We start from the raw sequence: 60,158 nt of genomic DNA, 5'->3' as shown, positions 1-60,158 counted from the left end.
ATTGACTATCTTATTTTTTTAAAAAAATAAAATAATTATTTTATCTAATCACGTCAATAAAATATATAAAAAATATACAAAAATGATTATATATAACAAAACAATAGAAACTTTAGACAATCATGCGTAAGAATTCATTTTGTGTATATTTACTATTCTCTCGTAAAGTTCTTATTTACCAATAAAAATAAAATAAAATCGGTTTCAAAAAAATAAAAAGAATATGTAATTCAATATCTGACATGGCAAAATGTGATTGGCCAAGTAACGTAAATTGAAGTGGCAACCAAACATATTTATACGTGTGAATTCCCCCTATTACCAGTCCAAACTTCATCTTCACACATCGTCACCGTCCGGCGTCAGTATCCTAATCCATTTCTTCCTCCCCCTCCCCGTCGACTAAACGATGCGTATCGCAACTCTGAAGCTCTTACTCTCTCTCCTCATTCTCTCTCTCTACCCTTTATCTATCACCGCCCGACCCTACATCCTCATTCTCTCTGAAGATGATCTCAAAGACGCTTCAATCTCCTCCGACGACTCGCCCGACCCCACTCGCCTTGACAATCCCGAGTGGGATGAATTTGGCGAGTCCGACTCACCCCATAAGTCCGAGGACGAGCTCGACCCCGGCTCTTGGCGCCCGATCTTCGAACCGGGCTCCTCTTCGGCTGCCGGCTCGTCCGATCCCGTCCCGGAAAACGATGCTCTGTACATCTCAGGTGTTTCGAAGATGTTATCGGCGGCGAGCTCTGGTGACGCGCGGCTGACGGAGGAGGCGGTGGGGGAGATCGAGGCCGCCGCGGACGAGGGCAACGCTCACGCGAGGTCCGTGCTAGGATTTCTTTACGGATTGGGGATGATGAGGGAAAAGAACAAGGCCAAGGCTTTTATGTACCATCACTTCGCTTCCGAGGGAGGTAACATGCAGTCCAAGATGGCCCTTGCGTATACCTACTTGCGCCAAGATGTGAGTGCTTCATAGTTCTAGAAATTTCGTATTTTCCTTTCAATTTGTGAACTTTTGTGGTTATGAAATGGTGTTCGCATAGGGACTGATTGAAAAAGGAAATTAATAATTTCATGATGGAAGCCCCATGCTCAATTTGGTTGCTGGGAAAAGAAAGATAATACGAGTATTTTTTTTCTTGCTGTGTTCCCGCTCTTTATTTTCCCTCACATGTATCATCTACCAAATCGAGTTATATGGTACTTTATATTTGGATGTGCGGACAACTGGCTCTTGAAATTATTTAACACAAAAACTAATTTGTTTTTTTGATAAGTTGAAAAAAAAAGAACTCTATAAACGTTTCAAATCTAGCATATTCCTTTAAAATTAAATTTTTGCACGACGTGCATGCTTAGTCTTAGACAATAAAATGCTAAAAGAAAATTTATAGCTAGCTCTATAATTAGTTCCTAGAATGATGATAATCATTCTTTTAGCTAGCTCTATAATTAGTTCCAAAAATTTATAGCTAGCTCTATAACTATCATTTTTTTTTTTATAAAAAAAAAAATGATGATAATGATGTAGTTTCTCTAATTCTAATCATTCTAGAGGAAAATTATATCCGGTAATGTATGGAAATTTAGCTCTAGTAATAATGGTCTTGGAGTTCATGTCGTAAGACTATTCTTCTAGTTAATAATTTTCTACCAACTGTTTTATCTTGATTATTTGCAGATGCATGAAAAAGCAGTTAAACTTTACGCTGAGTTAGCAGAAGTAGCTGTAAACAGTTTCTTGATTTCAAAATATTCTCCTGTGATTGAACCGATCAGGATCAATAATGGGGCTGAGGAGAATAAGGAGGCCCTAAGAAAGTCCAGAGGGGAGGATGATGAGGAGGTCCAGATTTTGGAATATCAGGCATTGAAAGGGAACGCTGGAGCCATGTACAGGATTGGGCTGTTTTATTACTTTGGGATGAGAGGATTGAGGCGTGATCACGCCAAAGCAATGTCATGGTTTCTAAAGGCTGTGGAGAAGGGGGAGCCGAGGTCAATGGAACTTCTTGGGGAGATATATGCTCGGGGAGCTGGGGTTGAGAGGAACTACACCAAAGCGCTTGAATGGCTTACCCTTGCATCCAAACAGCAACTTTATTCGGCTTATAATGGGATGGGGTATTTGTATATCAAAGGCTATGGAGTTGACAAGAAGAATTACACCAAAGTAAGATTTTTTTATTTTATTTTTTATTTTATATATATATATATATATAAGTAGAATTACACCAAAGTAAAATTATCTTGGTTTATTAATTTAGGGAACGTTTGGATACAGAGATGAGATAGAATTCTCAAAACTTCTCATAATTTCATTTTCAAACACAACACACTTTTCAATTTCAAATCTATAAATTTTTAATCTAATAATTACCTAATCATTATCCTAATACAAAAACCAATAGAACTTTTACAAATTTAAAAACAAAAATAATATTAAAGAATATATTCAAACAATTTTTTAACTTTATAATATTTTTATTTAACTTTTTCTCTCTCCTTTTCCAAAACTCTATAAAATATTTCAAACTCAAACCATCTCACGAATATTCACAGAATTTTGAGATACCCCAAGTGTCTAAACGAGCCCTTATATGCTGAAGCTTTACATGTTTTTCTATACTCTGATTATGGACTGAGTTGCTTAACTTGCCCCACCTACTCACTTTTTTCTCTACTTTTGTTATGTCTTTATCTTTTCTAACAAATTACTCTTTTCTCTTTCTCTATTTTATTAACATCTGAATCAAATTTATTCCCTTGAAGCTTTTTTTTTTTTTTGCAATTATTATTCACAGGGTGTATACAGAAGATACATCTGATTAGATCATTTCTTGAAAGCTAAAGTTGGAATAACATTTGTATACAAACATCAGTGATAACATTCTAAAAAGGGAGACTCAAGCTCCTGCACCATCTTCTTGTTTCTTGTTTACTCTAAGCTTCTGTTAATCCTCTCTCCCCCCAAATATTTATTTCACTTTGTTGGTTATCAAACCAACCTTTCCAGAACAATAGAAGGTCCATTGCCCGTTGTGGAATTGCCTATTTGAATCTGATAAGGCTAAAGACAGCCTGCCTTAATACACTAGCAATGTCACCCTCAAGTAACAAATGGTCCACAATTTTTTCATCCTTATGCACATACCGTATCAATTTATCACTAACACATCTCCTCCTCAAATTACCCGTTGTTGGAATTTTCTCTAACACTGCCGCCTCAACAAAGGAAGCCGCTCCCAAAGGAGCTTTACTTCAGATATTCTTCCATGAAAACCATGAGCTTTCGTGGGGAATGACTGTGCAGTGAAGTGATTTCACTTCAAATACCCCTTGCTTGGAGGGAGCCCAACATAACCAATCTTCTCACCCTGGTCACAATTGAACCAAGCACAAGCAGGCATAGAATGAAACAAAGACTCTCATCTCCCAATCATGTGTCGATCTAATAAATTCCACTTTCCATTGGGTGGAGCCATCCAAACTTACCATATTGTTAACTAGTATGACACCATTTTTTCACCCTTGACAGAGAATAAATTGCTTTTTAATCCATATCAGAGTGATTAGCGCCACTATATTTGAGCAGAAAGAGCACTTGCTGCACTTTGTTTACTAATAATTCATGCTATATATATATATTTTTTGTAGAAGTACTAATAGTTTGTGATAGTTTTTTAATAAATACTAATAGTTCATAATATATCATCTAAAAGAAAAAATTAAAACAAATAAAGAAGCAACAGGTTTTGTAAGGGAAGAAAATTTTGGAAAATCACATCGTTTTGTTAGTTGGTTAATAAAGAAGATAAAAGTGAAGAAGGTGAGCCTGGTAAAATCTCTATGGACATACCATGTATATTAGTACATGTTGATATGTTTGGTGAGGGGGTGTAAATTGCATTTGATGAAAATAAACTTGAACCGGGTGATGGACAAACTCTTATCTGTTTACATATTCATGAGCAAGTCAAAAAATCTCTGTTGCTTTTTCTAATAATTTAGTCAATCTTATGACAGTGCAAAGATGCACAACTCAAATACACAGGAAATGTGCCGGAGATAGCACCCAATTAATGAGAGGATAAAGAACAGAAATTCAAAAGCTTTACTAATATGTAACCCTTTTTGTTTTCTTTCTTTCCTTCCTCAAACATATATTATATCATATGTTTCTTTCACCTATAATTTTGAAAGGCTCAACTATGTTGCTTGTTCACCTGCATGAAAAAAATATGCATTTGGATTTTGAAGATGGTCTTTGAGTTTTCTTTCTTTTAAACTTCATTTGGGAGCAGCACACCTGTTATATTACTTCTACTTTAAGCATTTCCTTACCTTTCCTTGACCAATGTTTCATTTCTTTGTCCACACTGATGTATACTCCCCATCAAAAACTGATGTATATTCAAGTGATTTTAGGTCTATTGGTAGGGTAATTTCAAATTATATGCCACAAACTAATCCTTTCCATTACAGGCAAAAGAGTACTTTGAGAAGGCTGCTAATAATGACGATGCTGGCAGTCGCTATAACCTAGGAGTAATGTATCTAAAAGGGATTGGGGTAAAGAAGGATTTGAGGATGGCTTCTGAACTATTTATGCTGGCTGCTAATATGGGTCAACCAAAGGCATTCTACCAGCTGGCAAAGATGTTTCATACCGGCGTGGGGCTTAAGAAAAACAATATAATGGTAAATTCAGCTTTTTTTTTTTTTTTTGGGTTTGTGTTTTTGTATAAAAAATTTAATAATTTATTTACATTACAACTAAGCTTTTTTTTTTTTTTTCCCCCCCCTTTTTTGTAGAATATTTTAACAAATATCTCTTTCTATTTGGTGGTATTCCTGCTCAGAATTGTTAGAAAATCTACTCATAAAAAAAGTATTATTAGAAAACCATATGATGAGTTGACATCATCTAGTGTCAAGGTTGGTTGTTTGGGGTACCGTGATCATACAAAGTAAGTATAGATTTCAATTACTGGCATTAAAACTAGTATCATTTTCCACACAATTGTGATTTGTGAACTACCACCTAACCCTCTCGAAGCAGCGAAAAGGTTCACTATTCTTTTAGGCATGGCCTAAGCCAAACCAACCTGGCTGAAAAAATCACTCCATAAAATACTTGCCAACTTGCAATGGAGTAAAAGGTAATCCACAGATTCCCACTCTACTTACACGTGTAGCGCCATTCAATCACAAAAACTTTTTTTTGCATAAATTATTCTTTCCTAGAGAAGCTGTCCATGCAAAAAATACAACTCTCAAGGTATCTTATTATTCCAAGGAAATGGATTATAACCATGGGGATAAGGACATTTTAGAAAGAGCAAACCTTGAATATTCCCTTCTTGGAGGGATCCCAAAGGAGCTTGTCTCCACGTCTTCTCAAACTACTAGAGTTTAATATATTAAAGAACGCAGTAAAGGCTCCTATCTCCCAGTCATTAGTTGCTCTAAGGAAGCTAACATTCTATTGAGGGAGATTACCAGAAATCTCTGAATAGTCTGCCACAGAAGCACCCTTAGCAGGAACAACAATATACACATAGGAAAGCTTCGTTGAGGCTGTCCTAGATGTGGATATAATTGCAGCTTGGGAAGTTATAGTTGGTTGAGTCATGGGCATACATGTCAGAAGGATGGTCTTTTGTGCTTGATTTGGAGTACTCAATGGAAGGCCCAAACTACATGGTCTATACTCCAAAAGGACTAGTTAATGATACAATTGGTGCCTCATTAGAGCCTTATAAAGAACAAGAACATCTCCTTTCCAAACAATGTAGGATTTCATCCACCACCTACCCTTATTTTTATTATATGGGGTATCGCAATCTACCCTCCTTAAATTCCCCGACATCCTCGTCGGGCCAATCTGTTATAGGTGGCACGGTTCAAGTCCCACATTTTTGGTTGGGATAGGCTCTGATGCCATTTGTAACGCTCCAATGGAATGCCCATAACTACATGGCTTATGCTCCAAAATGACTAGTCAATGATACAATTGGAGCCCCATTGGAACTTTATAAGGAGCAAGAACTTCTCATTCCCAAGCAATGTGGGATCTCATACACCACCTACCCTTATCCTTATCATATGGGGTATCACAATCTAGCATAGTTTCCAAAACTTGGAGATTGCAAAAGAACTTTGCCAGAGTATAGAACTTTCATGTTTAAATCTTTGTATGAGTGGACTGATTCAGAAAAATTCTTGCTTTGAGTCCTTTATGGATTCTAATAGTTCTTGCTTCCCCTAAATTATGCCCCTAGGGGAAGCAACACAAAAGGTTAATGAAATACAAGTTTGTTGGGATTACATGTGGAGGATTTGACGACCAATTCACAGCACTACTCACTGTTATTGAGGGGGTCACTTGAAACGATATCAAGATTTAAGAAGAACAGGGAGTTAAAGCATCTTACTTAGGCAATGAACTAGTTCAAGTCGAGGGAGGACTAGAGGGAGGGTAGGAGTGTAGGTAGGGGTGTAGTATTAGTTTTGAGTGTAGTATGTAGAATGTAGCTTCTAATGGAGTTTCAAGTGGTGTCTTAGTTTTGTGGAAACAAGGGTTGGGGCAGTTATAGTGATTTGTTTTGCTGTGGGGAGGAGCGTTTTGCCCCAATTGGGCTTGGTGTATATTTGATGGATTTACTGGTCATTAGGGGTCCTCTATTATGGGCTAGGTGTTCTCTCTTGTATACACCCAGTGTATTTGGTTAAGCTTATTGATATTGATAAATTTTTACTTATATAAAAAAAAAAGTTACACCTGTAGCATTTATCAATAATACGCAATATCTGTAGTTATCAAAAAGAGGGCCCTACCACCACATCACACATCATTCCTAAATCCAATTCTAGCTCCATTTTCCACTTCAGATCTAATATGATTAGAAACCTATCCCTTACATTTTCGTTTGTTCTTCCATAATCCCATCCCATAAGATCCTTGGACCTCATTAAAACACAACTCACCCCACACACACCCATATTTAGAGTCGACAATTGACCTCCACAATGCTTCTCTTTCATTCTGATCATGCCTAAGCTACTTCCTCAAGAGTGCACGATTAAACGATAGCAGATTCTGAACTTCTAAACCAACTTTAGAGATTGGAAAACATACTTTAGCTTAGTGGACCAGGTGAAATTTGACATCTTTGCCTAATCCACCCCAAAGGACATCTTCTTGTAGCTTCTCTAGGTGGTTGGCCATGCTAGATGGAAGTGGAAATAGAAAAACAAAATATGTTGGCAAATTAGGGAGAGTACTCTTAATCAAAGTAACAACTCTAACTATGGTATTCATTCCCTTAAGTTTTGGTTATTTTCTTGTTAGAGCGAGTCTCGTTCTCTTTCCTATTTTAGGAAAAGTAAGAAGTTAAAAGAAAGGAGGGAGGTTTATGTTATTCGTCTGCTAGAATAAGTAATGCTATAAGCAAGATTTTTGGAAAACAAAAATTGGCTCAAAAAAGTTGAGACTAATTCCTGAAGGAAATCATCCTTCAAAAAATTACTGTATGTTACTGATAAATAAATAAATAAATTGCTCCATGTAACTTCTCGTTTTTTAAGAAAATCTTCAATTACTTATTAAAAAAACAAAAAAATCTCTTTGTAACATCTGAGGAATATAACTTAAGCCACATGGAAGAACATGCTTGTCTGAGCAAGCTGTAGATTTGTCTTGGAATGCAGTTGGTTTCTGATCTAAAATCTAAATGCAAACATTAATCGGGTCAATGACAAACCTGCTGATGGATAAGTACTAAAAAGCACTACATATTTGAGCTTAGTGGGAAAAAAAATAGTTGCATATATATGTAAATACATTTTTAGTATAGAGGTCGGACTTGGGATTCTAATACTAACCGAACCATTTGGATAGTGCTAAATGCATGTGGTATGTAGAACAGGAGGGGGGATTGGCGGAAGGAGGGCTCTTAGTTGAAATGGTTGTCTCACTGTTCAGTATGGAACGTCTAACCATATCTAATTTTAATGCTATTTCAAATAGAATGATATAATCATTTTATATGTGATAATAAGATATTTGGAGTGACTGACTTCTATTCATTTTCTTGAAGTATACCAAGACTCTCTTCAAGGACAAAATTGGCGACTCACAAATGGAGTTGTTCTTTTTTTTATCACTAAGAATTCTTTATCAAAAACTTCTTATAAAAAAAAAAATAAAGCACAAAAGTATTCCTTTTTCTCAAAACCGTTTAGAAGCTTGCATGGTTAGAGACACAAAGTTGATATTTCAGTTGCATTTAAACTCCATATGGTTATTATGGAAGTTATTAAGATGCCCAACACTTATAGATCTACCCATCTACAATTGAGCTTGGAGACAAAATGTTGATATTTGAGTTGCTTGTACATCCCAATTAGTTATAATGAAAGTTGTTAAGATGCCTTGTAAATCTACCTATCAATAATTTGGCTTATTTGATTTCAGGCAACCGCATTATACAAATTAGTTGCAGAACAGGGACCGTGGAGTTCCTTGTCTAGATGGGCCCTTGAATCGTACTTAAAAGGTGATGTGGGTAAGGCATTCCTCTTGTATGCAAGGATGGCTGATCTAGGGTATGAGGTGGCACAGAGTAATGCTGCATGGATACTTGACAAATATGGTGAGCGTAGCATGTGCATGGGAGAGTCTGAGTTCTGCACGGATGGAGAAAGGCATCAACGTGCACATTCTTTGTGGTGGCAAGCTTCCGAGCAGGGCAATGAACATGCGGCATTGCTGATTGGAGATGCATATTACTTTGGTCGGGTATGTGTCACAGGATGAAATAGGCCTCTGTGTGCTCAAGGTTCAGGATTATGATTTTAATCAATGGTCTAGGATCACTACATGATTTCCCTAATATTCTATCTTTCCCCTCTTCTTTTCTTAGGGTACTGAGAGGGATTATCATCGTGCAGCGACTGCTTACATGCATGCCAAATCCCAATCGAATGCACAAGCCATGTTCAACCTCGGGTACATGCATGAGCATGGCCAAGGACTTCCATTGGATCTCCATCTTGCCAAGCGTTACTATGATCAAGCCCTAGAGGTTGATCACACGGCAAAATTGCCAGTTACACTTGCCCTCACAAGCTTGTGGATACGAAAGAACTATGCAAATAGTTTCCTGGTGAGTTTCCTTGTCTGGTTTACCAGCTTGCATTCTTGAGCTGTAATTGCAGTAGATTTTGATTTCCAAGATTAGTATAGTGCTCCATTTAAGGGTGGCAAAACATCTCCTAAAAGATCTTTACTACTGTGCCCAATGCCCCCTGGGCCCCATTATGAGATATACTTGGTCCAAATATTGATATTAGTAGAAAAACTCTGCAGTTTCTAACTAGAGTATTTCTATGATTATTTCATAACATTTCAAATTCCTTTACCTTGCAATATCATGATAAATTAGGTTGTCTATTGTAGGTGAAGGAATTAGGCCCTCTCTGATAAGAGGAAGGAACATGATAATATGGTTAAAAATACTTTCATAGGTGATTAGAAACCCCACAAGCCGTGGAGATGGTAGCAATTCTAAGCACATGACTTTTTGCTAGTGCCCAGTTTAGGAAGTTTTGCATCTTCCCAGCGGTTAAGGATATTCAAATCCATTAGTGGTGGCAGAAGGGGGGAGATACTGTCGCAGCAGGAGAGCTCCTGAGGCATGGTGGGGGTGATCATGGCTGCCTCAGTCACTTAGAGCTATTTGTCTCCAGAGATCCACCTCTCTCTGTGTATTTTTGGGGAAGGGGGTGATCGGAGGGTAATATCGGGTGACAATGGGGAGGGTTCTGTCAGTCTGTTAGGGTTGGTATATGGACCACCAATACCAAACGGTTAGTAGGTGTTGGGGTCAGACAGTACGGTCGCCCAAAGAGGAAAAAAAGTGAGAATTTGTCTTCTTCTTCTTCTTCTTTTTTTTTGTTTTTTTTAACTGGTTGTCCAATCTTAAGAGTTTACTAATGTTGAACATTGTTTTCTTCTTTGTGCTTGGTACTGCCAATTATAAAAATCAAGAGAATTTATTAGTGACAAATATTTTTGCTGACACTGAATTTTGGGGTTTGTTTCATGAAAATCTAGGTTCATTTGATTGATTCGCTGCCAGAAGTCTATCCTAAAGTAGAAGCATGGGTGGAAGATGTGCTCATGGAGGAAGGAAATGCAACCATACTGACACTTTTCCTTTGCCTCCTTACTGTCCTTTATCTCCGTGAGCGGCATCGTAGGCATGCTGTTCCTGCCGCTGCTGAGGTGGCTGTGCCACAGAACCCTAATGAGCATGGTGCACATGCACCCATTTAATTCATTTCACTGCTGGTGGTATTCATAAACTACGGGGTTATCTTGCTGTCTCTGTTAAACGAAGTACTACCCCCCACCCCCCAAAAAACCAAAACCCGGATATTTAGGTATATGTTGTAGGGCACATTGTAGCATAGCGTTAAAGTGATGTGAGCTCTGGAGCTTGAATCTATATTGTTCCATAGAAACGAGTGCAAAAGGTTTAACTTGTTAGCACAAGATTCATACTGTTCTTTCATATTATGAAGTGGTGATTCTTCTGGAGAGCATCACAAGGCGCAATGTTGCAAGATCCATGCATGGGACTCATTGTCCATCAGAAACTCACTTACACGCGCTCTCTCTCTCTCTCTCTCTCTCTAATGATGGGACTACACCTTTTTTTTTCCATAATTTTCATACTCTTTCTTCCCTTTGTCAATCGGGCCCGTTCTAATTGCGATTATATTATTATTAGCTTTTATTCTCCTATATTCTCTTATTTTTAGAGTAAAAGAATTCACAATAAAATTGGTAGTGATCAGGGGGGGTCCAAATCTGAAAGTAGTGTAGATGACGAGAGAAGTAGTTTTCTGACAGGGAATTGCATTGAACAATATCATGCAAGATGACCTACCGTGCTATGAAAACTTGACATGTATTCTAAGAGACTCATGGTATTATTGACGCTGGGGCTGGTGTTCATTTCGAGGAATGCTACACAACTTTTCAATATTTCACATTCTAATTTTTTTCAATTTATTCTTTTTAAATTAATTTAATTCTTTTATTTATTATTTATATATTAAATATTTAATAAAAGATAAAATAATAAAAATTAAAAAAAAATGTGGAGTGTGGAGTGTTAGGAGGTTGTGAAGATTTTTTCGTTCCAATATGTTGTGACGTGGCTATTCTGCATAATAGTAATGATGTCCAAGAAGTCTCCTTCAAACATTACGTTTTCGTTTTTTTTTTTTTTTTTTTTTTTGAGAGAGAGAGAGAGAGAGAGAGAGAGAGAGAGGCATCATCTTATTAATGGATTCCAAAAGCTTTGGTCTATGTGATCACAAGAAGAGCTGGTTTTGGTTATTTGGGATCATATTTGACTAATGAGTATTTCTACTTATAAACTGATGCGAAGAACATATCATATACATCATCCACACCGTTGATATATCTGAATTTAATTTACAAGATATTTAAATTTTAGATTTTCTTATAAATCAAGTTCTATTTGAGTTATAGAACATAGGGGTTATCATGAAAAAATCGATGACATAGAAGTTGACTCGAAATTGTTTGTTCTCCCAACCCAAATTCAACCATATAATATTTATCAAATATTTAATGTTACTTTAGAGACCCACATGAACATAGATGAATTTTGTAAGACTATATACTGTTGATCTCTTTGAGATCTATGCCCTAGAATTTGAATAAAAGCTTTTAAATAAATCCTTTTTCTTTTCTTTTAGCCCTCTTTACAATCTCTTTTTATCTTCACCATGCTAGTTTAGGTGTTCGCCCTTCGGACGTGCTTCAACTTAGATCATTATTTACCCCGCCGGCTGCTATTAATTTCCCCCAACATAAAAAAAAGCTATAGATCATCTGAGCATTCCTAATAATGTAAAATGCATAGTACTTCCATAAGATCGCATATCTAAAATATATTGGATAGGGAATCAAGTGACTATTTCGAAGACAATGGTGCATATTTTGTCTTAGATATTTGATACCAACGTTAGGGAATCAATCAACTCTGTTAGGGAATCAAGTTTGTCAATTGAGATATCATTGCCTGGCTTGGCATCTTGTATTAACCAAGAATGGAAGATTGATGTATTTATTCATTTGTCTCTGACTAACCTTTTCCATGCTGATAGAGTACTCTGTGATGAAGTTAGCAGCTCTATTAAGTGACAAGATGAGGGGCTCGTCACATACATGATCTCCTCCAATATAGATAAGATTTTACAGCTTTGGAAGAGAGGGGGCTATATCTATTCTATTATATAAGTGCCTATCTAACCGTACAGTAATGAACGTTAACTTTTGTTATTTTCCGTTAACTCTGTTTGTCTTGGAATTAAGTGAGTGCTGTGTAGTCTTGTATCCATTTATATGAGGTTTTATTTGTTTGTTAGAATTCTGTGTCAGTTTTGGAATATGTCAGTGCAAAAGTCTCTGTACTCTCTCTCTTTCTTCTCATTAATTGTGTAGTGGAAAAGTCTCTCCTTTCTCTCATCTTTCCATCTCTCTCATTTCTCTCATCTCTCTCTCTCTCTCTCTCTCTCTCTCTCTCTCTCTCTCTCTCTCTCTCTCTCTCTCTCTCTCTCTCTCTCTCTCTCTCTCTTAATTAGCCTATTCTCTAGATATGAAGTCTGCTTCAGATCTATACTGAAGAACGTCAGATAGCAGTTCTTCAAAGAGCAAGAACTGGTCTTCTCTGTTGCGATTTGGGTATAAATTTTAGGTTTTTGGTTTTTTATTTACATGTTGTGATAGATCACAAATCCCCTCTCTCTATCTGGATTTTTATTTTTTCAAGAACAATTACGAATTTTCCAAAGGTGAGATTTTTTTCAACTTTTTCCATATATTTTGAGGTTTTATAGAATGTTTGGATCTATTAATTAGATCTAACTCCACAAAGAGGAGATTCAACTTGGTTCATTAATTAGTTTTTTGTAAAAAATCATATTATTTTTATTAAAAACTTATCTCACCCAACTAGGCAAATGTGTTTGCACGTTGCTCCGACCTAGTGTGTATATGTGTTTGTATGTATAAGGTTTCAAATGGTTCTCCCAGAGGTACTAACATGGGTATGTTGATCTCTATATATTCATATATGTCCACTTCATGTTCATGGAGTTGAGAACTAGTATAGAGTCAAGGTCATTGCAATTCATTTTAGGCAAAGGAAAGGTAAAACCGTGATAAGTCCTCATTTGAGAAAAACATCTTTCTAGTTTCTGCTAAATCCTATCTTAATGATAATTCCCAAATTAACTTTGGTAATATATATCTCCATTGATACTTGTTAGAATTTGAGAGTAACAAATAGCAAAGTTAACTCATACACATTCCTAAGTGTTAACTAATCAGAGAACCACTTCTGGCATTCTGTTCAACTTAGTTATGGATATTTGGACTAGAATCACTCCAACAACAGAAGCTGACAACTTTCTAACACATGAAGGTGAAGCCTAACAGTAACCAACTAGAATAAACCAAAGAGATTATAACAGCCCAACAATGGTGCTTCAAAATGTTCAATTTTCATCCACTTTACAAAATCTTGTGAACGATACACGATAAGCTCAAAAAGTCAATATGCTAGGCCTCTATTAGGACAATACAAGCAACTATGTACAACAAAGTTTTATACAAACACTATACTCTATCAAAATTTGTCAATATAGTCTATCACAATCCACAATAAAAAAAATTAAAAATAAAAAATCTATCACATACTTACCTTTAGCCCTCATGTGAGGACATGGGTGAAGGATGGAGGAACTCTAGTGCAGACGGCTTTGAATGGAGCTGCGTTAGTAGAAAATTTGAGTGGCTTTCGTGCAAAGGAAACGAGCGAAATGATGCTTGTTTGGGCTAGAAACAATGGGCGAGAAACACTCATGTGGGAGCAAGAAACCGAGAGAAAAAGCAATGAGTTCAATAGAAACGGTGTAGAAAACGCGGGGAAAGAGTGTGGATTAAGCATATTTCATAACACATTCCAAATACATTCAGCCATTGTCAAATAGTTGCTTCCATACACATTCAAACACAGCACCTACTTGCACATTCCAAAAACATTCAACACCTCCATACACAGCCCAAAATTGTCACATTAATAGTGTATTTCCCAGCCACATAATCAAAACACAATCAGACCTATCACATAGTTGTTGCCTAGCCACATGTATTTCTAGCACGTGATGGACAACCACTAAAGGAAAAAAAAAGTGGAGCATTGATCTACATTAATGTCAATAACAATTGTTTAGAAAGGCAAGATCAAACGGCCACACCTCCAAAACGTGTGGATGGGGATAAAGATGTAGATGAAGCCGTACTCTTTGAAGCCTTGTAAATTTCCTTTTGAAGATTTGAAAATATTCTTGTTGCATTGCATTCATGCCAACAAGATCTAATTTCATAACCCTCCATATCGATCTTCTTCTTCTTAAGTGCAAATAACTCAATTCTATCACTCTCCGCCTTAGTGACCGTTTCTTTTCTTTCCACCATGTAAGTGTTTTTGTCATTGGTTATACAAGTTAAGGCGTGATTCAATTCAAACTCTGAAACCTTCTCTGAACTTCTTCTTTCTCACCCTTCTTGTCTGGAGGTCTCTCACTAATGACATTGACATTGTCTTCCAGAGTATCATCTCCTAGTAGACTTGAGTTCAAAATGGCTAAACATTTCCCATGTGGTTTTCTCTTCGTTGACATATGTTGCTACCACTTTAGTTGTGATGTCTGAATAGACACTAGTAGTGTTCTATGGTGTAATTGGCCTTCTCAATCTAAAAAGACTAAGAAAACAATGTATGTAAATCAGCCCAAAAAAATACAAACAAAATTCAACCTTGTTTAGTTCCGTGGCACCACTTGGACGCAATGATTTTATTTGGGTTAAAGTAGCACAAAACTTAATTGTACATTTTAGGATGGACTATCATCGATTGGTCAATGACAAAATAGAATGTTTAGGAGTACGTGCTTTTTTATACTTATTATAATATTCACAAATTCTCTCCCATATTTATGTGTTTTGGCTAGTCCCCACGTATAGTATCAATACTAATATTTAGCCAAGCCGAAACAATGAGATTGTGTTCGTCTACGGTGAAAGACAACTTGTTGAGATTTCTTGGTGGGTGGTCTTTTTTCACCCAACTGTTTGATTTCGTAAAATTATAATATCTTCAAAGATGGACACCATTTTAGAAGGATTCATTCTTCATCACTTTCTTACAAAGTAGCGAGTGGCGGACAAGGAGAAAGCAACACCCAGTTTGATAGCATACATGATATTGTTATAATCCAAGCATTACAAGTCGAAAGTGAAAGAAGGCCATCCACCAAGAAATCTCAACAAGGTGTGTCTTTCACAGTAGAGAACGATAATCTCCTTGTTTCGGCTTAGCTAAACATTAGCATTGGTGCTATATGAGAGAGACTAATCAAAAGTCCACATAAATGTGGGAGATAATTTCTTAATATTATAATGAGTATAAAAAATCGCACACTGCTAAATGATCTATTGTGTCATTGATTAATCAATGACAATCCATCCAAAAATGCACAAAAAAATTTTGTAATGCTTTAACCCCAAGTAGATCATTGCATGCAAGTAGTGCGACAAAACAAGACAATGTATGATTCTTTGGAACACTACTGGTGTCTATTGAGACACTAACAAAAATTGCAGCAACATTTGTTGACATTGGCAACAAGGAGAAAACTATTAGGAAAACGTCCAGCTATTTCGGACTCAAGCCCACTCTGGATGACAACTTCAAGTTCATTGATGAGATACCTCCAAACAAGAAGGGTGAGAAAGAAAGAGAAAGTTTAGAGAAGATTTTAACGGCTAAATTTAATCACATCTTAACTCGCATGATTGGTAACATAAACACTTACATGGTTGAGAGGAGAGAAGTGGTCACCAAGGCAGAGTGAAAGAAATGAGTTATTTGCACTTAAGAAGGAAAAGATCGATATGGAGATTATGAAATTAAATCTTGTTGGCATGAATGCAATAAAGCAAGACTATTTCCAAAATCTTCAAAAGGAAATTTACAAGGTTTCAAAGAGTAAGTCTTCATCTGCATCTTCATCCCCATCCACACCTTTTGGAAGTGTGTAGCTGTTTGATCGACCTTTTTGGATAGTTGTTGTTGACATTAATGTAGATCAATGCTACACTTTTATTTTATTTTATTTTAGTTGCTGCCTAGCCCCAACACGTGGCTAGGCAGCAACCATGTGACAAGTCTGATTGTGTATTAATTCTATGGCTGGAAAATACACTTTTGAATTGGAGGACCTGAATTTGTAAGTAGGTGTTGTGTATGGAGGCAACTATGTTTTTATTTTTAATTTTTAATTTTTTTAAGGAAAAATCTAATTGCAAGCACAATTGTCCCCAAACGATAGTCCTGTGCACCGCACCCACTAAATTTTTCATACCCAGAATTGGTTAAATTGCAGGCTTTTTACCTAGGGGTATAGCCCCAAATGATTGTTTGCACCTATAAGATGTTAAACCTTGGACTTTGAAGGGAGTGATATCCAAGACCAAGGCCTTCACCACTTGGGCTAACATATTGGGATTGTCATTGTATGGAGGCAACTTTGTGACTATGCTAAATGTGTTTGGAATGTGTATGGAGTCAATTATGTGACTGTGTGCTGAATGCGTATGGAGAACCATGTGACTGTATGGACTACGGAGTTAATTATGTGATTATGTGCTAAATATGTATGGACTGTGTGACTGTATTTGGAATGTGTATGGAGACAGCCATGTGACCGTTTTGGGTTGTGCTGAATGTGTATGGAGGCAACTATGTAAATTTGTTTGGAATGTGTTGAATCGGATGATTTGGATCAAATGTAAATTTGATTAAAAATATTAAATTAATCATATTTTATTATTATATAGAGATAAGATGCCTAATCCAATGTGGAAATATGTTTTGGATGGAATAGGCAAAACATGCGACATTAGTCAAAATTGGAGTTTGCCAAATCCAACATTTTGCAGCCTACCATCTATATGATGAGCCAGTCTCTGGTGGGAAAAAGAAATTAAAACGAAATGCCCCAATTTATTTACAGTTATGTAAACAGGATAATATAGCATATACAAAACAATGCCCAGTTCAGCCGCAGTTACTAGCATGAAGTAAGGAAAAAAAGTAGAGAGAAACGATCTGACAATGCTTGTAGAACTCCTTACTCCAGCTTGGTGCCAAAGATTCGATAGTGTCTACTCCCCCAAACATCATTTTTAGACAGGTAGTAAGATTTCAGGCAAAACTGTGCCCAAGGGGGATTTCTCAAAGCATTTTCTACCTCCTTGCCAGTATAACTTACTGTTATTCCAAGCAACTTGTTTAGCTTCAGTTTCAATACGTTAACGGAGGGATACCCACCAAAAAATTTCTCCTATCATAAATGAAGACAACAAAATTAAAAAGAATCTAACCACGTAAAAGAGTAGAGATCAAAGAAAGTAAAGTAGCATATGAAACTCATTGACTTAAATTAATTAAATCTTGAATTAAATCTAATCCATCCAGTAAGCATATGAAAAAGTATTCATAGTAGAATATTTTGAATATTTTGTCATGCAAACTCGTTGGCAAGTAGACTAGAGGCTGGCTAGAGAAGTATGTGCAGAAACGTTAAGCATTTTTGGGTTTGGGTTGGTCATCCCCCGCAAGTGGAGTTGGTATGCTGATGGAACCCTTGTGAAACACAGAGAAATTCAAAGGTTTAGAGGACGGTGTCTTCGCGTGTCATGGGGTGCATTTGAAAAGAACACGATGCTTGAATATTGAAAGATTGTGAGAGGACAGCATCAAAGTTAAGCCATTGTATTCAGTACCCTCTATGTTTGGATGACTGCTCACACAAGCTCCCAACTCACTAGCTTTCTAGAATTCCAAACCTGTTGCTATATTTCTTTTGCGTGCTAGTAGGGTGTATCCCTTTGTATTCTTCCTGTGTGCTTGTCTTCTTTTGTGCTTTTGATAAAATTGTATTTCTTATATCAATATAAATATATATTTAAAAAAAAAAAAACTTGTGCAAAATGTAGTCTATATATGTTCTAGGGGTGTACAGGACCGAAACATGATCAATTGGACATACCAGAACTGGTAGGAAACAGCTGATTATTCACCAGACCGGTTGGTCGTCAGTCCCAAAGCTTAAGAACCGACATGTATCGGTTTGATCTAGAGTTTGATATCCAACAAATCAGGACCAAATCAAACTACATTATTTTTAATTATTGCTATATTAAAAAAATCGCATTGAGAGAGGATACAAGCCCTTTCATTTATGAAGAAGAAGAAGAAGAATATATTGGTATAATTTTGTTTTGTTTAAAAACTGAAGTGGCCAGTACCTATGTCTAGATTTGAGCTGAGACTCAGACTGCTAAGCAGGAAATACATGAGCAAGAGGAAGGAATTATTTATTTCAAAGGGGCGCCAAACTCACGTAAAAGTATATCGGATGAGGTCAAATTGTTGAATTATGTTCTTACCCCATCTTCACCAAACAAAAAAGCATGGATTCTAGCAGTCGGATCCTCCAGGGTCAGCCTGATCCTGTAAGTCCCAAGTGGAGAGCAGAAGTCCTCAGCCTGCCATGGAAGTACTGCTACTACTCGAGCTACACACTTGAATTTAGCTGTTACCTGTAAGACATGCAGTTCACTCAGCAAAAACGAAGATTGAGCCATAAGACCACGTCATACTTTAAAATGCTCAAATGAATGCCAAACTCCAAGACATGAAGTAGCATCCTCACAGAGTCATTGGGGAAAGGGAAAAAAAAAAGCACCTGCATTTCCATAAAAGTGAGGGTAATTGAAGAGATTGGCAGGAGGGGTGTGAAAAAAGGGGAGGGGTGAGATAAGACATCTCAAAGATGAATACTTTCTTTTTTCTATGATGAGGAATCCTGGAGACCATGCGACCATGCAATGCAAGATCTTTTACCCAGTTAAATCCCAAACCCATGTATCTTGTTCCTCACACGGATTAAGTACATCATTGGTTTTTTAACCGATGGGACGTGACCCCTAAAACTTGTTTGCACCGAAAGGTTAAAACCTTTGACCTAGAGGGAGCACAACACCAAGCCCAAGACCCTTACCAATCGAGCCAGCCCCTAGGGGTTCTCAAAGATAAATACTTCCTTCCCCAGTTAATTACTGGATCCCAGCCAGTATAAGCCCTCTCTCAGTCACAAAACTTGTATTTATTTTCCTTTGAACTTGTAGGATTTAACCACTACAAAGATGCTGTCTGTTTGAGACTCTGGACACAGAAAAAGAAATCCATCCTTAAGATTTACCATTAAGTTTCCCCAACCAATTATATCTCTTTAATATTTCATTGGTTCTCCATCCACTTATGGGAAATCTAATATTTCTTTAACGAATCACAAGCACAGAAACCATGCCTTTGATTTAATTGTAATGAAACAATGCTAAGAAGACAAATACTTGCACATTGAATGGACATGCCAATGGCTGGAGAAAACTGTAATATTACCAGGAGATTCTACTTCTAATCACATTTGTGATTGGACACAAAAGAAACAGTCATCCATTAAAACCTAAAACTCTTCCTTTGAAAAACATTATGAGAAATCAAAATTTTCATAGACACACATGCAATAGCACGATAAACTCATTTATGATACTATGCAGAACATAAAGGACTGGTTACCAGTCAAGGATCACTGGGAGTGTCTTTTATTCAATGGGAAGAATTCCCAAACTTCAAAATAGACAAAATAGTAGTGGTAGTAGCAGTGGTAATAACGATAATGCTAACAATAATGGTTATAGTTACAACAACACAACACATAAATAAAGGGCTTGGTCTTGGTGGTATGCTCCCTCCAAGGTCTAAGGTCCAAATACTCTTCAGTGCAACCAAGCTCTAGGGACCATCGGACTGAAGGATTTTCCTCTTGAATTACCCAAGGTGCACTTGCGGGAAACTCCTTACCGAAGTACTATGCACCCCCGGGATTAGTCAGGATATTATTCTCAGACACGCAGTGCCAATAAAAAATAAATAAATAAACAACTAAACTAGCACGCATAGGCAATGCTCTTGTATATGTCCCGTATACTTAGGCTCTTGCCTATTCTTATGATTAATAAAATTTTGTTTACCAATAAGAAAAATAAATAGATAAACAAAGAGTTTAGGGGTTATATTTGCAAGCATCAAAAAACAAAACGGTTTGGGAGGGAACAGATATGGATACCTCTCTATAAGTAAGAACATCCATGAGTGTAACAAATGGCACACGATCATAATCAACTTCTGCAGGGGGAAAGGATATGCACCATCAAAAAAAGCTTCCAGAACACAACTGTGATATCATTTATTACCGAAATCCAAATGCAATGTGAAACCTGTAAGGCGTGCCCACGGAAAGCACCAGTATGGAATCCGTCCCCACTCCAATGATAACCGCTCATCATATAACCTGAAAAATAATCATGCCATGGCATTTCCTTAGCAAAAGTTTGTGCAGTGCCCATTTTTCCTCTTTAAACTGAACAAGCACGTCGAAATAAAAAGAGAGAAGATATTATAGTATTAATAATGTGTCCATTCAAAGCAGCAACCACCTTTGGCGTGTTGATATTAGATGGTCCTCATTCTGACTACATCGAAGCTTCGTGAAATGTGTCAACACACCAAGCCATAATCCTGAATGCACTTCACAGAGAACATTCACAAATTTTACCCATTTCCCAACATGCAGCAAGTCAAGGTAATGCTTCTGAATGCCTTGGTGGAAGATCACCCTTAAGATGGTTCCGACAGTAGGAAAAGTACATAACAGATCTCTTGGCAAGGATAGGGGTTCCAATTGTAAAGGAAGCGGGTTATTCTGTTCATCTTCTAGCCTGTGATTCATGGTTAAAAACCTTAATATTCTCTAACATAAAAGCAGAAATAATTCTTATAAGTAACTAAAATTTCATTAAAATGCGCAAAATGCAAAATCCAAGAATACGAGATATTCAAGAGAGCCACCTGTCTAGAGATAGGAAAAGTAATGATAAAATCATTAGAAATTAAGCTCATTAAATTCTATAGGAATTGTGTAAGGGGACAAGGATCCTACCCATTTCACTTGTCAATTTACTCACTTTTTTCTGGATAAAAAGAAGTTCTATTAATACTAACGGAGGAATAGGCCAATCCCAACTACACAAGATGTATACAAGAGAAAACACCTAGTTAAGAGCTAGAAATAGATACAGGGAAATTATGGAAATTGAGCTCATTAAGTCTACAGCAAAAGCTCATAGAAACAAATTATTGAAGAAGAGACTTCTAAGTTCTTTCAGGGAGCATTCCTTATCTTCAAAGTTCTCTTCATTCCTTTCCCTCTAAATGCTTAATTTGAAGCATATGGGAACCAATCTTCCAAATTGCCGTAATTTGCAATATGCCATAGGGACCCCCACAGCTGGCAAGAAGATCAATCACCCTCGCATGCATAACCCTTGTAAGTCCAACTCTGCTATAAAAATCAATCCACATAGCCCTGGCAACCTCACAATAGAGTATCAAATGATCAACTATTTCTCCACTTTCCACACACACAACACCAGTCAATAACTATTACCCGATGCTTCCTTTGTTTGTCCATGGTAAAGATCTTCAATAAAAAAACCAATGAATGCAAAGAAGGCAACCTTGAGAGGCACTTTACTCCTTCAAATATCCCTCCACAGAAAAGAATTATTAACTTGACTAGTGAATATCACAAAATGAACATACAAAGAATTTCACTATCCTAGAGGGAGTCCAAAGGACCTAATGGAATTATGCTAAATTGAGTGTCAATTGCAATATGTCAGCTTTAGAATAAAAAAAAATTGAACATAAGTAGTGAAAATCAACTAATCAACTCACTTTGTAGGTCTAATTGGTGGAGCATCAGTTCCATCCCAAAGATACGTCATCCATTCATCTTTAGCAACCTCACTGATATGAACTATCTTAGGCACAATAAATTGAACCAATATAACTTCATCAAGTTAGACCATTGGATAGATAAATAAATAATAAAATATAGTAATCCTTTTCATTAAATCAAATACACAAATAGTACCCATAATAAAAGTTGAATTACCTTGCATGCCAAATTAACCCGTTGCCCTTCCTTGATTTCTCTCAAAAACAAGAAGTCAGTCGACCCTACAAAGAAAATCCATGGTTTGAAGTTTGCATCAGAATGAAATGCATAGTCAAACTCCAGCATCAAAACAGAAAGGAGGGGACAAAGAAGTTGATAGACATATTAAGTGTAAGTATCAGGAAAACAAAGTTCTGGTGCTTGCTTTTCTGTTTCTGCGTAAATCTCTTACCCTCTTTGAAATTCATGGCAACGTTCGAAAGTTCATATCTTGACACATAATCCAAGAAAGTGATCTCCGAGATTAAGAAGAAGCCTTGTGTAAGAAAATACGATTATATAATATTTTCTTTAGTAGAGTATGCTTTAATATATGGATTATAAATTCAATTTCTTCAAAAACTCACTCACGGTTAGGTATGTCAGAGAGCTGTTATAAACTGCCAATGAAGTCATGTATGCAGCTGCACTCAACAATAATAGCAAGCAAAGGAAATGATACATAGCAGGACATAGGCGTCAGAGTCATTTTTTTTCCTTTTGCTTGACATGTACAATGCACTAAGTCTATTTTTACTTATTTATTTACCACTAAATATATTAACTTGGACATTCATAAGAAAAGAGAGCATTTAAAGTGAGATGACATGAGAACCTTACCCTTTTTTCTCTCTCTTCTTGATAAGGAAATTTTGGAATTAGAAAATGATCATAATTTTTTTTATAAGATAAAAAATTATCATAATGATCATGGGACTTATAAAAAATGATCATAATAACTTTTCCTTCCAACTCATTAACCCTCTGATTTTGGTGGAATAAAGATGGCCAAAAGTGGGATTTTGTCTAACCAAAACCCTTTCCTTCCTCACCAAACTTTTAACTTTCCCATGAACTCCCTCCAATGCCCTCATACCATTCATCCAACTGCATGAGGAGTGAGGAGAGAAAATGGGGAGGGATGAAGTGGTTCCCTTATGCCTAGTTGGATGAGAGAGAGAGAGAGGGTTGCAATGTGTTTCCCTTTTCATAAATTATAAATGCTAAAAATGAAGCAAATAATTTCATAAAAGTCAGTTAAAACACCCCCCCCCCCCTTTTAGTCTTATCCTCAAAACATCTAAAACAAAAAAAAAAAAACTCACAAGCATTCATATCTCGTATTTAATAATTTCAAAGGAACATTCAAAAGTTTCCATTACTAATAAAAAAAAAAAAAAGGCTTCAGTTTCCATGCAAGTAACCTGCATCACAGTAGCCAAAGCAAGAACTCTAGATGGGTATTTATGTACGGATTCAAACAATATATAGCTTCAGCGTAGCAATACCTTTGATAATGACTTCAAAGAGAGAGCAAATATAAATGAGGGATGAAGTCATTGCTTAACGATATCAATTTAATTTTAAGAATACCTTCATCAAGCTGAAAATTTACAAACCATTTTCTTAGGCCCTCTATGAACTTCTTGTCCAGCTCTCTTGGGCGAAATTTTGAAGAAACTTGATAAGGACGTAAGTTTTCACTTTCTTTCCCTCCATATAGAGCAAAAGAAGAAAACTTCTTATTGAAAACAGCATTCACTTCCCAACCATGGGTTTTCATCTGCAAAATAGCACATCCCAACTTTTACCACTTCAGAATATTAATCCCCATCAAAAATAAAGAAAATTCTAACTTAATAATACTATAGGCAATATAGAGGACAAAGTCAAGTTAGAAAAAAAAAAAAAAAAAATTAGTGGATACATTAGCATCTCAACTCCATTTCTTTCAAGAGGAAGTTCCCCCGCTGACCATAAATACCATAAAAAAGCGTGTGAAGAGTAATGTTATCTAAAGCTAAACCAAGATACACGTAAAAAGTCTGTCTCACTTCATCATAAGAAACTCGCCAACAAATTTAGTGGGTTTAACCTGTTGAACATTTTCATCCACAAATAGAAACAACTAATCAAACCAGAAAATATATAATATGAAAACCTGGGGAATGTCCAAAACTTTTATATAAACCAGATAACTCCAAGAAAAAAAAAAATCATTGAATAAGAAAAGCATCACGGAAATCATATTTTTTAAGGAATATGCAATCAGGATGTACCACAACATGAGAAAGCTGAATTATGTCGCCAGCTGATGCGATGTGAGGGAGCTTGTCCATGCTTTCCTCAAAAACATTAACTGAAATCCCATCTTTTGGATGTGATTCATCAATTATTCTTAATGTACAACAGCAATCTGCAAACAAATAATAATTACAAAGACCACTGGAGTACAATCAAAGCACATTTCAAGTAAATATTTCCCAAGTGACATGATTACAAAACTTAACAGATGTTGGATCTGCTAACTTGACTTTAGTATTTAGTAGAAAATGCAAGCAATACAGTATAGAACCAACTGGATATCAAAGGTTACACCATACCTAATTAATATGTACTGCAAGGAGCAAGAATACATTGTTTTCCCCAGACAGAATAATTTTCCTCTAAGACCGCTGAAGAGCATTTATTTTGTTTGAAGATTTGCATAAGGAGGTTGAGTGAAAATTTGCTACCCACGTCAATGATATGATTACAAGATATTCATAAATCTTCCACAACTCTCGTTTGGAAATTTTGCTTTAATCAAATATAGTGTTCCGTGACTTATAAAAAAAGAAAAGAAAAAAGAGTTCCGTGTCTTATGAGATCTGATAACAAAAAAAGCCACATTCTAAGATGCGTATCCCAAAAGGAACAACCAGGAATATGAAACGATGTTTTCATTTCCAACATTGTATGAAATGGCTCAGAACAGAAACCTTACAGCACTTTTCATCACTCTACTACCAACCAACCAAAGCGATAGCAGCCGTAAGTCCGGCCTTTGTGTCATCATCACCAGAAAAGTCATCAATGGTCCAACGTTACCTTTTTCATTTCAGTAAACTCAAAAATTCAAAGAAATGTACTTTCTAAAAGGAATGCGCTACCCACGTCAATGATATGATTACAAGATATTCATAAATCTTCCACAACTCTCATTTGGTAATTTTGCTTTAATCAAATATAGTGTTCCGTGACTTATAATAAAAATTAAAAGTGTTCAGTGTCTTATGAGATCTGATAACAAAAAAAGCCACATTCTAAGACGCATATCCAAAAAAGAACAACCAAGAATATGAAACGATGTTTTCATTTCCAACGTTGTATGAAATGGCTCAGAACAGAAACCTTACAGCACTTTTCATCACTCTACTACCAACCAACCAAAGTGATAGCAGCCGTGAGTCCGGCCTTTGTGTCATCATCGCCAGAAAAGTCATCAATGGTACAACGTTACCTTTTTCATTTCCGTAAACTCAAAAATTCAAAGAAATGTACTTTCTAAAAGGAATGAGAAACTAAAATTGGAACCACAAATTTTGAGAGAGACTATATTAGCAGCACAGTTTTGAGACAGAACAGCAACCATGATATTCCAGGAAATGTAGAACTGCTAGAAGCGAATAAGAGGAAGAGAGTACCAGTTCCCTTGGTTTGCCTTGGAGCACTGAACTCAATGATCACGCCGATGAGGTTCACCCGCTGATTGATTGAAGCAACGGCGTCTCTTATCTTCAAGAACTTGTAGTCATCGCCATCCCCCATTTTGCTAAACCCTCTGGTAGGGTTTCTGCTTCACTCTGATTGGCATATATACCCGGGTTTTATCTGGCGAGGTGAGTTACAAAAAACCGAAAAACTCATCTCAACTTATCAATATAACTTTTTCAAATTTCCATATAAAATATAATAAATAATTTTATTTTTCAAATCTCAATCTAAAATTAATATTACAAAATTATCTTATATCAATATTTTATTTATTACTATTTAAAGCATCTCATCTCATCTCATCTCATCTGTATAACCAAACGGGATCTTAGAGACTGTTTGGATTTAGAAATTCTCTTAACCTATCTCATCTCATCTCATTACTATAATTTTTTTAAATTCTCACGTAAAATAAAATAAACAATTTAACTTTTTTAACTTTTAATTTAATTTTTTCAAATTCTAAAATAATAATAATATTAAAAAATAATATTCTAATAATATTTTATATAAAATTATCTCATCTTATCTAATTATTCAAACAACTTCTTAATTAACTTCTTATGGAAGGGGACTCACAGTTGGTAGTAGACTCTCTGGATAGTACAAGAACTAATATTCTCTGACAAATGAAACCCATCATTGAAGACATAAAGCTATTATCAACTTCTTTTAAGCGTTGGATCTTTGCAAAAATTCATCGATTTGCAAATCGATGTACACACGCGATGGCTCAATAGGCTGCAATCAACTCTGTCTTTGGCTGTATACCTTTTGATTTATTGTCTAGATGCTTATTATTTATTGATAGTGGAAATGATCCTCCTTAGACTTTGTAACTTAATTATTATATATGTAAGCTTGATTTTTTTTTTAAAAAAAATTACTTCTTAAAGTAATTTTTTAATTTAAATATTTTATTTTATTTTTACTTTAATCACATCTTTTGATACGATGTATCTATTGCCTCATTAGTTTTAGACATGCACTTGAGATGAATAATATGTCTGATTTGGGTTGGAGATTTGCTACATACAAATACAGTTACGCACTAATCTGTATACTAATACTGATTTATTCATACTTAAAATTTAAATTAACATTATTTTTAATTAAATCTACTTTTTGACCAATCACATCATATTGGTGCAAAGATTAATGTACAATTGTGCTTGCAAGTATATTTTTCCTTTGGATTGGGAAGGTGATAAATTCACACGGAGCAATAAACATGTAGATGACTCCTTCACAACCAAAAGATTGGACAGAGACATGACCAATGCTAAATGGATAGAATTATTCAGTAATGGGGTGGTGAAAATTTTACCAGCTGCTAGATCTGATCATAGAGCTATAATGTGGTTTTGAATGAGGAAAACTATGTAAGGAGAAAGAGGATTAGGATATTTAGGTTTAAAGCAAAATAGGCATTGGAGGAGTAGGGACGCACGCACTGTTATTCAAAAGGCATGGATTAGATGGAGCTTTACAAAAGCTGAGGATGAAGGAAAGAGTACAAGGCAGAAAACTGAATTACTGAAACTGGAGCAGTCAAATCAAGGCCCCCATAATGGAGTAGCTATAAAAAGATTGCAAGAATATATGGAAGCTGTTGGAAAAAGAAAATATAAAGTAGAGACAGAGGGCTAAAACAGACTAATATCAATTGGGAGCTAGTCAGAGAAGAAGAAAAAATTGGGTCAAACAAATTATAGATCCCCAAGGTAGATAATTGAATGATATGGAGGAAATAGAAGGGGCTTTTCATCAATATTTTTAGGGTATCTTTTCTTCATCTAATCCTTCCAAGGAGGAAATAGAGGATTCTATTAGTACCATTTGATCCAAGAATATTGGCTAGTATGAATGAAGTTATGCAAAGGGAGTTTACAAAGGAAGAAGTTGAAGAAGCTTTGAAGTGGATTGGGCCTCTTAAATCTCCAGATCCCGATGGCTTTAGGGTTTATTTTTATCAAACTTATTGGAACATTGTTGGAGAAGCGGTATGTAAAGTCATCTCAAGTCCTATATTAATGGCATAACTTACTATGTACAAATCATGTAACAGATACCAAAAAAAGAAAGAAAAAATGAAAGGAAACAAAGAAGTCAACTGCTAATTCCAGTGTGCTCTTCAATTTCCTTTTCTGTCTAATTCTTGTGATTCCAACTTCCTTCTAGAGACTTTGATCCTTGTTGATGCTACTGAGTAGGCATATCTTTCTTCCTTAGCCGGTAGTCTTGCTGGCGGTTATCATTTTGATCTTCATATTTTAACAAAATGATCTTGTAACTTGAAACATATACTGTCATATGGCTTTCACGCAATGTATGAGAATGAAAACTCTTCTCCAGTGAAATTATAAAGAAAAACTCATTTCAGTTTAAAAGATTCCTTTTTTGAGCACATATGAAAATTTGTGAATTATTCCTATCTTAAGAAAATCACATGAACATGTCAGCTCTTCCATGTCTAGGATATATGAATGCTAGTTTGCTCAGACACATTGTTTAGAAAGACATGATCTTTTCTTTTTCTTTCTTTTTCTTCTTTAGAAAGCCAATGTGATTTTTATAAAATGATAATTTTGGATTCTAGAAGTTTTTGGGGTCAAACTATTATGTTTAAGAATAATCCGTTTAAGATGTTTTTGTACTAATTTCTTGTTTTCTTTTTGCAGCACAATATCCGCTTTATTTGCTTTAACAAATATTACTCTTTATGTGAAGAACTACCTAAGAAATAAATGGTTGGAAAGCTAATGACAAACACAATGTGAAGAAGAAGAATTACACAGGAAGAACTTTCATGTGATTTGATTTATAATTTTTTTGATCTATCATATTATATTTATTATTAATTTATTTATTTATTATATTGTTATATTGTGGTATATCATATTATTGGTGCATTCTAAACGTCGGCATAAAATAAATTGCTAACGGGAGCAAATATAGTTAGTGGTGTTTATATAATGCGTCAACAACATACTAGTAGTGGCATTTAGATTAATGCCATTAATTAATATAATGCTTTGTCAAAATACTAGTGGTAGCGCTTATTTAAATGCTGTTAATTAATGCAATGCGTTGGTAACGTATTTGTAGCGGCGTTTTTATTAATACCGTTAATTTAAAAAATGCGTTGGCAACATACTCGTGGCAGCGTTTATATAAACGCTGTTAATTTATTTAATGTGCCACCAATATACTATTAGTGGCATTTAAATAAATGCCACTAATTTATATGATGCACCGACAATGAACTAGCAACTATGTTTGTGGTAACGCCGCTATTTTAATTAGTAGCAGCATTTAGATAAACCTCGTTACTATATTTAAGGTGTCGTCAATGTACTATTAGTGATATTTAAATAAAAGTCGACAATGTATATGATGCACCAATAATGAAATAGCAATGGCATTTATGGTAACGCTGCTATTTTAATTAGTGGCATTGTTTAGTTAAATGTCGTTAATATTATTTAATGTGTTACCAACATATTATTAGTGGCATTTAAATAAATATTGTCAATTTATACGATGCGCAGACAATGAAATAGCAACGACATTTATAGTAATGTTGCAATTTTAATTAGTGGCGACGTTTAGATAAATGTCGTTAATGGATTGATTGTGTCACCAACGTACTATTGGTGGTGTTTAAATAAATGCTGCCAATTTATATGAAGTGTTGGCAATGTACTAGCAATGGCATTTATTGTAACACTGCTATTTTATGTAATGGGATGGCAACACACTAATTGCAGCATTTTTTTAAATGCCATTAATTTGAAAAAGCTAGCGGCATTTAAAGAAATGCCGCTAAATGGTATACAAACGCTGTTACTAAGATTTTCAAGCACCGACATTTGGACAAATGCTGGAATGTGGAAATAGCGACTCCAAGGTATCGGCAGGCGGTTACGCCGGTAGAAAAACACTACAAATTAATTTGCGGTATTTTATTGAACAGTTGTTGGCACATAACCAACGCCGACAATTCTATCCTTTTTGTAGTGTAAATATATATATACCATACGTGTATAGAAGCTCATGCCTACATATGCGTTTTCAAAAATCAGTAAGTGTTTTCAAAAATCAGTAAGTACCTTTGATTTTTGAAAACATTCTAAAATAATGCTCTCCTCTTGCTGCCTTGTGTTATTATTTCTTAGCTTCAACAAGAGTTGATTAGTATACTTTTGCTTTATCATTTCAAATCTTGATCAGGATTTAGTAGGCATTACAATTACAATGATAGCTTTTGAAAATTACAATCTTCTAATTTTATGCCTTGATGGTGTAGGTGGGCTGACAGTCACTTGGTGCATATATTATCGCCAAACATATATCGAAATACTTCTGAGGCTCTTGAATCCTTTGACAACATCACAAGCAATGGTAAGAAATGCATGAATCCAATAAGAATTTATTGGTATTTTCATTTCTTAATCTAGACAACAAAAATGGTATTTTGTACATTTCTGTCGAATAAATGAGATGCTTAAGTTCTCTTTTTTGAGAATCTTGTATGATTAGACGTTGGTCATAGGTATCAGGGGGCATTTCATCCTATTCTTCTTTTCCTGACTTCTTGATTGTCCATTTTCTATTGAATAAATGCAATTGTGAAATTCTCTTTATTGAGAATGTTGTATGATTGGATGTTGGCGAATGCAGTAGGGTTCATTTCATCATTTTCTTTTAATTATCAACTTCTGTCTTTTGCTAAAAATGTGCCAAAGCTTTGGCCTTTCTGTTGGAAATTTAGATCTTTTAAATTCACCCTTTTAAGATCTACCATTTGCAAAAATAATAAGAAAAATAGAGAAATAATAACAACATAAAAAATTTACGTGGAGACTCCAAAATAGGAGAAAAACCACCAGACTTAGAGAAGAAAATTCACTATGTGAAAAATTATTATAATCACACAATTTTTCTCCTCACCCCAAACACACCCACAAAGCTACCCCTAGTAAAACTTTAACTTTATATCTCTTTTCCTTTTTACAAAAAGGCTAATAAAAGAATTTAACTAAAGTCAAAAGTTATTAGATAAGTTTTCAACTGGTGCACTTAAACTAAGAGGTTATGCCTCTTATTTATAATATATGACCTATGCCATTTTCTTTAATCTCACCAATGTGGGACTAAAACAAGGAGCATAAGTCAACAATCTCTACTTTGCAATTTTGACTGGTCCCACAACCAAGCTTCACATCAATGAAGATCTTCATAGCTTTCGCTATCATGCTTCACCATAAAAACATACCCACTCAGAATAAAACCAATTCCAAGCATTTTATTTCGGCTCATGTCGAAAAATAACATTTATGAAAATTATGATGTAACTTCCATATTTGGCTCTCCTGAAAGTTTATCAGTCATCGATATGAATTTCCACCACACACCCTACATCAATGCCAAACCAATGCTTGTGTGCAAACTTGTGGACTCGCTAACATTAACATATCCTCTATCATGACAACTTTGGCAATTAGTGGCATTCCATGAGGATGTACATGTCTCTTTTTAAATATCAAAATCTTCCATGGAGAGAGACATTAGCATCAATACCAGTATCTCCATTTACTGACTTAGAGCCACTTGCCGAACATGCTCCTTGTACTAGTCGTTTCACCAGTCGCTAGTATCATTGCTAACTTCAGGGGTTGATCTGCCCTTCAACGCCTTGTATAAACCAATTTCTTCACCTCAAATTTGATAGGATTTGAAGTCCTACTTCCTAATATTGCTTTGATGAATTTACCGTATTAATGAATAGTACCTCACTCAGTTCCCAGAAAAGATTGGAGGGTCACAATGGACACACTTAAAATTTTCAATCTCCTAGACAAAACTTCTTTATACTATACATATCCATACTACCACACAAAAGCTCCACCCTACAAAAAGAACCTAGTGGCTCTGATACCAAGTGTTAGAAATTTAGACCTCCCAAATTCACCTCCCCTAGGATCTACCTTTTGCAGGAATAACAAGAAAAATAGAGAAATAATAACAACATAAGAAATTTACATAGAGATTCCAAAACAGGAGAAAAACCATCAGACCCAGAGAAGAAAAATTCACTATGTGAAAAATTGTTACAATCACACAAATTTTCTCCTTACCCCAAACACACCCACAAAGCTGCCCTACTAGTAAAACTTTAACTTTACATCTCTTTCTATTTTTACAAAAAGGCTAACAAAGGAATTTAACTAAAGTCAAAAGTTACTAAATAAACTTTCAACTAGTGCACTTAAATTAAGAGGTTAAGCCTCTTATTTATCATACATGACCTATGCCATTTTCTTTAATCTCACCGATGTGGGACTAAAACAAGGAGCATAAGTCAACACTGTCATGTCTTTTTAGAATAGTTTTTTTATGGTGTGTTGTGTCCGACCTATCTGATCTGTTATCTTCTGGGGTTATCACAAAATTGTGGATCTGTGTGGCTGGGTGGGTGGGGAGGAGACCATTTATACTCTCATGTTACCATTCTACATATGTTTGAAATTTTGTGCCAATTGGTCTTCTCCTGCTCCTACATTCTCAAGTAAATGATTAACTTGGGCTTTAGACACTGGGTGATAACATTAATCCATGCAGCAATGTCTTATAATATTACAGGTAATTTTGGCTTCACAGAAAAAATCGCTATGAAATATTGTGGAGTTGCTGTTGTGTAATTAGAGTCCAAGAAATTGAAAAAGAAATATAACATCACTGATGAACGTGCAACCCTATATGAATCTGTGGAAACATGGGTGGATGCTCTAAATAGCAGGGATTTCCTTGGTATGCATATGTGACTGATAAAAATGCGAGATGCCATATTTGTATCCCTTAATGTCTAGTCTTTTATACTTATTTGGTGCCTAAATATACTCGTTATTATTTCATTTTGATTTAGGATGCAAATGACGGCATTAAATGCAAAACGAAGTTAATTGGGCGATTTTGGATAGTTTCGACATCACTTTGTAATGTGAATATAACTCTTTCATCCGAGCTCCGATTGAGATTATTTAAAATGCTATGGAACCCCAAGACAAATGTCTACAACTTTAATGTTTTGAGTTTTGAGAGATAATAGTTGCATCAAGGTCGAAATCTAGCCCGAATTTGACGCACCTGCATTGTTGACGTTTCAAAACGTCCTGCAATTTTAATACGTGGATCTGATGCAATTTATTTGCGAATCTGGTGCACGAAAATTTCAGCTGAAAACATCACTTTCTTAATTATATTAGGACTTTATTTTATTTTTAATATTTTCCTTAAATAGTTAGATTTGTATATGGTTATTGGAGGATAATACTTAGAATATTTTTAAGGGATTTTTTTGGAGGCTTGAGAAAAACTGATTTGAACAAGTAAAGATAGGGGAGAAATGAGGGGAATGGAGTAGACATCCAGACGTGCATCTCCCTGCGCTCTTCTCTAACTTTTCTTTACCCGTTCAAATCAGTTTTTCTCAAGTCTCCAAAAAAATATTCTAAAAATATTCTAAACATTATCCTCCAGTAACTATATTTAAATTTGACTAATTAAGAAAAATATTAAAAATAAAATAAAGTCTTAATATAACTAGGAAAGTGATGTTTTCAGCTGGAATTTTCGTGCATTAGATTTGCAAATAAATCACATTAGATCCACGTATTAAAATTGTAGGATGTTCTAGAACATCAGCAGTGCAGGTGCGTCAACTTCGGGCCAGATTTCGACCTTGATGCAGCCAATATCTCTCAAAACTCAAAACATGAAAGTTGTAGATATTTGTCTTGGGGTTCCATAGCATTTCAATCGTAGCTCGGATGAGAGAGTTATGTCCAGATTATGAAGTGATGTCGAAACTGTCCAAAATCACCCAATTAACTTTGTTTTGCATTTAATGCCTCCATTTGCATCCTAAATCAAAATAAAATAATAATGAGTACATTTAGGCACCAAATAAGTATAAAATATTAGACATTAAGGAATACAAATATGGCATTTTGCATTCTTATCAGTGACATACGCATTAGCATGCAAATACATTGATTTCAATTTATTTTTTTTATTTTTTATTTTTTTGAGTTGGTTTGATTAGTACATATGCTTGATGAATATTGAGCACCACCCCTGTATATCGCTGCTAACTTCATTGTTCACAAATGTCCAAAATAAATTTTGGAGAGTGCAAATATCTCCCCAACCATCAGGTTCATTAATTCCATGAGTCAAATATTTTCGTAGGTCCAATGATCTACCCTTCCTGATTTCTCGCTAGCATCTCTCATTTTAACATATTCATTATAGCTTGTCCATCAGTTAAAGAGGTGATGCATATGGATAGATCTGTTGCATCAAATTGGAGCTATGTGAGTGGCCGGGGTTGTGGATTTCTTCCATTCTTCATTTTTGCTCTCTCTAGAATAATTTAGCTCTTTTTTTTTTATTTTTAGAACTTGGGGAGAAAATGTAGGTGGTTTTGATGGTAAGACATTGCAATGGCAGTGGATTTCCTCGTTGAACTAAACCACCATGTTGCAATCTCACTAATACCACCTAGCCCTTGGACAAAATGGGTCCGAGCATTGAGTTCCAGAAAGATCTTCGCAAAGTGATGCCTTTGGAGATCACACTTTCTCCCTATCATTGTTCAAGAAGGCAGATTTAAGTGAGAAAGAGAGAGATGATTGAGTGTAAGATTTTGGTTTGAGATGATGGCAATGGATGGGTAGCCCATCCCAAAGTATCTTTTGAGGGTGGTGGAGAATTGTGGTCCCATAGGGATGGTGATGTTCACCATGGCTGAAAGAAAGAATTTTAAAGTTCTTTAAATTCATTTTGTTACGTGTCTCTCATCAAATGACCATATTATTCATTTATCAACTTAGGAAAAAATTTATATTGTTCACTTCTTAAAAAAAAATATATATATACTATGACCATATTGTTCATTTGTTCTTGTTTCTCATTGTGTTGGGGGGCTCCAAGCCTAATTTAGCTAACCTTGCAGTGTTAAAACCCTTCCGTACTTGAGGTCTGGTAAAGATATGGTGGAGCTTTTTGTATCTTATAATTTGATTTATATGTAGAAAGAAGCATTTTGTCTTAAACACTCGCATTATATTGTTTAAAAATAAGAAAAACTCTATTTAGCAACCTTACACCACCCACTTATTTTTATTTTTATCTTTATATTTCTTTTTCTCTCAATAAGTGTATGGTGTAGGATTGCTGAATACAAGAATTCTATATATAAATTGTCGGTTACAAATGAAGGTAGGGTCCGTGCCGTTATAAAATTAAAGTAGACAATGTTCTTCTTTTTTTTGGGGGGGGGGGGGGTGGTATGCTTCCAAATTGGTTTCGGTGGCTGCCCATCGTCTACCAATTGCACTCTTTTGACTTTCCAATGCTAATAGTCAAGACTTTAGATAGTAGATTAAAATATGGTGATCTGGATATTTTATGTAAACATGATATGGAGAAGGCTTATAATTATGTTAACTGGGACTTCATACTATACTTGCTTGGAATGTGTGGATTTAAGGAGAGATGGTGCTCTTGATTTGGTATTGCATATCTATAGTGAGGTTCTCAATTTCGGTGAATGGTAGTCTAATTGGCTTCTTCAATAGCTCTCGCAGGCTAAGGCAATGTGATCATTTGTCTAAGTTTTTTGTCATCATTGTTATGGAGTTGTTTATTAGAATGATATCTATTATGGTTGCAAGTGACTTTATGACTAGGTTTTCAATTGGTGACACCAATCTAGGTACTCTTAATATTTCTTATTTATTGTTTGCTTTTGACATTTTGTGATGCAAACCAAAATCTAATTTGTTCTCTAAAAGGCATTCTTACTTTACTTTGAAGTTGTGTCCGATTGAAAGTGAACTTATCCAAATCGGAGTTGGTTCTATTGGGAAACGTTTGCAATCTCCAAATGGAAACTCTCGGATGCCAAAGGTCTTATCCTTTCTCATGAGATAACTTAGCCTTTCGTTGGGGCATTTTTCATGGCTAAATCTATTTGAGACGAGGTAATAGAGAAGATTGAATATAGATTGATACGTTGGAAGAGATTACAACTATCAAAATGTGGTAAAACGACACTAATCAAGAGCACTCTGTCTAATTTATTAACTTATTTCTTATATTTGTTCTCAATTCGATCGAGTGTGGCTATACAAATTGGGAAACTCCATTGTGATTTCCATTGAAGTGTGTTAGGGAATGAATTCAAGTTCTACCTGGTGAAGTGGGATAAGGCATATTTGCTAATCTCTATCAGTGGGTTGTGAATTAGAAATTTGAGGGTATTCAATTGGACTCTTCTTGAAAAATGTATGTGGCAATATAATATGGAGAGAGAAGTTTTATGGAAGTTGGTGATTTATTTCAAGTATGAGGTATGTTGGGGGGTGGAGCACTAGGGAAGTATAAGGGGTTTATGGAGTAGGAGTATGGAAGCACATTAGAAGAGGTTGAGGGTTTTTGCTCAACAAAATAGAATCATGATGGGAGACGGATCTAGAATAAAATTCTGACATGATTTATGGTGTGGAGATAGAGTCCTTAAATATACATTCCCTATAATTTTTTAGGACTGTATATGAAAAGGAAGCATTAGTTGCAGACCTCATGAAGATTTATGGTGGTTCAATTCAATCGAATGTGAGCTTTATTAGGATGACCCATGATTGGGAAGTTAGTAGCTTAAGCTCTTGTATGCCGTGAGATTGAGAACTCAGGAACTGACAATATAGGTTGGTATCTATTAGAAAATGAACATTTTTTGTTGTTCCTTTAAGACCTTAAAAAATCTGCAACACAATCAGTTTCCACGAAGAAATCATTCGAGAAATAAGGCGCCTCTCAAGGCGCTATGTTACACTTGAATGACTTCTTCAAGCAAGGTTTTGACTATGGATACTTTACATAAACGTTATGTGATTGTCGTGGACTAGTATTGTATATAGAGAAAGAATGGTGAAAATGTGAATCATCTTTCACTACATTGTAAGGTTGCCAGGACATTAGAGGATGATGTCTTCAGAAGATTGGAGCTAGCCTAGCTTATGCTTGCTACTATGGTCGAGCTTCTAGTTAGCTAGATGAATTTTGATGGTATTCCACAAATCACACTGTGTGAAAGATGATTCCTATATGTATTCTATGGTTCCATGAAAGGAACAAAATGATATTAATTTTGAAGATAAAGAGCTTTCATTGGAAGATATTATATTATTCTTTGTTAAAACTTTATTTGCTCAAGCTCATGATCTTCTTATTTCTATTTCTTTTTAGTAATAAAGTGTTAACTTTTGTATACCCATATGTAGTCTATTCTTATTAATATAACTAGTAATAGAGCAATGTCCAAGCCACATTTGCCTAGTTTAGATTTTTTACAAAACTTTTATGATTTTTTGCAAAAGAAAAATGATTAATAAATTATCTAACTTCATATTTAAATACCTAACTTCATGTTCTCACAAAATAAACAAGATAAGACCCTAGGTAACCACTTGAACCGTAAAATGTAAAAGGAAAAAACTAATTCCGTTGATATAAGAAAAAAAAAATGATCAGATGACTACCAATGAATTAACCCCCATTCCATTAATGTAATATTAATGTTAGAGATGAATAAATTTATATGTTGAAGAAGAATATATAAAATAACGTGATATTTATTATATAGAAATATATATATATATATATATATATTAGCCTAACATGGTCAATATCAATATAAATATGAAATCAAGTTTGATTTACATGAATACAATCAAACCTATATTTATCTACGTATAATCGACTTCTAAAAGTCATGTATTATCATCAAGAATATATAAATGTCAATATTTAAAATATTTTTGTTAAATTTGTAGGATTCATTTATGATTCAAAATTATTATACATTTTTTTTTTTAATTTAGACATGATATATTTTTTAATTTATGAAATTTATAATCTAAACTATAATCTAAGTTCTAACATGTCAGAAATTATTTTATCATAAAAAGTTTATGAACAATTAGTATTAATTTAAAAGGAAAAAAAATACTATAAATCATTTGTGATAAAATTTTTAGATGGGCTACTTAAAATTTTAAATTGTTCAAAGTATATTACTTTTCATGTGTAGAAAAACGGTTAAGAGTTTTTTTAGGTACAAGCACGTTCGTGCACTAATTTGCGCACCGATAATTTTTTTTATTTTAAAAAATATATAAATTTTTTTTTGAAAGAAGACAAAAATTTCTTATCTGATGAAGATTATTTCCGTTTTCAATTTCCATCATTTTGTTAAACATATACCTTATATATCAATATCGGTGTGTGAATTGATACACAAAATCTATTTGTAAAAAGATTTTTCCAACGGTTAATATCTAAGAAAACAAATAGAGTAAAGAGCAGTAGAATGGTGAATCCTTTTATTACATAGATTTTCTCATAATCTATTTTTACCTTTTTTGTTTTCAGCAACAACTCTAATGGTTTGGTTTTGGTCAGATCTGCTTCTCTCCAGCTTCCTTCAGCCTACACGCGTCGCACTATCGCTTTTTACAGCAGCCGATATTCTAGGAAGACGTGGAGCCGTGCCAAAAATCTCGGCGCATTGTCCTCATGCGCCAAAAATCTTGGTGCATTGTCCTCATGCGCCAAAAATCTCCACGCATGGTCTTCACGTGCCGCCGTACTCCGATAGCGACACGCGCCGTTCTAGTCGCTTCATCTCGTCGAGATCTTTCAGATCTGGGCCACCCCATCCTCTTCCCACTGACGTGTGGCTGCCTCACGCCATCACAAGTGTGCGGATTTGTAGATGTTCATTGGCAATAGATTAGTCCACCTGTTGCCATGCTTTCTACTATATTGTCGCTTTTCCTAACTGGTGATCTTGAAGAAAGGATTGCAGATCCCTCAAAAATATCTTAAGACAACAAACAACAGTGCACCCGCCTCCCTTACTGCTTCTAGAGGAGCTATTCGTATTTTTTTGTGAACGTTTTATTACCTTTTTTTAAGACGGCGTTCTCTTAGTAGAACATGGGTGAAGACCAAGAAATTGGTCGCTAAAATCTGTTTTTTATTTTTTTATTTACCTTTTTGCACTGTTATTATTGTTCTGGGGCGTTTGTTAGGGAACCCCGCCCCCTTTTTATGTATCATCTTTTATACTTTTTTAATGAAGTCTACTTGCTTGCTTAGGAAAAAGAAAAAAAAAGAAAAAAAAAAAAAAACTCCAAATATGAAGGAAACGACACCACAAGACGCTCATATGAAAGCCATTACTCTCACGGAATCAGCCATTGCCCCCAACAGAAGAACTACCGATGCACTGCAAACGATAATGTGGATCTGTCAGTCCCACCAAAATGGATTATAAGAAAAAATAAAATAAAAGAAATGGGCGGATGATGAAATGTAAGATTAATACCACGTGATGTGTTTTCTAGGAGGAAAATGAAGATATCTGAGATCGATGAAAGCGAATAGCTCTGAACCAATGGAAGAGATCGGTCCATCGCTCTCTGTCTCTATCTCCCTCGCTCTCTCTTTCTTGTTCTGAGAGTCAGTGCATACACGAGCTTATAGATATGGCTAAATAGAAAAGTCTTGGACAACACTCACAAATCCCTCCCCATGAGTTTCTCTCTCCCTCTTACAAGTTCTATCTCAGCTGAGCCCTCTCTGTTGTGCTGCAGACCCACCAACAGCCACCACTGATTTCCGATCAACCACCCCAAGATTCACCCCAAACTCTCACAATCCAGATTTGAGCCCGACCGCCTAAGCGACGCTTGTAAGATCTCTCTCTCTCTCTCTCTCTCTCTCTCTCTCTCTCTCTCTCTCTCTCAGATTGTGCTCTCTCTCCCTCTCTCTCTCAGATTGTGCTCTCTCTCCCTCTCCCTCTCTTTCGATTTTTCTTCATTGCAGTTTGGGGCTGTGATTTGTTGGCCCTTCTCTAATTTTTGTCGCCATTGAGCCTTCTCACCGGAACGATATTGAACAATGGGTGCTGACACCGCAATTGGTGGGTTTGTTGCCAACGAATCTCTGTTTCTCCCTCTTCTTGGTGCACGAGCTCCACACCGGTAAATTTCCTTGCTGTCTCTGTTGGTAATTTGTTTCCCTTGAATAAATCGCTCTCTCTCTCTGGAAACTTTCTCGACCAGCCCATATCTCTCTCTCTAACCCTTACATAGTCACATCTTGTTCTTCTTTTCCTATGCATCTTGTGTTGCCGTTGCTTCTCTTCTTCTTCTTTTCGGTTTCTTTCTTTTTCTTTTGCAAATGCTTGTTGCCGCGTAGCTCCATTCTTCTTCTTCTTCTTCTTTGTCTGGTATGGTTTTTCTCTCTCTCTCTTTGATTCTCTTTTTCTTCTGCTACGAAAAATTGCTTTCTCTTCTTTTCTCGTATTTTATTTTTTATCTGGTTTTTCTCCATTTGTAGGTTTGATGTGAGCCTCCATGCCCGCCTCGTCGTTCTCTCTTCGTATGTTGTCAAAGGTCGAGGCCCGGTAAAAACGTACACAAAACAAGGGTAAAATAGGAAAACAAAATAAGCAAGAAAAAATTGGTAAAAACCTCTTGAGGCAACTTTTATCGGACAAAGTTACAACATATAAGAGCATCCCCATCAGCATCCCCATACCGTGGTTTTCCCTAAAATTTGGGGATAAATTTTAGGGTTTTTCCAAAAAAGGCTCTCCATCCCAATCCCTAAAATGCGATTTGGGTTTCCGGTCTGTACAGTGATACCCCATATTTGTGCATCTACTGTTTGTCCCTAAATTGTTTTTCTCTTTCTTGGTCCCGCGTTTCTCTTCTCTGGACAGTTGGGTGGCCGTGCGAAATCACCTCCTCGACTCCTCCCTCGCAATCAGACGAGGCTTGCACCGAATGTGGGTAATCTCTAAACTTTTGCTTTCCTCCATGGCTGGTTTCTCACCTATTGGCCTATCTCTTTCTATGTTTCGGCACCTTCCATGGCTGGACTTTGTGAACCGGGCATCCTCCATGGCTGGCCACCGAGCTTCGAAAATCTCAAAAACAAAATCCCCCATCTCGGTTTAATCATGGTTGCAGTGATTTACCGTGATCTAATTTTGCTTAAACCTCTAGATTTTTGTATGTATGATCTGAAAACCCTAGCTATTCTTGCTCAAAATAGGCGCTGAAAATGGTTGGAGAAATTGGGTTGCTGAGAATTTGTTGTTTCAATTACCATTTCTCTGAGATTTGATAACTCCACTGATATCTGTTGAAGGGCCGAAATTGATATTGTTTGGATCTGAAACTTTGTGGCTATGTATGTTCTTCTATGCAGATTTTTTTTAAAAGTATTTAGTAATCTTTTCTTGCTCAATGTGATGGAGATTTGTTGAGCGCTGTAACTGGGTCTGAAAATGAGAATTATTGTTGCTCTGTTTGGGTTATTCGGATGGTTGTTGATATCCTTGTTGCTCTGATAATCGCTGGACAGATTTTGTTGGCTTTGGGAGTGTTGTTTCGATTACCATGCCAGAATTTGGGAAGTGTTGATTTCATTTGTGGCTTTCTATGTGGAACATATTTGGTTATGTAGTTGTATAAGCTGAAAATTATGTTTGGCAAGCTGAGAAATCTTCCAAAATTTGAGTTAAATTCTACTGATTTTTGTGGTTCTCTGCATCCTATATGTGCTTGGTGTGATGTTTGTTATGCCAATAACATGTGCAATATTAACATGTAGTTTCCTTGTTATCTCATTTAGGTGTGAAGTCTGTAGGGATTGATTTTTGGACTTATATATCTAATGGGTTGGGGCCGTGGGTTTCTGGTATTTATTTTTGCACTTATACCTTTCCAATTTCTTTTGAAATTGTGTACTCAGTCCATATGTGGCTTTTTGTGGCTGGTGGATATTCATTTACCCTTCATTTTATAGAGGAATTTGATAGTTGAATACAGTGATGAACTGTCTCGATGACTGAAGTTATTATTTGTTTTCAGATTATTTTATTTGAGCTTCCATTGCGAATATTATTGGTCTGTGCAGATTCTGTTTTCAGATTAATAGCCATTTCTGTTAATTAATTTTTGTTCCATTCTTGTATATCATTTGCAGTGTTTCATATATATCGGGCTAGGGATGCATTCCAATAGGCTATGATGATGGTGTTATAGGGGGGATTAATTCACTAGTGTTAATTAGGGACCCATCGTTATGGCGGGGTAATCCTCATCCGGATTACCATATTGCAGTTTGTGATACTTTTCACAAAATGCAATCGGGGTTCGGGTGGGGTTTTGCAGCCATTCGATGTTTGGGGCCTTACTTACGCATGCTGTCAATATTTACACCATTCTGAGCCGTTTTAGTAATTAATATATTTTATATTATAGTAAATACTTGATTCGGATGGGGATGCTCTTATTTTTTTTATTTGTGATTTGCATGCTGTTTTGGTTGGTGTTTTGTATTATGTTGTGAATATAATTAATGTGTAAAGTAAAACCCCTCGGTTGTGATGATAACAACCGCATGTGGGGATACGGGATATGTTTGGCCATCTCCTCGATGGCTAGGTAACCCGGACGGCCAACAAGTACTGGCCGTCGGTGTTGCAGCCATGAGTGGGTGGCCAAAAATCTTTGATGTCACCATTCGGTTCCTGAGCCCCGAACAAAAGATGTAAACTTTTCCATTTTATTTGGGCTCTAATATATAAGTGTTTTATTAGAGATGGATTCACAAGACCCTGGTCACATGTACTTCACCAACCTCCTAAGTGAAGATCCTCAACTCGAGCCCACTTATGGTGGGCAATGTGGAACATTTCCATTGATTCTTGATGACTCTCCACCTTTAGCCCCTAACGAGCCTATCGGCGTTAGGAAATCAGTGAGGGGTGCGAATTTCACCCCCGAGGAAGACAAGTTACTTGTCTCCGCATGGCTAAATTGTAGCCTTAATGCCGTCCAGGGAACAGATCAAAAACACTCCCAGCTTTGGGAAAAGATTTTTGAGTACTTTCAACAATTTAAAGAAACCGCAAATGAGCGGACAATAAAATCCTTAATTCACCGGTGGTCGGTGATCCAAAAGGTCACAAACAAATTTTGTGCGAAACTAGCCCAAGTTGAAGGGTTAAATCAAAGTGGCATGACCGAGGCGGATAAGGTAGAATTTCCAAATCATTACATGTGTAATTTGGCTTTAATTTCTCGAACCGAACATTTGTTTAATATTTTAATTTTTTTCTCATGCAAGTTTGAGAAGGCGAAGCTTATGTACCAATCACTCGAGAAATGCTCATTCCAGTTCGAGCATTGTTGGCACCTGTTGAAGGACCAACCTAAGTGGATTTGGCGCGCCACAAATGAGGATCCAAAGCGGAGGAAGACGATGTCCCCATCCCCTACCCCAACTCGATGTTCCGGAGCTACACTTGATTCAGTTTTTGATCTCGAGGCGGATCATGTGATGGAGAATGAAGTTATCGAGCCCGACCGACCAATTGGAAGGAAAGCTGAGAAAGGAAAATGAAAGGCCCAAGGCCAGCATGCAGAGGAGAACTTCCAACTCAGGAAGATGAAGTATACTCTCTTGAAGGAGTCACGCGCTCAGGAGAAAGAGTTTTTTCGTCTTAAAGCCGAGAAGATGGCGTATGACAAGGAGACGGATGACAGAAAATTACGTCAAGAGGACGAACGGCTGCGGTTGGAGGCTGAGAAAGTGGAGCTCGCGAAGAAGGAATCAGATCAGCGCATTATGATGATGGATGTGAGTGTCATGCCAGAATTGCAGCGGCAGTTTTTCCAGCAACTCCAGAGGGAGGTCATGGCGAGACGCAGTCGGTCCAACGATTTGGATTGATTATTTTGTATTTGATTTCTTATTTTATGTTTGACACAATTATATATGTGTAAAAATACATGTAATTAATCTTTTTTCTATTTGTACATGTAATTAATCTTTTTTATATATGATGGTTGTGCAATTAATGACTCAACGACATTTTCAAAAACAAACTCGATTACCATTAATATAGAGGAATTTTGATAACAATAACGAAATACAAATGCAAATCCGATTAACTTAAACATAGGAGCCCAATTACATTAAGGAAATAATAAAAGGTAAAGCAACCCTGACTAATTTTGTGAATGTAAAAGCCATTGATGTTCAATTAGATCTTCTTGAAGCTGATGATGTGCCGAGCTGTCTCTAATATCATGATGACGCTGGATGAAGTCTGTAAGCTCAGTTGTATGATTGCGCGACAATTCGGGGAGATTATCATCAAGTTGCTCATATTCAATGTTCAGACACTCACTATCTTCACGCTCGTCTTCAATTATCATATTATGTAGAATAACACATGTTTTCATTATATTCGTTAGTTCCTTCACTTTAAACATTCGGGAAGGTCCACGAATGATAGCAAATCGTTGTTGAAGTACCCCGAATGCACGCTCGACATCTTTCCTTGCGGATTCTTGTGCTTTCACAAAATTTTTCTTCTTATTTCCACGTGGTGATGGAATCGTCTTTACAAAAGTTCGCCACTTGGGATAAATACCGTCCGCAAGATAATAGCCCATAGTATAGTCGTTGCCATTGATAGTGTAATTGACTGGAGGAGCACGCCCTTGGGCAAGTTCCGTAAAAATAAAAGATCTCTCTAGCACATTAATATCGTTATGTGAATCGGGCATACCAAAAAAGGCATGCCATATCCAGAGATCATATGAAGCAACTGCTTCTAAAATAATAGTTGGTTCACGGATGTGGCCAGAGTACATACCTTTCCAAGCTGTGGGACAATTTTTCCACTTCCAATGCATGCAATCAATGCTTCCCAGCATTCCTGGGAATCCTCGTTGTTCACCAACTGCAAGCAATCGGGCTATATCATTAGCAGTTGGAGACCTTAGATATTCTTCTGAGAAAACAGTTACTACTGTCTCACAAAATTTTTTTAGGCTCTCCATTGCGGTGCTTTCACCAATACGTATGTATTCATCCATAAAATCTCCAGTAACCCCATACGCCAGCATTCTAAGGGCTGCGGTGACTTTTTGCATACAAGATAAACCGAGTCGGCCGGCATTATCTCTTCTCTGGACGAAGTACGGGTCATTAGACTCTACTTCATTTAGAATACGAAGATATAGGGGACGACTCATCCGAAATCTCCTTCGAAATAGATTCGAGGGATATACTGGATTTTCAGCAAAGTAATCACGAAATAGACGCTCGTGTCCCTGAACATGATCATGTCGAATAAACTTACGACGTTGGCTATTGCCACGTTGCCTCGATGACTGACCATCCGCCTCCATGTTTTGAACATCGTTCTCATCTTCAGATGATACGTATGTCAATAATTTGCGAAAGAAAGTACGAGCCATATGATGAAAGGAGTAGGAGATGAAAGGATGCAATAGAAGTTTGGTTTGTATAGAGGAAATGAGGCTTGAGTTTGCATATTTATAGAGGAATTACTGCTATCGTCTGACATAGGAGTAAAAATGTTACCGTTTGAGAGAAGAAAAAAAAAGTTACCGTTGGAGAAAAAACAAAAAATATTACCGTTGGAGAAAAAACAAAAAATATTACCGTTTGTAGTTAAGACATAAAATATTACCGTTGAAAAAAAGTTGTTGAAATATTACCGTTGCATCCAATTAAAAAATTTTATCATCAATACGTGACTTTCGGTTTTTCATTAGAGATATTGAGTCCGGATCTAATTAAATTTGTCATCACGTTAGAAAATGCACTAATTAATAAAAACATTTTATTTTATTCCTACGAATTTCAATTTAAAAAAAAAAATATTGTATTGGATAGTCTTAATCTCTAAGAAATATTTAGTAGAAAGTGATATTTTAAAAAGTTGATAATAAGACAAAACAGTTAGTAGTTAAGATTGTAAATGGAAGAGAGAGAAAAAAGTAATAAAAAAAAAATAGAGAAATATTATTTAAAAGAATAGAGATAGGGATGGGGAATGGGATGTAGGAGGTTTTTAGAAGATAAATAAATTTTAAGGATAAATTTGAGGAAATGAGTATTTGAGTTAAATTATAGGGACGGGGAAGTAAAACCGGATGGGGATGCTCTAATACCACCAACGGGTAAGGTAATCACTACTCACCCAAAACCCCATTAAAACCTCCCTTCTTCGAGAGGGATCTGATTCAACCGATTCGACTCTTTCTATATCAGCGCCATGAGAAGAGCTTCTACTCTTGCATCATCCGTCCTCTCCCGAACCCTCGCTACCACCCACGGTGGCGTCAATTCAGCCGCTGTGAACCACCGGCTCCTCCAGGTGGCGCTCTTCGGCAGCACGGGTGGTTCGTACGCCCGTGGTAGGTGGTTTAATTCCTTCACTGGCTCTACGGCGCGATCCGTGTCTGTCGGTGTTGCTGGTGCGTTGCTCTCAGTAGCCGCAGCGGCCACGTCACTCTCCCAGGAGGTCCACGCGAAGGAGCCACCGCCGGCTGAGCTCGTCCCGAAGGACGTCATTCTTTATCAATACGAAGCTTGCCCCTTCTGCAACAAAGTTAGAGGTAAGAATCTCTTTGCTTGATCTGTCTTGAACTTTTAAATAAGTGAAAATCTCGTTGCATCGAAATCTAAGTTCCATTTCTTTCCTCTAATTGGTGATTAGCTATGAGTAGTAAGCTTAATGTTTTGTGTGGGTTTTCATGTATGGAACTGCGAAATTTTGTTTTTCTTCTTCGTCTATTTGGGATCACCTTTTTTTTTTTTTTTTTTTTGAAAAAGACGAATTTGAAATCCACCTTAATTGTACCCATTTCTCAATGTTTAGCAAGTGGGAAAAGTACATAATATATCTCTTGGGAATGGCCGGCCTTCTGAAATTTACATGTTTATAGATATGAAACGTATTTTCCGTCCAAATTTCTTATTTTGTGATGACGAGGAATCCTGGAAACCGTGCAAACATAATGTCTTTTAGTTAAACACTGGACCTTTGTAGAATGTCCCCATAACACGGATCAGGCAAATCATTGCCTTTTTTGCCGCAGCCCGAAAATATGTATGCACCCAAGGGTTCGAACCTTGGACCTAAAGGGAGTGTACCACCAAGATGAAGCTTCTTACCACTTGAGCCAACCCTTAGTCGTTAAGATTTTTTATTTAAAAAAGGGCGATGCCAAGTTAAAAACTTTAAGAGATTGTTTTATAAATTTGAAAGTCCATCATTTTATAGTTAGGTTCCTAGTTGAAGCAAGTTTTTTGGGTTTATACAATTTTTTAGATCTATATTTCCATAGGCTGGAAGTTTTTCTTTTCTTAAACAAAAATATTAGTTTACCAAGTATCTAATCTCCTTAAATCTCATGCATTTCTCTCTTTTGTCAAATTGACAAAATAAAACAAAACCATCTGAATATTGTCACACTATGCTATAGAAGGTAACAATGATGATTATTCGAGTACTTAAGTTTTTTTCCTATTATCATTTTGAGCTAAGCTTAAAAATATGATCCTAGGAGCCTATTCATATATATATATTTTTATCAGTGAGCCTGTATTTATTAAAAAAGAAAAAGTATTTCTATATTTTTAGCATCCTAACTTTTCAATTTTTGTTGTTTTGGAATATATTTCTTTTGCTAAACAAAATGAATTCCTTGATTTTTTTTTTTTTTTTTTTTTTAAATTGTGTTGGTTTGATTCTGTTATCTGTGCTTCTGGGAAAAAAGTCTGAATCTTGATATGAGCCGACTTTAGTCTGTTCATTATTTCTGAAAATACTCATTTTTTGTAAATTTTTATAAATATAGAACTGTTAATGATAATTGAAAAATAAATATTTATCTTACCCAGCGAAATTTTAATTGAAAAATTGGCAGTGATGATGAAATTACAATTTCAAATGCCAGTTCTGCTTCAGAAATTCTTGATTGATAGAGCTATTTGTGATCTGAGTACATCATTGCAGTGTTTTCAAACCTTTTCATTTTGTGTTGAAATTGGCTTCCATCTTTTTGTATTTCTTGTTGGTTTACTTCAGATAGGATATTTTGGTGTTTTATTTCACCATTTTAGCTCATTTATAGAATTCGTACATATTCTTTAGATTAGTTAGAAGCCGTCCTGTTTTTAGGGAGAGCCTACGTGAGGCTGTTATATCATGACATGATATTATTGGACCATTCTTTGAGCCAGATGATGATAATGTGGGTGCTTATTGGATTATACTTTAGCAAATTCAATTTCTGCTTTATGTTTTATCTTTTGAAGTAATGACTCTGGATGGGAGTGGTTACTATTGTGCAAGTTACCTCTTGATGTGTTGGTGTTGTTTTGCATTACGCTTTTTACCAGTTGGTGATGATATTTCCTTGCCATCCCAGCCTTTCTAGACTACTATGACATACCATACAAAGTTGTGGAAGTCAACCCAATTAGTAAGAAAGAAATCAAATGGTCTGACTATAAAAAGGTGCCTATATTGATGGTAGATGGGGAACCGCTGACTGACTCATCAGGTACTTGTCATTCTTTGAACATAGGCTTGTTTTTACTTGTTGAGTTCCATTTTAAGTATTCATTAAACATGTATATGGCATGCTGGCAGATATCATTGACAAGCTGGGTCATAGGATTCATCCCCAAAAAAGGGCGGTGTCAGACATGGATGATGATGAAGAGACAAAGTGGCGCCGGTATTTTGTTTTAATACTTAGTATTTTTTACCCTTGGCTGAGCATATGTGAATGATTTGAGTACTTCTATGTATTGCCTTATATAATTCTGGTTAATGGCATACAATATGAATTAGAAGCTGGTAGGAAAATGATATGTTTACATGTTCAAGAGTTTATGACAATATATTCTGTACATAAGAACGTCTAAACACTCCCTAATATTTATTTTTGTATGCACTACCATATGTGTATAGACGCTCAAGCCTACATATGTGTAATCAAAAAAATGTAAGTACCTTTGATTTTTGAAAACATTCTAAAATAATGCTCTCCTCCTCATGCCTTGTGTTATTATTTCTTAGCTTCCACAGGAGTTGATTGGTATGCTTTTGCTTTATCATTTCAAGTCTTGATCAGGATTTAGTAGGCATTACAATTACAATGATGGCTTTTGAAAATTACAGTCTTCTAATTTTATGCCTTGATGGTGTAGGTGGGTTGACAGTCACTTGGTGCATATATTATCGCCAAACATATATCGAAATACTTCTGAGGCACTTGAATCCTTTGACTACATCACAAGCAATGGTAAGAAATGCATGAATCCAATAAGAATTTATTGATATTTTCATTTCTTAATCTAGACAACAAAAAGGGTATTTTGTACATTTCTGTTGAATAAATGAGATGCTTAAGTTCTCTTTTTTGAGAATCTTGTATGATTAGATGTTGGTTGTAGGTATTAGGACGCATTCCATCCTATTATTCTTTTCTTGACTTCTTGATTGTCCATTTTCTGTTGAATAAATGCGATTGTGAAATTCTCTTTATTGAGAATGTTGTATGATTGGATGCTGGCATAGGCAGCAGGGGTCATTCCATCCTTTTCTTTTAATCCTCCACTTCTGTCTTTTGCTAAAAATGTGCCAAAGATTTGGCCTGTCATGTCTTTCTAGAATAGTTTTTTTATGGTGTGCTGTGTTCGACCCATCTGATCTGTTATCTTCTGGGGTTATCACAAAACTGTGGATCGGTGTGGCTGGTTGGGTGGGGAGGAGACCATGTATACTCTCATGTTACCATTCTACATATGTTTGGAATTTTGTACCAATTGTTCTTCTCCTGCTCCTACATTCTCAAGTGAATGATTAACTTGAGCTTTTGACATTGGGTGATAACATTAATCCTCACAGTGATGTCTTATAATATTGCAGGTAATTTTGGCTTCACAGAAAGAATCACAGCGAAGTATGCTGGAGCTGCTGCTATGTATTTTGTGTCCAAGAAATTGAAAAAGAAATATAACATCACTGATGAACGTGCAGCCCTCTATGAAGCTGCAGAAACATGGGTGGATGCTCTAAATGGCAGGGATTTCCTTGGTATGCATATGTGACAAACACATTAGCATGCAATACATTTCATTCAATTTTTTGTTTTTTTGTTTTTTTTTTTTGTTTTTTGGGTTGGTATGATTAGTACATATGCTTGATGAATATTGAGCACCGCCCCTGTAGCTATCGCTGCTAACTTCATTGCTCACAAATGTCCCAAGTACATTCTGTAGAGGGCAAATATCTCCCCATCCATTAGGTTCATTGGTTCCATGAGTCAAATATTTTGGCAGGCCCAATGATCTACCCCTCCTGATTTCTCGCTGGTGTCCCTCATTTTAACATATTCATTCTAGCTTGGCCATCAGTTAAAGAGGTGATGTATATGGATGGATCTGTTTCATCAGATTGGAGCAATGTGAGTTGGGGTTTTGGGTTTCTTCCATTCTTCATTTTTGCTCTCCCTAGAATAATTTAGTTCTCTCCTTTTATTTTTAGAACTTTGGGAGAAAATGTAGGAGGTTTTGATAGTAAGACATTGCAATGGCAGTGGATTTCCTTGTTGAACTAAACCACCATGTTGTAATCTCACCAATCCCACCCCAGCCCTTGGACAAAATTGGTCCGGGCATTGAGTTCCAGAACTATCTTCGCAAAGTGATGCCTTTGGAGATCACACTTCCTCCCTATCATTGTTCGAGAAGGCAGATTTAAGAGAGAGAGAGAGAGAGAGAGAGATGATTGAGTGTAAGATTTTGGTTTGAGATGGTGGCAATGGATGGGTGGCCCATCCCAGAGTATCTTTTGAGGGTGGTGGAGAATAGTGGTGCCATAGGGATGGTGATGTTCACCATGGCTGAAAGAAAGAATTAAAGTTCTTTAAATTCATTTTGTTACGAGTCTCTCATCAAATGACCATATTTTTCACTTATCAACTTATGAAAAAAAAAATATTGTTCACTTATACACATAAAAAAAAACTGACCATATTGTTCATTTGTTCTTGTTTCTCATTGTGTCAGGGGGCTTCAAGCCTAATTTAGCTGACCTTGCCGTCTTTGGGGTGTTAAGACCCATCCGTAACTTGAGGTCTGGTAAAGATATGGTGGAGCACACTCGTATTGGAGATTGGTACTCAAGAATGGAGAGTTCTGTTGGAGAGTCTCGGAGGATTAAAGTATAAACTGCTGATCAATTGGTCTCTGCCTTTCTCAGGCTTGCAGGCTCTCTCACTACCTGGGTATATTTAATACACAAAAACTGAAAGATTTTAGAAGAAACACTCTTGGTCCTTTGCAACTAGAAGGTTTTGCTTTCTTGTGGTAAACGATTCTTATAAGCCAATTTTTGCCCTTACTATTGATTGTTTGGCAACTGAAATGATATTTATTACCGACAAGAAATAAAGGAATTGTGGTTTGCAATATTCAAACTTAGTCGTTGCATATTAACTATGGTCGCCTTTTCTGCTGCCTGAATTTTCTTGCATGCTTTTTGAACAAGCCATGGATTTCACTACCCTGAGTTTAGGAATTCTCTCTTATATTCTATGCAAACCAGAGATCTTTTTTGGCTTATCCTGCAATTTTGGTTGATAGTGACAAGTGTTTAAACAAGGTTAATTGACCCCCCAAAAACAAAGCTCTTGTTGGCTCTCAGGTCTCTGACACCACTGCAGTCTCTTTAAAAAATGCTTATTAAAAAAAGAGAGAGAATTGATGGTTTTTGCAGGTGGAAAGATTTATGGTGCTAGTTGAATGAGGTATGGGAGCTATGGTTATTTAAAAATTTTGGTACGACATTCATTATCAAATTACTCTCTGTGACATAATTCATGGTTTGATTGCAAGAATCATAACTAGTATCTTTAGGTTGCGGGTAAAACTACAAAAATATTTATTTTTAATTGGCACTGGGTGTCCGAAAATAGCATCTCGACTAATTCCGGGTACCACAAGTTCTCACCAAGGAGCAAAATCCTTCAATCCGATAGTCCTTAATTATAGATTGTTTGTACCCAATGAGATAAAATTACAAAAATTACAAAAATAATTTTGAGTATTCTTTGTAAAAATACCCTACAAATATTGAATTTCAAGATTTGTTTTTTAATTTTAATTTTTTTATTTTACCACTTACTTTGGTCTGCCCCTGTCATCTTTATGAGATATGGTTGGGAAAATTCCTTGTTGAAAGCGGCTTAAAAGATTTGCTTTATAAGGCAAAAAGGTGTCAATTGCTGCAAAGGAGCCAAACTGGCATATGTACTCCCGTGAACATGAAATAAGTCACAGGATTTATATGACCTAGTCGAAATATATACACTTGTCAAATGTCCTATTAGATGATGCAGAAGCTTTGAGTTTGCATCTCTGATGTCTTTTCTATGTGAAAGGAATTGCTCAAAAATAACTGGATCTGCATAATCAATTGCAAGGGACAGGACCCGTTGATTTTAATGCAAATAATTTCATTATTTCCGTTTTGCCTTGCTTAGAGAAATGAGAAGCAAAAAAGACAAACTCTCTCTCTCTCTCTCTCTCTAATGTATAATGTATGATCATGCTTTTATGCAATTTATGAATTATATTAATCAAGAACTCTTTTTGTTGATAAATAAATACTCATTTTATCACAAGAGGAGAGTGATTCATTTTCGTACTTTTTTTACGATTAATACTAGGTACAAGTCTTAAATAGAGAAGTTTCACTAAGACACTTATATATATATATATATATATATAAAGTAGATTCGACTACTTTTTTTATTTATATTTTTTCAAGTGGGGATTTACTTTTTTACAAAATTTGCTCGAGATTTATCTATTTGAAACTTGTATAAATAATTTCTCTTTCTTAAATGATCATCTGGCAGCTTAATTTTGGATTAAAACCAAGTACAAGTCCTAAATAGAGAAGTTTTACTAAGACACTTTTATATAACATAAAAAAAAAAAGTAGACTCGACTAATTTTTTTATTTATACTTTTTCATGGTGGGATTTACTTTTTTACAAAATTTGCTCAAGATTTTTCTATTTGAAACTTGTATAAATAATTTCTCTTTCTTAAATGGTCATTTTGTAGCTTAATTTTGGATTAAAACCACATCTTCAAATTTTAAGTCTAGAAGAAATGCATTAATTATCAGATGGATCTCACTTTATACTCCATTGAATTACATAGAAAATCAGAATGGATTGAGATATAAAACTATTAAGCTGTTTTTTTATAAGAACAATTTGGATCTCCTCAAACCAGAAAAGTAAAACCAAGGAAATTAAATTCAAATAACAGTGCATAATAAATTCTGGAAACACATATTTCAGATTAAAATGATAAGATAAGTCATGCATAGATCAAATTACATGTAGTCAACTATGTAGAAGGTGTGTCTGGACACCTAAACTTCAAATAAAATTTGAGAAGCGTTACATTTTTAAAGAAATTTCATAAAAACAAAATCACAAATTGATGTGGTTTCATGTAATGTCAGATTTACTTTACAATAAAAATCAATTTACAACTTGACGCAACATTTATTCAAGTCATTTTATAAATTTATTTTTATAAAATCTATTTATAGATAAAACATTTCTCATAAAAGTTTTTGTAGGACTAGTGGGTATCTGCTATGACGCTCCTAAATTTCGCTTGGAATTTGATGAAAAATGAAGCATCGGGATATGCAACATCAGGTTACATATCCATGTTCATAATAGTCAAAATACAATGCATCAGTATGTTTCTAACAATATGCAATAAATACAATGGATAATTTTTTTTTTTTCTTTTGATCAACATACATTTTACTAGAGTGCTAATATAAAAACATAATCACTTTTCTTTCATATTCACATAGCCAAAAGTCGCCTCATTCATCCAACCAATTTATAAATAAAATAACATAGCACTGAAGACAGGACTCCAAAGTTACAGACAAACAAAACTCTAATTTAAATACCAAGTCGCTTAGTAGCTTAGCTATCAGCTCTAGAATAATATTAAAAAATGGAGGATCAACTCCATAAGCTTCCCGAGGCTCCTCCTTAGGCTATTTGACATCGTCCAGTGAGGGGTTCATTGCTCCTCCATTTCCTGACACATCGTCTATCATTCCAAAGGGGATGATAGTTGAGACTGCCATAATGATATTTATAAAATCTCAACAAGTAAAGAATATAATTTACTAACAGTATAAATAAACATGCATGACAATAAACACGACATGTATGCTTGATGAACACGAACTTGCTTATAAAAACTTATGCTTGATGAACATGAACTTGCTTATAAAAACTTAACTTAGTAACATCATGACTATCATGAATATGACATGCTTGAATAAACAAAACTCATACATAACCTATTAATAACATAACTTTTCATGAACATGGCATGGCGTAAACTGAATTCATTCATGCTTATTCTTGTTACATGATAATGGAAGCTCCACAATTCCCCATAAACTGTGCTCTCATTCTAGTATCGCATCATATCACAGGTCCTTATATCCACTGTGAGTATGTCTTGAAGGTTTTACATAAACACTCTAGCCATTCGAACTAACCATAGCAAAAGTATATAGTAATGGATACTCAAGTAGTTTGAATTAACCATTACAAGAGTATTTCCACATGGTAGTACGAATTAACTATTATCAAAAGTTATGTGCTTGTATAAAGTGCGGCACCACGGGCTTTGAGTGCCCTGACTTCACTTCGGAATTCGCTTCTGGACCTATTCAAAGTTTGATCGATGGTACTTGGTCAGCTCAAGGGAATCCACTCCATCTTTAATAACTCCATAGTAGATAAGGGATTTCTACTATGATAATCTATCATCCTAACATTTTGGATCGTGATAAAAACATAACAACTTATGCATGACTTAAAAATATTTTTGTGAGACTTGTATGCTTATGATATAGCATTCATGACATGCAACAAATATTCATGATCGATATTTAAAATGACATGGCATGGCATGTAATAATTCATTAAATAAGCAAAAAAAAAAAAAAACATGAATATAATTGTTAGAATGTTACCACCTCACATACATAAATATACCACAAGTTATAAACTAATTTATAGAAATCCGTGTGTAAAGTAAGTGCCTGTAGTGTGCATTGAAAGGAGAGATGTTCTAAGCGTAGAAATCCATCATCATAAAAACATAACTTACTAACTTTGTGCTTAATTTACAAAATTACCCCTTAACTCTTGAGAAATTGCAAATTGGCCCCTAAATGTAAGAAAATTGCAAACAAGCCCCAAAACTTACCAACATTAACATACCTTATGTATATTTCATTCTAAGTACATTTATAGTATTAGAATTTACAAAAACTCAACTATACTACAAGAACTCTTCTAGGCCGACCGCCGAACCATACATCAGCTAAAAATTATGTTTTGCTTTCTATTTGGCCATTTATCACTCTATCATGCTTAGACCCGATTTTAAAAACTCATAAAAACCATATTCCTAGTTATAACATCATGCTAAGACACTAAATCAAACGTTTATCAAAACCATAAACTCACAATTTTAAAGAATCACACAAAATATCAAGATTAGGTCAAACTGAACCTTATCTTGGTGTTTTCGGCTTTTCACTTGCATTTTAATACCAAGGACTTCAAAAGTCCACAAGTCTCAACTCCTAACATGTTAATTTCTCAAAATTAGTTGATAACATGCTTGACTATGCAACAAAACTCAACTTATATATCAAATGAGAATCGACTTGCATAGAAAACATAGAATCCAAAACTTAGCATGCATTTAACATGAACATGGAGACTAAATCCTTGATTTCAATGCATACCATCTCAGAAAAATACTTCCATATACCTCAAATTCAAGTTCTAACTTGATCTAAGCATCAAATCCAACATATCATAGCAAATAATTGATGCAAAATATCCGTAAACTCGAGAGCTTCTAAATCATGCTTAAAAACATACTTCTTTACATATTTATCCAAATCCAACAAAACCTTTTTCATAAAGCATTAGAAATACAACTTAATCCATAAATCAAAACTTTAAGAACATAGTTTATAAAAATCAAGACCATAGACTCAAGATTTTAAGGCTAAAAGACAAACTAAACTAAACAAATCACATGTTGGAGGATTCGATTCTAACACTTAGTAGATCATGCAAATCTATTTTATTAAAACCTAATATACTATAAATCAAACCATAAACTTGCATAAAAATCATAGCAATACCCCCATAGCACCGAAATTACAAGACTTTTCAATAAAACATCACAAACTTTCAAAACTTAACAATAAACTCCAAACTGAGCACCATACCACCAAAACACTAACATCCAACCTCCAATAAAAATTAACCAACACTGTTCCAAAAATCTAAAACCCAAAATTTAATAAAATAAACAAGATATTTGAGTTAGAAAGGAATTTACAAAGCTGAAAAACAAAAAAGAACAACAGAAAAACCTTTCTCCAAATTCACACTCGGTTTCTCTCAAGGAAATATATGAAAATGTTTCAAAGTGAGGGAGAAAATGAGGGTGGTGTGTGGCTTAAAGGGAATGGAGTGATGGCTAACTTGTAGTAGGCGGAATGCATGTCATATGAGGTAAAGGTAGCTTGTGGGAGTGGTGAAAAAATTGGTTGGAAAGGGGTTGGAAAATTTGCTTGGCCGATGGTGTTTTGAGTGAGGTTGTTTGAGTGTTTGACCTTCCATAATAAGGTACACTATTTGGGCTTCAAAGGGTACACTTTTTATACCATTGAGTGGTCATTCCATTGGGGGAAAAACTTGTGTAGGAAGCTAAGGGAAAAGAGGGTCATTCAGCTGGAACATACTTCACTCAACCCGGTTTGCTCATTAACTTTCTGCTATGTATCGATGGCAATCATTTCTTAAATTGAGCCAACCTCAATACCTTCCTATCCTCAAGTCTACTGCTTGTACTAGTTATATCTTCAGTTGAGGAACTTGTGCGTTGCTATTGTCGACAATAATTATGACCTTCTTCAATTTTAACGTATGCATCATACATATGGATCAAAACACTTTTGACCTTCAATTTCAACCCAACTGCTTTTGTAAAATCATGAGCATACATTGTTTCCAATGAAAAATCAAGATACCGCATCTTGTATCGAGGATCAAGAGTAAGTCCAACATACAACAACATATTCACATTATCAAAGTCACCCCAATATTTGTCAAATTCTTGCCTTCTATTTATTGCCATTAATCTCATCACATGTTCTCATTTTTTATACTTTATGTCAATTGTTTCTTGAATTGTAACTAACTTCATAAAAAAAAAGTTGTAAGTTACATATTGATCACCCAAAAAGCATAAAGTTGCATTATGAAAGAGTTTAAAATTTTTTACAAACAATTTTACCTTCTCTCAATCATTTTTGTTGGGAGGCCCTAACTTCTTTGACGTTCTCCTCTGCATCCCATGACCATTGTCATCATCATTATCATCACCATTTTATCCAATAAAAGGAACTCTGTATCTTCTTCCTCTAACTGTTCAAAAACCTTTAAAGAAATTTTAGCTTTCTTCAACATAAAATAAGTGAAGTTCCACCTAGTTGGTAGACATACATGACTTTTGCATGCAATCTCTTTAAATTGTACATAGGATTTAAATGCACCCAATCTTTATAGAGATAATTTAACATATTTCACTACACCTCTCACCTTGACAATAGACTCATCAAACTCTTTCAACTCCATGAGAACAATCAAGTTTAAGATGTGGGCACAACATCTCACATCAAGAATTCATTTTCTAAAATAGTGTCCTTTCTATGCTTGGTTTTCTTTAAAAAAAAAATAACTACTCTGTTATTTGAACTTGCATTATCAAATATCGAGAGTAATTGAAAGTATTTTTGGCTGCCTTAATCAATCAATCACATCTCTATTACTCCACCAAGTATATCACTATTGTGATTTTACACTAAATAAAAAGAGAGAATCTTCTTATGCAGTTTTCAACCATCATCAATGAAATGCACAGTAAGACATGTAGTTGAAGTTTTGCACGATTGTCCATGTATCTAGGTACGGGAAATTCTTTCCCTTGAAGAGCACTTCTTAACTTATTTTTTATCCTCTAATACACACTATAACAATCTTTATCAACCATAATGCGATATGAGATTTCTACCCACTTAAGTTGAACAACAAGCATAAATATTTTAAAGAGAACTGCTATAGATACAAAGAGATTACACAAAGTAAACCCACAAACTGATGTGGTTTCATGAACTCTGTTAGATTTACTTTATACTAAAAGTAATTTTACAATCGGACATATCACATCAAACCATATTAGTTTGTGAGTTTACTTTTGTGTAATCCTTTGTGACTAAAGTATTTTCCTATTTTAAAATTCTTCCATTCAACAAACATAAATAGCAACTCATCAAGTATAATCATTTTTGCTTGGACTGATCTGAAAGCCTTAACACTAAAGACTATCAGAACAAGTCCCTCACTACTACTTCCTTTATCCTTTAGGGGTGGACTGTGCTACCTAGGCAAAGTTGGAGGCCCTCGCTCGCTGGTAAAACACCTAGTGGAGGTGGGGGGAGGTCTGGGGCTAAGCTCACCCCCTTCTGCACCTCACACCCTAGGGCTTGGGCTTAAGCCTAATCCAAATTTATATAATTATATATATACATATATAAAAATAAATAAATTCGTTATCAAAACAATGTATAACGACGTTGTTTTGATAACGATGTTAATTTTTTTTAAGGGAAACTACAAAATGAAGTCTTTTCTTTTTTTTGGGAGGAGGACGGGGGGAGGGGCAGAAGGGTTAAGTTAACCCTAACCCCCCATCTCTCTTTATTTCCTCTCTGCGGCGTTGTCGTCTCAGACTAGGGCTAAGTATCGACTGTTTGGAGTCAGTATTGTTGTCCTTCAACTCTGACTCTAACTTTGTTGGAGGTCGAGTCTGACTTCCAACTCCGATTGCTATAGACTTCGACTCCGACTTGTCGGAGCATATTAGGAGTTGGGCTTTTTTATTGGACTTTTTTCCTTATCCCATTTGACATTTCAATTTTACAATTTTGGACTTTAATCGGATTTAGGCTTCTATATCAATTTTTTTTTAAATATAATTTTATATTTCTAATTTATTTAACCAAATTTGTTGTAAAAAGAAATCATTCAAGCAAGGATCATTCATCCTTAGAACCTTAGAACTTGATACACACATTAAAATCCTGAACACTATAAAATAAACCTAAATTCAAACTTGCAACAAGAAATTTTTCAATTATGATAAACACAATAAAAATACATAACCAAAATTATAAACTAAAATCATTCATTCAACAAGTTCTAATTCCATCAACAAGTTACAAGTTACAACAAAAAAACCAATACAAATTACAACGAATGTCATTCCAACTTGTGCCTAAAGAAAAAAGAATAAAATTAGTGAGGAAATAAAATACCATATAAATTTATAAAAATAAAGAAAACAAAATTGAAATAAGATACCATAAACAAAATTGTTAATCATCTTCATGAAGTATGTTAGCCATAGAAGTGGCCAATTCTACATTGAGATGTTAAAGTATAGGAAATTAGTATCATAAAATGTCAAAATCAACTTATATAACAACTTAAAAAATTCTCTAAATACATTACCTGAGTCTAGCTTATAGCTCTCTACATCATCAATGGCTTTCGAATATTTTTTACTCAAGCTTATAGGAGTGGACTTCAACTAGTTTTGCGAGCACACAAGAGCCTTTGCAATTCTAGGAGCCAAAGAACTCCTAAACGGATCCAGGACACGACTCTTGTGTTAAATGCTGACTTAGATGCAAAGGTGGTGATCAGAATGGCCAAGATAGATTTTGCCATTAGAGCAAGAACATGATATTTGGTGGAGTTGACTTTCCATCAAATTAAAATTTTGAAACTCCTTGTAGGAATTTTAATGTTCTCCAACAAATACTGCTTTAACTGTGACTTACAATCCATCAAGGATGTTGTATGCTCTTTATGGAACTCTATAAAAAATTCTATGGGATCATATTCTATAATGGTACTACTACTCCCCATTGATGTACTAACTTTATCACTCCAAGTTTTCTTAGACCTAGTTATGCACCCACCACCAAACTCTACATATTGTTCATACAAATATTCCATATCCCTCTTTGTTGAGTAATGTGGAGTCTGGTTCACACCGCTCGAGCGGAGTCATTGGCCGCTCGAGCGAAGTCAGGCAGAGTCGAACGCTCG

The 60,158-nt window shown here is 35.5% G+C and overlaps 5 protein-coding genes, 1 long non-coding RNA gene and 3 other non-coding genes across 10 annotated transcripts; 4 read left to right on the top strand and 5 right to left on the bottom strand.

Annotated features, from left to right (window-relative positions):
• Positions 1-315: 315 nt before the first annotated feature.
• Positions 316-10,623, top strand: LOC122296387 (ERAD-associated E3 ubiquitin-protein ligase component HRD3A). Its single transcript, XM_043106022.1, has 6 exons — positions 316-973; positions 1,694-2,185; positions 4,498-4,713; positions 8,492-8,815; positions 8,940-9,182; positions 10,133-10,623. The coding sequence occupies exons 1-6, from the start codon at positions 410-412 to the stop codon at positions 10,352-10,354; spliced, it is 2,061 nt and encodes a 686-aa protein (XP_042961956.1). The 5' UTR covers positions 316-409; the 3' UTR covers positions 10,355-10,623.
• Positions 10,624-17,166: 6,543 nt separating this feature from the next.
• LOC122296507 (protection of telomeres protein 1b-like) lies at positions 17,167-25,958 on the bottom strand. Of its 2 annotated transcripts, XR_006238575.1 has the most exons (11): positions 25,776-25,958; positions 24,369-24,505; positions 23,683-23,872; positions 22,267-22,331; positions 22,047-22,132; positions 20,747-21,028; positions 20,528-20,601; positions 20,377-20,435; positions 18,635-18,787; positions 18,235-18,320; positions 17,344-17,526 (listed from the first exon to the last, which is right to left on the bottom strand). XR_006238575.1 is itself a non-coding variant. In XM_043106274.1 (10 exons), exons 1-10 carry the CDS (start codon positions 25,897-25,899, stop codon positions 17,314-17,316), a joined length of 1,383 nt encoding a protein of 460 aa, XP_042962208.1. In that variant the 5' UTR covers positions 25,900-25,956; the 3' UTR covers positions 17,167-17,313. The 2 variants fall into 2 exon arrangements, 1 of the variants encoding a protein (XP_042962208.1); XM_043106274.1 differs by lacking the exon at positions 18,235-18,320 and having other exon boundaries at positions 17,167-17,526; positions 25,776-25,956.
• On the bottom strand, positions 25,053-25,152 carry LOC122298051. The gene has a single exon (XR_006239107.1). It is a non-coding gene; the product is annotated as a small nucleolar RNA snoR113 (small nucleolar RNA).
• Positions 25,465-25,564, bottom strand: LOC122298050. The gene has a single exon (XR_006239106.1). It is a non-coding gene; the product is annotated as a small nucleolar RNA snoR113 (small nucleolar RNA).
• A 16,652-nt stretch (positions 25,959-42,610) lies between the features above and the next one.
• On the top strand, positions 42,611-43,413 carry LOC122295365. Its single transcript, XM_043104370.1, has 2 exons — positions 42,611-43,032; positions 43,123-43,413. The coding sequence occupies exons 1-2, from the start codon at positions 42,619-42,621 to the stop codon at positions 43,396-43,398; spliced, it is 690 nt and encodes a 229-aa protein (XP_042960304.1). The 5' UTR covers positions 42,611-42,618; the 3' UTR covers positions 43,399-43,413.
• A 593-nt stretch (positions 43,414-44,006) lies between these two features.
• On the bottom strand, positions 44,007-45,266 carry LOC122296908. The gene is made up of 2 exons (XM_043106704.1): positions 44,725-45,266; positions 44,007-44,511 (listed from the first exon to the last, which is right to left on the bottom strand). The coding sequence occupies exons 1-2, from the start codon at positions 45,264-45,266 to the stop codon at positions 44,007-44,009; spliced, it is 1,047 nt and encodes a 348-aa protein (XP_042962638.1).
• A 696-nt stretch (positions 45,267-45,962) lies between these two features.
• On the top strand, positions 45,963-51,305 carry LOC122295364 (prostaglandin E synthase 2-like). The gene is made up of 6 exons (XM_043104369.1): positions 45,963-46,433; positions 48,252-48,386; positions 48,476-48,563; positions 49,039-49,133; positions 49,760-49,927; positions 50,902-51,305. The coding sequence occupies exons 1-6, from the start codon at positions 46,091-46,093 to the stop codon at positions 51,060-51,062; spliced, it is 990 nt and encodes a 329-aa protein (XP_042960303.1). The 5' UTR covers positions 45,963-46,090; the 3' UTR covers positions 51,063-51,305.
• Positions 47,739-47,829, top strand: LOC122298030. The gene has a single exon (XR_006239088.1). It is a non-coding gene; the product is annotated as a small nucleolar RNA Z223 (small nucleolar RNA).
• A 2,394-nt stretch (positions 51,306-53,699) lies between the features above and the next one.
• On the bottom strand, positions 53,700-57,405 carry LOC122295931. The gene is made up of 2 exons (XR_006238331.1): positions 57,280-57,405; positions 53,700-54,618 (listed from the first exon to the last, which is right to left on the bottom strand). It is a non-coding gene; the product is annotated as an uncharacterized LOC122295931 (long non-coding RNA).
• Between the last annotated feature and the right edge of the window lie 2,753 nt (positions 57,406-60,158).

Source organism: Carya illinoinensis, chromosome 15 (genome assembly GCF_018687715.1).
Source record: "Carya illinoinensis cultivar Pawnee chromosome 15, C.illinoinensisPawnee_v1, whole genome shotgun sequence".
Classification (NCBI taxonomy): Eukaryota; Viridiplantae; Streptophyta; class Magnoliopsida; order Fagales; family Juglandaceae; genus Carya; species Carya illinoinensis.
Note: the sequence above shows the minus strand (reverse complement) of the source record. Positions and strands in the feature narration are given on the sequence as shown.

Excerpts from the sequence above, each read along its gene's own strand:
- LOC122296387 (XM_043106022.1), top strand. The coding sequence starts at position 410 with ATGCGTATCGCAACTCTGAAGCTCTTACTCTCTCTCCTCATTCTCTCT. Across the intron at positions 4,714-8,491 it reads TTAAGAAAAACAATATAATG|GCAACCGCATTATACAAATT; the intron begins GTAAATTCAGCT and ends ATTTGATTTCAG. Across the intron at positions 8,816-8,939 it reads ATGCATATTACTTTGGTCGG|GGTACTGAGAGGGATTATCA; the intron begins GTATGTGTCACA and ends TTCTTTTCTTAG.
- LOC122296507 (XM_043106274.1), bottom strand. The coding sequence starts at position 25,899 with ATGGGGGATGGCGATGACTACAAGTTCTTGAAGATAAGAGACGCCGTT. Across the intron at positions 24,506-25,775 it reads AAGGCAAACCAAGGGAACTG|ATTGCTGTTGTACATTAAGA; the intron begins GTACTCTCTTCC and ends ATTTGTTTGCAG. Across the intron at positions 23,873-24,368 it reads TTCAGCTTTCTCATGTTGTG|ATGAAAACCCATGGTTGGGA; the intron begins GTACATCCTGAT and ends GCTATTTTGCAG.
- LOC122295365 (XM_043104370.1), top strand. The coding sequence starts at position 42,619 with ATGTACTTCACCAACCTCCTAAGTGAAGATCCTCAACTCGAGCCCACT. Across the intron at positions 43,033-43,122 it reads GCATGACCGAGGCGGATAAG|TTTGAGAAGGCGAAGCTTAT; the intron begins GTAGAATTTCCA and ends TTCTCATGCAAG.
- LOC122296908 (XM_043106704.1), bottom strand. The coding sequence starts at position 45,266 with ATGGCTCGTACTTTCTTTCGCAAATTATTGACATACGTATCATCTGAA. Across the intron at positions 44,512-44,724 it reads GGTGAACAACGAGGATTCCC|TGCCCAAGGGCGTGCTCCTC; the intron begins AGGAATGCTGGG and ends TTTTACGGAACT.
- LOC122295364 (XM_043104369.1), top strand. The coding sequence starts at position 46,091 with ATGAGAAGAGCTTCTACTCTTGCATCATCCGTCCTCTCCCGAACCCTC. Across the intron at positions 46,434-48,251 it reads CTTCTGCAACAAAGTTAGAG|CCTTTCTAGACTACTATGAC; the intron begins GTAAGAATCTCT and ends TTGCCATCCCAG. Across the intron at positions 48,564-49,038 it reads GAAGAGACAAAGTGGCGCCG|GTGGGTTGACAGTCACTTGG; the intron begins GTATTTTGTTTT and ends TTGATGGTGTAG.